The 54,481-nt window shown below is 38.2% G+C and overlaps 3 protein-coding genes and 1 non-coding gene across 5 annotated transcripts; 2 read left to right on the top strand and 2 right to left on the bottom strand.

Annotated features, from left to right (window-relative positions):
* The first annotated feature begins 12,664 nt into the window (after positions 1-12,664).
* Positions 12,665-13,416, top strand: LOC126665311 (early nodulin-like protein 20). The gene is made up of 2 exons (XM_050358070.2): positions 12,665-12,913; positions 12,982-13,416. Exons 1-2 carry the CDS (start codon positions 12,745-12,747, stop codon positions 13,302-13,304), a joined length of 492 nt encoding a protein of 163 aa, XP_050214027.1. The 5' UTR covers positions 12,665-12,744; the 3' UTR covers positions 13,305-13,416.
* Positions 13,417-13,751: 335 nt separating this feature from the next.
* On the bottom strand, positions 13,752-20,899 carry LOC126682824 (protein argonaute 4). Of its 2 annotated transcripts, none has more exons than XM_050378589.2 (24): positions 20,777-20,899; positions 20,242-20,284; positions 19,818-20,081; positions 19,514-19,719; positions 19,146-19,370; positions 18,923-19,059; positions 18,750-18,847; positions 18,569-18,666; positions 18,315-18,474; positions 18,101-18,217; positions 17,883-17,990; positions 17,699-17,761; positions 17,497-17,610; positions 17,247-17,412; positions 17,047-17,159; positions 16,803-16,940; positions 16,575-16,705; positions 16,410-16,475; positions 15,697-15,760; positions 15,492-15,603; positions 15,341-15,414; positions 14,560-14,654; positions 14,443-14,474; positions 13,752-14,226 (listed from the first exon to the last, which is right to left on the bottom strand). In XM_050378589.2, exons 3-24 carry the CDS (start codon positions 20,076-20,078, stop codon positions 14,051-14,053), a joined length of 2,754 nt encoding a protein of 917 aa, XP_050234546.1. In that variant the 5' UTR covers positions 20,079-20,081; positions 20,242-20,284; positions 20,777-20,899; the 3' UTR covers positions 13,752-14,050. The 2 variants fall into 2 exon arrangements, with proteins under 2 accessions (XP_050234546.1, XP_050234552.1); XM_050378595.2 differs by having other exon boundaries at positions 20,246-20,284.
* An 11,505-nt stretch (positions 20,900-32,404) lies between these two features.
* LOC126668985 (uncharacterized) lies at positions 32,405-33,355 on the bottom strand. The gene is made up of 2 exons (XM_050362262.1): positions 32,898-33,355; positions 32,405-32,843 (listed from the first exon to the last, which is right to left on the bottom strand). Exons 1-2 carry the CDS (start codon positions 33,353-33,355, stop codon positions 32,405-32,407), a joined length of 897 nt encoding a protein of 298 aa, XP_050218219.1.
* Positions 33,356-51,063: 17,708 nt separating this feature from the next.
* LOC126666440 (small nucleolar RNA R71) lies at positions 51,064-51,170 on the top strand. Its single transcript, XR_007637940.1, has one exon. It is a non-coding gene; the product is annotated as a small nucleolar RNA R71 (small nucleolar RNA).
* The last annotated feature ends 3,311 nt before the right edge of the window (positions 51,171-54,481 follow it).

Genomic DNA, 54,481 nt, shown 5'->3' with positions numbered 1-54,481 from the left:
AAGGTAAAGGATGCTTGTGAAGTGCTAAACCTTAAACTTCAAATTAGATCAAATAAAGAGTAAAGTGCATAATGTGATTGATATAAAAGATTAATTATGATCTCTAAAGGATTAAGATGTGTTATACACGATCAAACTTGTTTGATATATTCCCAGAAGAAGATCCTCAGGGAGAGGACTTCGGGGAAGAAGAGTTATCAGACGAGTCCGGTCTCGAGGAGTACCGGAATAAGCATTTTTGGTTCAGTGTACGAAAGTATCGCAATCCAAGGAAGGATGCAGAGATAGCCAATAGTCAGACATAAATGGCCTTGAATCAGGTTGGGAAGCAAATGTGCCCTTTTCTCGAGGAATGCTACCAGTGGAACTGTATTCCAATGGCTTTCTGCGTATGGTTCGAGGGAATGCCAAAGGTACATGACGTGTATGATAAAGTAATTAGAGTTAAGGAAAGTACGAACAACCTGCATATGACGCAAGGGACTCGATAAGAGTGATCGAGGAAAAGGAAAGAGAAAATTCATGTGGAATTGACAAGGAGATTAGAGAAATGGAACTCTGTATAGTCGCGGACACGTAGAAACAAAGAAAGATAAAGAGGACATAGACATAGGATGTGATTTACTGACAGTTAAGATGTCAGTAAAAGTATAATAGTACAATATATAAGTAATCGAGAGCGCACCACGTCAATAATTCAGGCTAAAGGAATTGCGACCCATTATTTAATTGATGCTCGACGTTCAGAGTGCTGAAACAAGAAATATCAGAAATACGAGATACGATAGAGATGATAGCAGCATATGATTGGCTTTACAGACGGACATGATGACAGTACAAATACGATACAACGACATATATACGATTGAGAACGTACTACATCGGGAAATTCAGACGAAGGAGGCCACAACTCTCTATTAATGATCGATGTTGTGGATATTAAGAGCAGCTAGTAAACGATGTACAAGATGCACTGAAGAGGAAAGCAAAGGATGCAATAGAAGATGATCAAGAAACACGATAAGAGCATGGATAAGGAACGCAAGAAGAATACCAAAGGATTATAGCATTTAGACTATTAATCCTATTGGTGGACTAAGGACAAGAAGTCAAAGAAAAATTTCACAGAAGAACATTTATGATATGAAAAAAGTAAGATTAACGCTATATGATAGTAAAGGGAAATGAATTGGAAAGGAGATATAGCTAAGAAAGATTTGGAGAATGGCAATGAATGCTAAAAGCATCTTTGGATATCGAAAGATAATCAATGCCGAAGGAGCGACAAAAGAAAAAGAGCCTAGGTGAGATGAGATAATAGTGTGAATAAGAAATTAAGGACAAGTATAACCTAAGGGTTAATACTAGGGTTAGCATCTAAATTTCAAAAGATAAGACTGCAATGAGGCAGATAGTGAGATATTCACTAGCAAGAGGAAGGGATATCGAAAGAGTATTAGGGTAAAATGGTTGTTAAGTGCCAAATAGGGAAACTATAATTCGAATATTATAAACGATTGTTTACATTTGTGATAAGTATAAACAAAGGATTTTGCAAAAGTGCGAATAGAAATTGGGCAAATAAGAGAAGGGATTAACGAATCAGAAAACAAGTGGAAGATATACGTAATAAATGAAGATGATTACATTGAAAACACTAGTAAAGGCAATACACGATGATAAAAGTTGAAAGAATCAAGAATACTCGTTGGAAACGAGTAAATGAAGAGCATCAGATGGATTAGGAGACATGTAAAGTATGAATAAGAAGATTGGGCATAGGACAAGTAGCGGTGCCATCAGGGACTATTCTGGTATGTCTAAGTAAATGGAAAAGGATTGGAATGACTCACTTAAGTAAGTGAGCATGATAATGTAAATATAAGGATCTAACAACCAATACAGCGACCTTATCTGGTTGTAAACAGATTGGTGAAACAGATCGATGCAAAGTAAAGAAGAGATAAGAAGTTCCAAGAGTAGTACCGTATATATAAGAAAAAGAAAATAGGTCAATGGATATATAATTATCGAAAATGTAAAAAGGAGACTAAGTAAGTCCCTACAAAGGAAGCAAAGACATCATAAGAATTCATCACGAGGATTTACCTCGTGGATGACTATCGATGAATAATGATAATAAAAGATAGAATTTTTATACGATAAGTGAAACAACGAGACATAAGAAGATAATGAATAATGGATTAAGTTCCTAACATCACGACGACTAGAAGTCGGACGGCGACAAATAAGAAAAGTCTACGGACAAGGATTATTATCTTTAGTGATAAGACATCACTAGGACGAATCATTATTAGACTTCAGTAATAAACTGAAATTCAGTTACAAGTACAAGAGTTAATAGTGTTATATATCGGACAAAAAACAGATAAAAGAGCTACGTATCCAAGATACAAAAGAAGAGATTCGACGTAATAAGTTATAGTACATGAGGATATCACTGAGGTTACTATAGAAGAAGATAACGGTATGAAGGTCGGTATTAACTGTTCCCCGCGCCAACAGGCGCCATAAGATGAATACGATGGACCTATTGTGAATGGAAATCAAAATATTAAGGCTTTAGAATAAATCAAGAAAGTATATGAAAATTCGAGGACGAATTTTTATAAGGGGGGAAGAATGTAATACCCCAAAAGATTTAATTATCTAATTGGACCATGTGTCCAGTTTTTAGTGGTCGGGTGGCGATATCGGAAGAACTTCTGAGAAATTTAATAAATAAATCCAAGTAGGTCGGTCTCGGGGAAAGTAATTATGTGAAATTTAATAATCGTATTCCAATTCTAAAGTTGGAATTTGAAATAAAAGGAAAAATGTCAAGAAAAATCCCAAACTAGAGTTCAGGGACTAAAGTGGTAATTTAACCAGTTAAATCCCATAGTGAAAATTATTCTGCCAAGGTCCGTGAAATGTTTTATAATATATGTGGTAAAAGTTTCGGGTCAATCGGAGACCTTTTAAAATTTGGACGCGGATGCGTTTTGGACTAAATTGTAACTTTTGAAAAGTTTAATGGCTAAAGGGCAAATTAGCCAATTAAATCTCGAGATCAGTAATTAAAAGATATTGACGGAAAATAATAATTTTGGGCTAAGTATTATTTAATTGGATACAAATAATACGTATAAAAGGATAATTTAACCGTTTGGTTAAATTAGAAAGTTTAAAAGAGAAATGGTTAAAGATAAAGAAATGAGGGATCAAAACGACCTTTTGCCCAGAGTGTGTATATATATATATATATATATATATATATATATATATATATATATATATATATGGATTAAGAAGAACAGAAGGATCGAGAAAGGAAAGGAAAGACAGATGAGAGAAAGAAAAATTCGACGATCGATTACGATCCGTCGCCGTTTCGCCGTTTCTCATCCAAATCGAGCGTTCTATATATCGATTTGTTCAGAATTCGATTCTCTATCGTTTATAAGCTTCAAATCGAGGTAAGCTTGACGTTTTTATTGTGAGAATTGATAAATAAGGGTTATTTCGTTTTAACGAATTAAACGAATCGTAATCGCGTTTCTATTGTCGTTTTTGATGAAATTTGAAGTGGTTATTGTTGGAAATCATGTTAGAATCGATTTAGGACGTTTAAGCACGTCGGAAATGGCCCGGGGATCGAACCCTGGGGCTGCACTTCGGCAGCCAACAGGCTGCACGAACGTGCAGCAGACTGTACGTTCGTGCAGACTGCTGCACGAACGTGCAGCATGTGCTACATGATCGTGCAGCACAGTAACTGCACGATCGAGCAGCGTACTGCACGAATGTGCAGCATGATCGTGCAACACAGTAACTGCACGATCGTGCAGCGTACTGCACGAACGTGCAGCACAGTAACTGCACGATCGTGCAGTACACTGCTGCACGAACGTGCAGTCTTTCGCCAAAGGGGGATTTTCGATTCGGGCTTTCTGGGCCCTGACGCGACGCGGAAACTTGATTTCAGACAATTTCAAGTGGCGTAATCAATCGTGATTTGATTGAATTTCAAAACGTAAACTAGGACGTTTAAAAGAGAAGTGTGACTAAGAGAATAATAAGTTAAGAGTTGTATTTGAAATACGATTGTGTTAACCTAAGTTTATAACTTAGGATTTTGATACTAAGCCTATGTTTATGAATTAAACGTACGTATGATTTGAGTAGGATATGGATATATCGACAAGCTATCAGGCCGTCGAGCTGGAGTAACTACGAGATCTAACGATACACGGAACCTACGTGACCGGGTGACGATAATGCAGTTTTGGATAGCGGTCACAGTGAGTGGCAAATTTACTTTTACGTATTATTATAAAAGTTATTTTCTTATATCATGAACACTATTATTAAATACCTCGTATCTATATGATTTGCTCGTATAAGATGTTTTGTTTGATAGATTTGATTATATGAATTCTGTTTTATTCATTGTTTTGAAGATGAATGTCTAATGTGCGGTCCAAAGAGACCAACTACCTATTGGGTGTCAATAGGCTGTGTGATTAGTGAGTCAGTCTAGAGTGCCTGACTTTGTGATTAAGAGATATATTACGAATACGATACGAGAGTGAACTCGGTTACGGTGTAGTCTGGAGTCCCCGTATCTAGTGGGCTGGGCCCACCAATGGGTTGGACTCACCAGTAGGTTGGACCCACCAGTGAGTTGGACTCACACTTTATGATTTCGATACGAGTGAGCACTCGGATACGGTGTAGTCTGGAAGTCCCCGTATCTAGTGAGTTGGACTCACACTTTTGAAATTAATAATGTTTGCTTATATCATAAATTTATATATGTATTAAGCGTGTAACGCTATATTTTGATAATACTATAAGTAACTTGCAAACTCACTCAGTATTTTCCCAAATACTGACCCCTCACTCTTATGTTTGTAGGTAGACGGAGTCGGATCAGACAAACCATCTCCATTGTGCAAGAAGTCGTTGGACTTGCACAAATATGAATTCCTATAGCTGCAGTAGTCAGTAGGCGTCAATAGAAAACCTATGATTTGATTTCAAATGGTTAATTCTTAATGTAAACTTTAGTATAATATTTCAATATCTATAATAGTATTATTTAAAAGAGTTTTCTAAAAATGTTTTATATATGATATTATGTTTTTAAATGCGAAAAATTATTAGTGGTTTTAGGCTTGCTACGGGTTTCGGAGCTACCACTCCCATTCCCTAGCGCCGGTCTCGGCTCAATAATTTGGGTCGTGACATCGACGTACTCATAGGCAGTTGGATAGATATATAAGTCAAGGAATACTTTTAAACCTCGTTGACTTGAGTGTTTGGCGCTCGCCATGTTTTGACCATTAGTGTGGTCAGAACTAGTTCTTGGGTAGAAGAGAAAAGTTATCTGTCTTGTCGAGACGGTTCCACTGGTTTGAACCGGGGTCGATTCCGAGTTTGGGTGGACCTGAAATTCGGTCTGGAAGTTGCTGGGTTCATCAGTTGTGGGCCTATGGGCCCGGTTTTCATTATGGATTACAATTTTGGGCTTCGAGGCCCGTGTTGCATTGAGACTGGCCCATTACCAAACAAAATATTAAAGAGCTTAAAAAACCCCTAAATATGGGTTCAAACAGGGCTAATTCCGAGCTCAAATGAGCATGGAAACCTAAAAACAAGTTTGAAGTGAAGTCTAAAGGATTTGGAAAAGGTATTGGGAAGTAGGGAAGGGACGAACTAGGTGCCGGTTGTAGCGTCGGCGCCTCAAGTTCTTCATGGCGGAAGCGACAGTCCACACAGGCGGCAGCGCCGGTTGTTGTAGCGGCGGCGGCAGGTCGAGCAGAGGCAGTATTTTGTCGTTTTTACTCGTTTTCTCATCCGTTTTTCATGCCAAAACACTTAAAAGACATCAAACGCATAGAGAAATACATACAAATAGTTTGGAATCGATCTAAGATGATTAAACAAGCATTAAAAACCATAAATCATGCATTTTTAAGGCATTTTTAAAAGAAAGACGACAGTCGTCTCCGTAGCTTAAGCTTGTAACCAACTAATGCATTAAATGACACTACGTTACTGTAAAAAGAAAAAGACACTACGTTACATATTTTAATCAAACTTCTAAGATATGCATGTCCAACTAAATTATAATGAAATCAAACTCCCATAATTTTATACAGAAACGAGAAAGTAATTCTAACTAAAATACAATGAACAAAGGGTAAAAAAAACTCCCTTAACTTGGCACAAAGTATCAAAAAAGTCCAAGTTCGTGAAACCGGATCAAACAGACCCACTACTATGCCAAACCGGATCAAACACACCCTCCCCCTCTCTCACCCCCGCGTTTGAAACACACTCTCCATTAGCAAATGAAAAAAAGTTAAAAATAGTCCTCAATCTTTATCTCAATCGATAATTTAATACTTAAATTTTTTTAAATATCTATTCAATCCGTGTAATTTTAAAACTTCATTTATCAATTAAAATTTTATTTTAAAATGCAGGGATTTTATAGCACTTTTTATATTATTATCAACCCTAAAACTAAAACTAATAGCTTATATCTAACCCTAAAACTAAAATCATAAAACTACTGCCGCCGCCAGCTCATCACCGTCTTCTTCCCTGCCTCAACCCTATCACCGACTCCATCTTCTCCGGAAGCATCAGTAGACACGACTTCATCTTCTCCGCCATCTTTTCACCATGCCGCCAGATTGGATGACTCCGACCCAAACTACCGCCACCACCACCGCCATTTACACTACAGCAAGTCACCAGCAAATCTCCTCTTCTTCTTCTCCTTCTGTTACAGTGATCATTGCTTCATCATTGAACAATTTGGAGCTGGAAATCGCAGGTGAAGACCAGGCCGCCGAAGATCCCATAGAAAGCTAGAAATCGCAGTGAAGGAAGTGACAAAATGGCAGATGACGATCTTAGATTAGGTTTTTCCCAGAATTGCAGATGGTAATGACGAAGGTGTTGGTACTCGTGGTGGAGGCGGCTGATGGTGGTGAAAGGCGGTGGCACTGCATTGGGTTAGGTTAATTAGGTTAGGTTAGATTAATGTGCTTAGTTAATTAAATTAAATTAGATTAATTAAGTTAAATATAAAAAATCCAATTAAGATTATAATTATAGGTTTAATTAGGGATAAGTATAATTAATTAGGACTAATTAGGTCAAAATCTCAATCTCACTCTCTTTTTGGGCTAAAAGGGTGTTTTTGACCGATTTTCGCAACTATTGGTGTTTTTTGACCCTAAATCGCGAACTTGGACTTTTATGATATTTCATGCCAAGTTGAGGGGTTTTTTTGATCCTTTGTTCAAAATACAATTTCATTAGTACGGTTAATCTCTATTTTTCATTGAAATTGTTTTTTATTATAAAATTAAATTTCATTGCTAATTATATTCTTAATAAACCCTATTATCGTAATTTTGCATGTCCCCCTCCCCCCTCCTCCCACATATAAGACGGTGATGAGGTGGCGGCGGCGGTAGTATTATGATTTTAGTTTTAGGGTTAGATATAAGGTATTAGTTTTAGTTTTAGGGTTGATAAACATATAAAAACTGCAATAAAATCCCTGCATTTTAAAATAAAATTTTAATTGATAAACGAAGTTTTAAAATTACACGGATTGAATAGATATTTAAAAAAAAATTAAGTATTAAATTAACGATTGAGATAAAGAATAAGGACTACTGTAGACACCTATTTTTCGGACAGGTAAAAAGTGATAAGGAACTGAAGCGTCCAATGATGATTTTCAGAGAAATCTGTCCGGGTGACGAGTTTTTGATTTGCTTGCTGGAATCTAAGCATGTATAATCTGTGCACAGCTGTCAACTTAGAGGATTAAAACGTAATTGGCGTGAATAGCCCATAAAAATCCAAAGAGATTGTAATTTAAGTCTAGAAATTGGACTAATTGCCATATCCTAGAAGTTTATGGGCCAATTTGCAAGTTTGACGGACTGGAATTGACCTTAACCAAACCCATAGGACCTTAGTAGCTTTTTTTTTTAACACTTTTAGGCACCAAAATAGACTTTTAGCAATATTTTACTTAGCTAGCAAGTCAAGATACGAATTTAATTAATTAAATAGAGTTTCATGCTAATCTTAACACCTAATGACTTATCCCTTAACAGTTTAAACCCTAGAAGACTCTAACTAAACCCTAGGTCAACCCTAATCCCTATAAATACAGCCTAAAGCCAGCCTGGCTAAAGGAGGCACACAAACCCTAAAAATCATACAGGGTGGCACACAAACCTTAGAAATCATACAGGGTGGCACACAAACCCTAGAAAATAGAAGAGAAAATCGACCACCCCCTAAAAACCATAGTATAGCCGAATATTGTAGCACACACACACACACAAAATCACTCAATCTAGTCCAGAAAAACAACAAAGAACGCTTTGATTCTCCAAGAACGCAAGCCCTGCACAGATTCGAAGCTGGATTCCGCATCCACTTCGCCAGTAAACGAGCCAAGAACTCAGAACGGTACCTCTAAGGACTCTAATCTTCTTTCCATCACTTTTTACCATGATTATTTAGAACTGCTAGATTTCATGTTTTTAGACTGCATGTTTAGGCTATTTTACTATAAATTGCTTTAATTATGTTTTTGCCATAATTGCTGATTTTAACAATATTGTCATGATTGCCATGAAAATAGACTAGGAAGCATGTTAATAGATGAATTAATATGTTTTGTATGTTTAAATCCAGAAATCCAGACATTAAAATTGCTTAGAACGCATGTTTAGGTTAATTACAAGCCTAATTGACATAATATGTTTAAATTCAATAACTATTGCGATTTGATAGTTTTGATGATGTAAATACTCCTTACTTTCGATCTCCTTTTGCATGAAACACGGGCTCAAAAACGAGCTGAAACGTGCTAAAAACGCTCAAAAACGAATGCTGGAAACTGTTGCTGCTGCTGTCTGCAGTGCCGCCAATCAGACCGGCAGCGCCGCCAGAACAAGGTGGAGGCGCCGCCATTTCATCCTTCCGGCGCCGGCAGTCACACTGGCGCCGTGTTCGTCGTTCCTCAGCCTTTCCCAGATTCGCTCCCAGATCTTCCAGACGTCAATCCAAACTTCCAGACGTGTTTTCAGGCTCATCCGGACTCCGAATTAGGCTCAGTTTGATTCTAGAAATATTGTTTTAGTTGTAGGACCTGTTTGTAATAGTAAATGGGCTTAATCCGATGTTTTTAGGGCCTCGAAGCCCGCTATTGTAATCTGCCCAGCCAACCGGGCCCACGAGTCCGAGGCCCAGCAAACCAGCAACTTCCAGAGCCGATTCCGGGCCAACCCGAACTCGGAATCGACTCCAGATTGAACCAGTAGAACCGGAGCAACGAGACGCACAACTCTCGTGATCTGACCGAAGGCCAATTCTGACTAGACCGATGGTCAAAATCCGCGCGAGTGTCAGGCACTCAAAGTCAACGAGGTTTAAAAGTATCCCTAACCTTGTATGTATATCCAACTGCCCATGAGCATGCTGATACTGTTTGCTGCTTTCCAAAAGCATTTAAATCCAATAATTAATAGGTTAAAGGACTAATCACTCAAAATTGGCCCATTAATGCAAATCCAGCCCATCACTTAGACATCGTAGGACTAACATGAAAAAGTAGTAATGGTTGTATAGGTTTTTCAAGATCACCTAATAAAATCAATCAATCACACTTATACATCCGGTTTTAGGCTTTATGCATGTAAAATATCTAGACCAGTCAGACTTATGCTACTTGCTAGAAACCTCTAAGGTTAGATGTATGTTTAGGAGTACCTGCTACTTGCCTCAAATGCCAGTCCAGATCGAGTCATATGCGTGTCAAACGTGTTTACTGCTTTCATACTTGTTTATTTACAGCTTTCATACTGTGAACTGCATATACTGTTGAGATGAGATATAAAACGAATATGTCTAGAAAATAAAGCCGCTAATAGATAAGCCAAGCACATGAGACTCGGGGAGGTCCACAAACCCTTGTCTTTGGTCCGATGCACGATAGTCTTACCGGAGGCGAGTAAGGCTATCCAGTCGGTTAAAAGGCATTTCCTAGTTGAACTAGGTGGCGACTCCATTTTTCAAACCATTTCCAGATCGAGAAGTCAGCCATAAGCATTGGGCGAGTGGCCCTGAACCCCGCTCAGCTCACAACTACTTTTAACTTTTTTTCATTTGCTAATGGAGAGTGTGTTTCAAACGCGGGGGTGAGAGTAGGGGAGGGTTTGTTTGATCCGGTTTGGCATAGTAGTGGGTCTGTTTGATCCGTTTTCGCGAAATTGGACCTTTTTGATACTTCGTGCCAAGTTGAGGGGTTTTTTTGATCCTTTGTTATATATATATATATATATATATATATTAATTATTAATTAATAATTACATTACTAAATACAATACTTTACTTTTTAATAAGTTACAACTTTAAATTCTTATTATAAATTAAACTCTTATTTATACATTTTCTTTGAACATAAATTAATATATAATCACAAACTTTTTTTTTAATATATAATTTGGAGAGGGGGAGCGCTTGTGGGAGTAATCGAACCCACGACCTAACAATTTTTCTGCTTAGCGCTTATAGCATTTGAGTTAAAACTCATTGGTATTTAGGTTCTGAAATTTTAGACGGTGTTTAATTATGATTATGACTGTAGATTGGTTAATTTTTGTTTAACTCTTTTAAGTCAATAGTTTTTTTTAAACAACCACCAATTTAACGATATACTCATAAAAATAAACTAATAAATTAAACGATGTCATACCACTTGTTGTCATTAAGAGGTGAATTAATGCTAAACTTTTTTTTTGAGGATGAATTAATGCTAAATTAATACATGATAATTTAAATAGTTTAATACACTCGTTATATAACTTAAGCTAATACTGTTTAGAAATAAATAAACCTTAAAGAGTTTTTCTTTTTTTACGAAAAATCTTAAGGATCATAATCTCTTTCGACTCATAATCTAAAAAACATCAAGAAATTGAATAATCATGAAAACCAAGAAGCTAAAATAATAAAGAAACTGACCTGTTTGCCAGACTTGACAACAACATAAGGCTCACTGGAATTTTAAAAACAAAATCTTTAACAGCAAGATTCACTCCTTTATGAACATGAATTCTCAGCAAACCCATCAAGGTTTCTAAAAAATTATTTTTTTTAATTTGGATGGAGATTTTATATGATCTAATAGTAAATATATTTAAACACTAAAATTACATAAATATATATATAGAAAGTATAAAGAAGAATTTGGAAGGCACATATATTTTAACTGAACATTTATATACTTTGTCTTCTCAAACAAAATAAAAATTATGTGGCTCTAGCAAAGAAATTAGCCATCAATATATGCGCTAACCTTAAAAAGCTTACCCTCATACAATGATCTCCTTTTTGTATGGATAAACAAAAATTTAAAAACAAACAAAAGCAAGGAAAAAACGAAACTGCAATCTGCATGTCTAAACCCATGTATGGCCAACTGAGTCTCTTTTGTCTTTTAACCAAATATTCATCATCTCCGAAGGCAATTCTTCTATCCAAACACGATTTTCAGATGAATCTGTAATAGCTGCGACCATCAGCAACTTTATCTGTAGTTCTTTATATAATGGCCCTTATTTGTGCTAATTACTGATTTATAATACTCATAGTTAGTTAGAAGTAGACTTACATTCAACTTTATTTTTTAATGTTTCAAGTTTAACTAAATACTAAACATTTTCTATACTATATAACTTAAATTAATTTTTTGTTAGTTTTTTCTTTTAAATCATCAATTACACCCTTAATGAAACCTATTACCGTAGTTTTACCTGTCCCCTCTCCTTTCGTTGTTATAGGACAGTTATAGATAGATAAATAGATATGTTAGATAATAATTAAATTTAAATGTGAAAATTATTTTAGATTCAATCGGAGTTGAAGAAGGGGAAGGAGAAGAACTCCTGGACAAGGAGGATTTACTAATCCATATAACTTTATGAAGTCAAACAAAAAAGTTCAAAACCCATTTTTAAATACTATTTTTATTTTGGCAAAATTACTGAAAACTCCCCCACCTTTGAACTTTTTTTCAATTCTACCACCACCTAGGAGAATTCTCAATTTCACCCTATTTAGGATTTTCAGTTTTCATATGTACCCCAAAATAAAAAAATTGATAATTTAATTAATTTAATGATAAAATTATTAAAACCAACTAAATAGAGAGATTGTATCATTATTTTTTCCATTTGAAAAAAACAAATAAATTAGTATATGAAGGATTAATTTAAATTTATTTCTAAATAAAAAGATGTCATTTTAGTCAATTGGGATACAGACGAAAACTGAAAACCCTAAATAGGGTGTAATTGAAAATTCTCCTACGTGGTGGTGCAATTGAAAACAAAGTCAAAGGTGGGATTTTTTTAAGTATTTTTGCCTTTTATTTTATAGCAAGGAAAATGTGTAATAATTCAGCTTATAAGTCATTCATACAATTTGAATCTGAAGTTGTAAAGCATGATTTGGTAGTTGCAGCACAATTAATTTGTAGATACGCATAATAAACAAGTGGCAATAGCAAATTTGTGATGATAAACAATCATGGAATATTGATGTTCATATGATCATATTCATGCTAAAAATGGCTGCCACTGCATATTTAGCCCCATTAATTCCTTGAGTAAGACCATGCACTAGCGCTAAAAATGGAGAGAAACATGCTTCTTTGGGTGGTGATGCTCATGTTGCTTAATAATGCAGACTGTGGAAAGCCAGTGTTGCATAAAGTTGGTGGAGGAAAGTATACGTGGAGGCCTAATACCAATTTCACTGAATGGGCAACGCATCAACAATTCTATGTTGGAGACTGGCTTTGTAAGTACTACAACAAAATTACTTGATTTTAAAATCTGGTCTAATTCTTTTATTTTCTTCTTCTTAAGATTTCGGATTCAATAAGAGCGTGTATAATGTTCTGGAGGTGAACAAGACAAGCTACGACAAGTGCGTGGACAAAGATTTCATAACCAATATAACGAGAGGGGGGCGAGATGTGTTTAATCTGACAAACGCCAAGCCATACTATTTTCTTAGCGGCCGTGGCTACTGTGCTAAGGGCATGAAACTTGCAGTCAATGTTCAGTTTGCTCCACCTGATCCAGTACCGCTTCCTTCACTCCGAAATGGGGCTTCAAACACTCATCCCATTTTCCTTCTATACGGGGCAACCCTTCTCTACCTGTACTCTCTATATCATAGTTGGTAATGGTTTTCAGTTTGTAACTTTGACAGCTGATATGCCAAACTTCTCTCTACTTGCATTAATATTTATCTAATTTACCTAATTTACTTATGATTCAAAGCACATGGATACACAAAATATCATTATATCATAATCAACTTCAATTACAGTCAGTTTTAGAATATACTTATATTTAATTTACTAAAAATTCATTTAGCAATTCCACCTTGAATTTTATAAAATTAAATATGTTCATATAAATATAAACTGCCAAATAAATATATCAGAGAGTAACATTATAGGCCATTTAACTCCATACTTTTTACTTAATACCAAAAGAAAGTTGATAATTTGGCCAAAGAAACTGATAATTCTTGAGAAAATTTGGGTACCATGTGAGAATTAGCTTATAAACAGTTCTACTTTTATTCTCTACACTGTTGTTCTACTTGATGGAAGTACACATAGAAATACTAAAATGAGTGATGCAGAAAACATAGATTGAAGCAAAAACTAAAAACGCACACAAAAGATCAGAGTTATCAAGTTAGACCTTACTTACAGAGCACTACATCCTTAAAACTTGTAAAAACTACTTCCCAACAGCACTGTATCATAAAACCTATAGAACCTACTTCTTAGTTCCAAACTGCACTGCATCATAAACTTGTAAAAACTACTACCCATAGTCAAAATAAAAGCCAAGTGCATCCCCTGCACTTCAAAAGGACATCACCCAGAGTTCGCTTTTTACAAAATCGGTTCCAAGCTCAGCAGAAGAACATGGAACTAGAAACTTTGTCAGACAATTTAGGCATCTGTGGGACAGGAACAGCTCCAGCAGATGTTACCCCACCATGGCTTGACGATGTCTCTGATGTGTCCTCAAACTTCATAAACTGTCCCATCTGAGTGGCAGCTAGATGAGCATAGCATACTGGTGCAACTGCAAAAAATTCTCATCACTCCCACAGGATTCTAACACTTCATAAATAAATTCAATTTAAAGAGATTCCAAACATTCCCGTCATCCATAGTAGTAAACTCTCTCTCTATATTTATATATAATAGGTGGCAGAGGGCCAAGGCAATAGCAAGTGTTTAAGCTAATGGCAACTGTACTTGTTTAATAATTGTGCAGCAGCTTAAAAAATTGTCTTACCTACAGAAATGGCAGTTGTGCTCCTCTGATACCTATAAACATGAGCAACAACACCACTCAATTGATTGTCAATGACTCAAAAGTATTTGCATAATTATTTCATAAAAATCTACTCACACGTATGACAAAGAGTGGACAAGTTCTTGAAGATCATCAGGCGAAAAACCAATTTCATCTAATAGAACATGATAATGAGTTGGCCTTGTAGTTCCCTGAGCAAATAGGTAAAAATATGAAATTAAAAATATGGAGCAAATAACATAAAAGATTCAAATGACTACTATGCAGCATTGTTATTATTTTTAGTGAGATGGACAACATAGCACAAAGCCTAGTTAATTCAGTGAAATACAGCAGGCAAAACAATTTTAAGCATCACCATTTCACGTGCAAGTCATTCAAAGTCATTGAAGTCGATAAATGGCATTCAGTAAAATATAACATGCAAAAAAGAAAATTATGCATCACCATTTCACATGCACATCATAACTAAGTCATTCAAGTCAATAAATGGCATTCTACTACCAGAATTATATGGTGAAAGGAAAATAAACTAAAAAGCTTCTGCTTATTGTGTCAAATTGTTATTATTACCAAACAAAAAAAAACCTTCAATAAGCTACCAAATCAACAGAATATTTCAAACTGAAGGACAGCTAGCCTGCTTACCTACCACATGACAGCATATGAAGAAAGGTAAAAGCTAAAAGGTTATTACTTTTATATCCATAGCATATTGTAACATAATTTCAAACAGAAGTCATGTCATCTTCTGATCTGATTGAATTTGATGAACATTTAATGATGATATTTACTAGGTCTTCTTTGTAACCATAACAGTTAACGAAAATAACAGCCATCAGATTCAAACATTGCAAGACATTAGATTGACACTCACAATCATTCCAGCATGAGCGCACAAATAGAAATCATTGTTGCGAGGATGACAAACTTTATTGTCAATTATAGTTCCTACAAAAACAAATATATCAAAATTTATCCAACAGATATACAAATACGAGTATGAATGAAATTATTATTAAGTTTACCAGGAGGGACATTTTCAGGAGCTCCAGGCTGGAAGAATTTTGTGTGATGATTTTTCTGTGCAATAATCACGGCAAACTTGGGGTTCCATTTTTCATCCAGGTGCTTACAAGCCTGTAAAAATTGGCATGAAGTTGTGACAACCAATTTATTTAATAAATAAAAAGAAGCTTCAAAGCCATGTTAATTAAAGGAATCGAGTCTAACCTCAATAATCTGATCTAGTTCAATATTCAAAACCTGATTGAACTGCGATTCACTAACACCATCCCTGAAATATGAAGTAAAAAGAAATGAGGATTAACAGGAACTACCTTTTGGTCTGATATTTCATACGAAGAAATAAAATTTTGCTCTGTTATTAGAACTAATATAGTATAGTCTAAACATGTTAGAAAGTGTGGGTTTGTCTCTGTATGTGTGATCCTAGCTATGAGGAGTGGGTGGGGGAAGGTCATCACAAAGTACGCCAGTAGAAACGTGCTTTATGAAGCCAACAGCTCCTAATAAGCAAGAAAAATATACAGATAAAACAAAGCATGGAAACACCAGTAACCCTATTTGACAAAGGTTCACATAAGTATAAAAAAACTAACCCTGCACTGAATCTGGCATTAAAATGAGAACAAGGCCACAATTTGGTCCAATGACAAAAAAGGAAGTAACAAACAGAAAATGAAGCTTACAAGCGGCATAAGCAACAGGATGTTTTCCGGTAGCAAGGGTTAAAAGCACAAAATTAGGCTCGGCACAAGTGTATTCACAATAAAACAAGATGTTTTCAAATAGCAAAGGTACCAATTGTTCAACTTTATGACAACCTCTCTTATTAAATCTCTCAACCTTGCTTCTTAAAGATCTTAAGCAGACAAGAGCACTATTTATACTCATCCAATGCTAAATTTAAATGGACAGGATACCTGAATATGATAATTTGTTCTGGTTTTCTTTTCCCTGAACTAGAATAAAAGTCCAACAAAAGCTCCCTACAGAGAAAGAAAAAGAACAGCGCCAATCATTCAACAAAAGTTCAAAAAGTCACTATTATCTCTTCAAAAAAACTTTTACTGCTATTTATCAGTAACCTCATAATTCCTTCATCCTCCGTGTCAGACACTCGCTTGTATAGAGAATCTATCATTTCAACCTTTGGAGACTGAGTGCGCACACATGCCCTATACCGAGAAATCAATGGCCATTGCCTAGAACTGACTACCTGCAAATCCCAGCAATGATCCAACAATTAATACCTTAGATTCCAAAATATTTGCATAAAATCAGAATGTGTTTTTCAGCGAGTTCAAGTGGAATACCGCAGCAATTGAAGGGACATCAGAGTGTCCAGGAGAGCCATGTGATACATCCATACCAATGATGATGGTAGGAACCTTGGAAACAAGCGGTATAGAGGGAGAGTGTTCTACCGATAACATGGAATTTAATCCGCCAAGCTGCAATGGTTCAAGATAAAGGTACCAAAATTAATAGGCACACCACATAACAAATAATTGCCACAAATACATATAATAACATATAACAAACTATAGAATTTATCACCTTTGCATTTATCTTCAGTAGAACATTCGTTAGATACTGGTCATTGACCCTTTGAGGAGCAATGCACTGAGTGACAATTCCAAAATCAGAAAGATTCTTCTTCTTCCATGGACCTTGGAGAAAATTGAACATATTTTCACTAACCAGAAGAAGCCAGTAATAATCATTATTTACAAATTTTCAAAAATTAAACCACTAACCATATACATCGGAATTTTTCCTCTCAGAAAGTAAACACAAAAGAAACTTTGGAGATCCAGGAAGTTTAGATTGTATCTGTTCAAACATTTTCTCAACCCTAACAGTTGGTGGGGCACGTCTAAACTGTTGATTCTCCTCAAATACATCAAAAGGAGGCTCAACAGACTACAAAAAACATAGAATTAAAGACCAAGTCAGCTGAGTTGCTATATTAAGCATGCTACTAACATACCCAATTAGACAGCTTACAATGCCTTTCATCTCTGCACATTTTGTCAGATCTCGTACGAGATTACGCACATCACAACGTGCTGAGAAGTTCACAACAGCCCATCGCTCAATCTTACATGGATCCACGAGTTTCTTCAACACAATCACATGATATTGTCAGTTAAAAAAAGTGAAAAAACAAAAAGAACATTACTAAAATGCAAGAGAAATAAACAAATACCTTGTTATTGAAGTTCCAACGACCATTCCTTGGAAAAAGATCATCTCCATTGCCTACTTTTAGCTGTAGAAAGAAACAAAAACAAGTAAGCTAACTTTGATAATCAAAGGCGGACATTTACATTTCAAGTGTATCACGCAAACATATAAACTAGCGAAACACAAAAAACCAAGGTAAGACATACCTTTGGTGTTGACAACACACGGCCATCAACTTGAGCAAAACTACTATTGATTGAAATACCACATGACCGTAGCATAGGTTCAGCATCATAGTTGCTGGTTTTCAAAGCCTGCACGAAAAAGGATTTACAAAAATAAACTAACTAAAAAACGATTTACAAAAATGAAGTAACTAAATACTAGATCATTCAATCAAGATAATGCATAATAAGACACCTACATTTGATAAAGTACTCATCCTTTCTTGTGGCTTTTGCCTTGACTTCTCCACCAACGAAGATCTTTGAAGCGTGTTGAGAGCTTTAGTGTAACGTTGCAAGGACACCAACGAACAAAGCTAAGGGATAACACAAAAACAAAAACATCAATTCACCATAAGAACAAGCCATAAAATGTGCAATAATATAACACAATAAAATATTTGATCCTCTCACCTCTATAGGAATAAAAGTAGGCCGCTTTGGCTTTCCAACATTGATGCATGGCAGATCAGCAGAATAGCGCAATTCTATATTACGGTGGTTTACAAAGTAATCATAAACAGTTATTTCAATCATGTCGCTGTCATCCCTTCCCTTCTGCTTTAATTGAAACCTATAACACAAAGAATGGTTAGTCGAAGTTCTAGCAACTTTTGAAATGGAGCATATATTGAGGGTAAGAGAAACCGTAAAAACAGAGAGCATACATCTGATCTTTGCAAGGCAACTCACTCAAACCAGTGATCTTGTATTCTTGATTAGAGGGACTCGCCTTGATCCTTAAATTTTTTAGGGTCCTTTTAGCCTGCCAACAGGCACCAGAATAAACTCTTGCAACTCAATACAAAGCAATAACACAGTGAAGAATATACACATTAGATAGGTTACCTTAGTCCAATCAAGTGAAAAGGGATCTCTCACACCCTGGTTGAGAATGAGAAAATCAACAACAGGACCTGGCTGGATTATCATGGTAGTTGATACATCTAAACACAGAGGAAATAAGAAAATTAATATCTCCAAAACTTGCACATCATAAAGCTGTAATGATAATTGCATACCAATATTCAGAGACAAGCCTCCCTGTGTGGTTCTAAAACTGGAATGAAAGCCTCTACAGCCCAGAACACCACCTCCTACGTCTGTAAAGTTCTTTGGATCGTTATGAAAATAATTCTGGCGCACAAGAAGACAGCCCCTGTGGTAGTCGGTTTAAATTAGAATCTTTTAAAGAGAGAGCCTCAAAAATCAAAATAAAAGTTTCAGTTAACAAGTCTCATTTACTGTTTAGCTGCATGCTGACGCAATATAATGTCCAGGACCCTTATGGCTTCCTGGGAGTTCTCAGATTCCTGTCCGCGGAGCGCATTTGCAATGGCCTGCATAGGAATTTTTGCAGCGTAACTAATATCCACTTTAAAGGTTTTTGAATGATATGGACGCCGCATTCTCTTCCGATCACTCTCATTAGGACTACCATGTCCATCAGGGCTTGAATTTCCATTATTTCTGGGAAAACAATGGAGAAAGAAACTTAATTAGGGAAATATATGATAACCAAAGCGAAACATGTCATGTAGAAAAAAAACATTATTCTTATTTTTAATTAATCTACTTCACATAATAGACCAAGAATAATAAATATTTTCCACCTGCTAGAAGCGACATCCTCAAGGACAATAGTGAACTCAAGTTTGTTGCGAGGAAGTGCACCAACAGTGAATAAACTTTTCTCTCCATCATATGCAAATTTCTTTCCCCCTAACTCGGTCTCATAAGTTTCATGCACTCGATCAAGGACCTTTCTTCCAACACCCTTAGCTTCAACAGGGCGTCCATCTTCATAAGAGAGAGAAACCTGTTCAAACAAATACAATATTAAGTATATTTCACACAAAAAGGTTACATAATACAAGACAAGAAAGTGGAGAACTGAGAGATAAAGGAAGGACATACACAATAATGGAAGAAATAATCATCAACTTTGTTAACATTAACTTTAAAGTGATTGGTTAACAAAGTTATTTTTTGGCCTTTGGATCCAAGACCGCGCCTAGCTACGGGAGTCCTGACAACCATTTTCTTTGGTGGTTCGGATTCTACTTGCAAGGGAACCACATTTGGTGGAAGAATAGGTGGAGGAGGTGGCAAGGCTTCCTCCTCCTGTGACCCATTTTTGTCGTGGGAACCATCTCCAGCTGGATCAAATGAATCCATCGCCTAAAAATAAATAAACAACAAGTTAGGCATTATTTGAAGGGCATCATAAAAAAGAACAAAACCCACTTGAGAGAGATGAAAAGCAAGTAAAACATAACAAATCTGACTAGTAAAAACCGCATGCAAAAACGGAAAACAAGTGTTCATAAGTTCAATATACCTACAAAATCACTGCTTCAAAAAACCAAGGCTGTGAGTGCACCCTGCAGCAAAAAAAAACCCATATAAATAAGCAAAGTTTAGCTAAATACAAAAAAATTGAAAAACTAAAAGTGAGAGAGTATTAAAAAATGGTTTTCACTGAAAAAAAGAATAATAATAAATAAAAGAACTCATTGAGCGACAAAAAGCGCACCAAAGAGGCGCAACAGAACATCAATAATATAGTGTAAACTCAAAGAAAAAGACATGCAACTCACTTTTTTGTATTACAAGGACAGAAAGATGAAAACTTTGAACAAAGACATGAACACATATTGTTTGAAAAATCAAAACATCAAAAAAATCAAAACTTGAAAATAAAACCCAGATAAAAAAACAAGTAAAATTTAAAAAAGCACAAGAAAACCTAAAAATTATTAAAGAAAAGGGCCACATTACAGCTGAAAAACCCTAGAAAATTCAAATACATTACAGCAGAGAGAAGAAGTGAAGCCCTAATTAATTGAAAGAAAACGAGGGAGAGAGAGACAAACCTCTTTAACTTTCACTATCGCTACCAGTAATACAATCGAACTGCTTCTCCTATGTATTTATATCTGAATGTAGCCCCACTACCTTTTCTATCTTCTGCTTCGCTCCTTTTAATTCCTTATCCTGTTCCTCCCTTCTCTGCCGTTGTTTTTGTTTGGTTTAACGCTGATGCTAATGTCGTACGTTTCTAGGGTATTATTTATGTCATGCTCCTCAAATTACACTTTTGGGCCTCCCTCATGACGGATCACTTTTTCTGTGGCAGCGACGTCGCTTTGCTTTACCAACTCAAACCCAAACTCTTCGTATCACTTTCCTAAATTGTTTTATCATATACACATTTAAACCTCTAACAATTACTACTATCTTTTTATTTAATATTATCATTTATTAACTTCTTTATTACTTATAATTACAAAATTATATCTAAATTAAAGTTTATAAATAAACAAAATCATTCATGTTCTTTAATTACTATTTCAAATCACAATCATTCACCATATTCCATACATAAATCATTTAGTATAATTTTCCATTTATGATAAAAATATCAATACTAAACTATATTCTAAAACTTAGAAACGACTTTATATTTTATAGAGAGAGATATGTACATCATTAGTGATGGATATCGAATCCTACAGTAAATATAATGGAGCCGAGTCACAGGAGATCCACCCTCATGTGATACCGGACTCCCCCTGAAGATCCTAAGATATGAAGGAGATACCGAATCCCTTGAGATTCGGTGATATGCCAATAAAGACCGAATCTCACATGATCCGCCCAAAGCGCGTTAGGTCCGGGATTCGGATAATCGACCAAGAATGGAAGTATTGTCCTATTCGGACACAAACACTATATATGGAAGGATAAACTCTACCTTAGGAAGATAAGACTATTTAGGAAGACGTTCCTAAATAGGACTCTTATCAGATTAAGGTAGATCTCGGCAAATCAGGAGAATCCCTACGATGTTGCCGAATCCCTACAAAGTAGGATTCACCTGCCTATTACGACTCTACAAGGTATATTCGACTACTATAAAAGGAGCACGAGGTATGCCTAGAATCACAATTACATTCATATACACAAAACGCTGCTCAAAGCTCTAAACTGACTTTAGCATCGGAGAGTTAATCGGACAACCACCGTCCGGTTAGCTTCTACCTTATTTTGCAGATCTTACTCACCGGTTCAGAAGGCAGACTCCATCAATTGGCGCCGTCTGTGGAAATAGCTTAACTAAACTTCAAAAAGAAGGAGCTTTTCTGAACTCAAAAACAAATTTTATTGAAGAAGATGACTTCTGAAAGAGTAAACCTGAAAAATCAAACGTCACAGAGAAAACGGAAAGCAACAGAACTCTCAACTCCTCTTCCAGTAACTTTTGACGGGGAAGATTTTGGGAGAATAGCTGAAGAGCATAACGAAGCCCTAGTGGTAGCCATGGTCATCGAACAGAACGTTGAGAGAATCCTGATCGATGAAGGAAGCGCAATAAACCTAATAACAAGAAAGGCTTACGAAAGCGTAGGAAGAGAACTAGCAGAATTAAAAAGAAACGCCACACCTGTGGTAGGATTTGGGGGCTCACCAATTAAGCCCAACGGAACAATCACACTTGATGTCAAGCTAGGAAGGACAAGGAAAAGCGAGGAATTACCTACGCGGTTTAGTGTCGTAGAAATCGATTTGCCGTACAACGCGATACTGGGGAGACCTTTCCTCCACGACTCAGCCGCTGTGACGAGTGTAAAAGCACTAACCATGAAGATACCAACAAAACAGGGAATTATCAAGATACAAGGAAACCGAGCCGAGGCAAAAAAGTGCTACTAACGATCAATAGAAGAATCAGGCGAAACAATGGCGATAGAAGAAATCCTTAATCACGACATCGAAGAAAAAGAAACAGCACCCGAAGGCGAAACAAAGAAACTACAACTCGACAAGGAGAAAAGAGTAAATCTCGGCGCAAACATGAACCCAAAAATCGAAAACGAAATCACGGCCATGCTGAAAAACAACGTCAAAACCTTCGCCGCCAACGCGTCAGAAATTGTCGGAATAGACCCCCAGGTCATTACTCATGATCTAAATGTAGCGGAAGCGGCGAACCCCGTAAAACAAAAGAAAAGGAAGTTCTCGGAAGAAAAACAAAAAATAATCGCTGAAGAAGTAGAAAAATTGGAGAAAGCGGGATTCATACGAGAAGTCCACTATCCCGAGTGGGTAGCTAACGTAGTTATCGTAAAGAAAGCTAACGGAGAAAATAGAATGTGTGTAGATTACACCGATCTGAACAAAGCGTGTCCTAAAGATAGCTACCCTCTCCCAGACATCGATCAACTCGTGGACTCTACTGCTGGACACGCGATGTATAGCCTAGCCGACGCAGCTCAAGGCTACCACCAAATCCAGATGAAGGAGCAAGACCAGGAAAAAACTTCATTCATCACGGAGGGAGGAACCTACTGCTACACGGCGATGCCCTTCGGTTTGAAAAACGCCGGAGCAACATACCAAAGGCTTATGAATTTCATGTTCAAAGACGAGATAGGAAAACGAGTCCAGGTGTATGTAGACGATCTAATCATCAAAAGCGAGAACGAGGAAACCCATGCAAAAGATCTGGAAGAAACATTCAACATACTGAATAAATTCGGAATGAAGCTGAACCCTGACAAATGCACGTTCGGCGTACAAGGCGGGAAATTCCTGGGATTTATGATATCTCAAAGAGGAATAGAGGCGAACCCCGAGAAGATCAAAGCAATTATGGACATGAAGGCACCAAGAAATATAAACGAAGTTCAAAAACTCAACGGGCGAATCACAGCACTCGGTAGATTCATGTCTTGCTCAGCAAAAAGATGCTTGCCTTTCTTCAAAGCCCTCAAGGGGACACAAAAATATGAATGGAATAAAGACTGCGAGAACGCTTTTGAAGAAATAAAGAAGTTCCTCGTCACCCCTCCATTGCTCAGCAGACCGCTGAAAGGGGAGACGCTGTATCTATACATCAGCACCACAGACGAGACTATCGGAACAGTGCTGGTGAGGGAAGAAGACAACGAAATGAAGCCAATCTACTACATTAGCCGAGTCCTGAAAGGCGCGGAGACAAGATACCCCGAGATCGAAAAAATGGCACTGGCTGTATTAACCACAGCTAAAAAGCTGAGATACTACTTCCAAAGTCACAACGTTGTGGTGAGAACGAATCAACCATTGCGAAAGGCGATCCAACGACCAGAAACATCCGGAAGATTAGTCCACTGGTCCATCCAACTCAGCGAACACGACATAAGATACGAACCTCGCCCGACTCTAAAAGCGCAAGCTTTGGCAGACTTTGTAGCAGAAATAACTCCAACCGAGACTGGTCAGTCCAAACCAGCCTTAGTATGGGAACTTCACGTAGATGGAGCGTCAAATGAAAAAGGAGCTGGAGCAGGAGCCATCCTCAGAGGACCCGAAAAAATCAAAATCGAATATGGAGTAAACATCCAATTCACCGCCAGCAACAATGTAGCTGAGTACGAAGCCCTAATCGCAGGCCTCGGCCTAGCATTAGAAATAAGAACAGAAATCCTAAGGATCTATAGCGACTCCCAGCTGGTGGTAAATCAGGTCAAGGGAGAGTATCAAGCCAAAGAAACAAGGATGATCGAATATCTGGGGCAAGTCATGACACAGCTCCAACAACTGGAAGCACAAGGAGGGCAATGGGAAATCATTCAAATTCCAAGAGAGGAAAACACCGAAGCCAACGCCATCGCCAAATCGGCATCAGAACTCGGAGATCTATTCACTAAAATGCAGTTAAAAGAAACTCTCGAATCGCCAAGCACCAGAAAAGCAGAAGTCATGGCAATCAAAGAGGCCGACTCCTGGATGACCCCATTGATCAAATATCTAGACCATGGCGAATTACCAACAGACAAAATCGAAGCCATCCGCACCATCAGAAAATATGCCAACTACTCATTTCACAACGGAGTTCTTTACCGAACCTCCTTAACTCATCCATGGTCTAGGTGCGTCTCGCCCCAGACAAGAGAATCCATCCTAAAAGAAATCCACGAAGGAATATGCGGAGCACACGAAGGAGCAATCACCATAGCAAGAAAAATAATACTCCAAGGATACTGCTGGCCGACCATCAAAGAAGATGCGAAAACATTAGTCAAGAAATGTGATAAATGCCAAAGACACGACAATGTCAGTCGTAGACCAGCAGTACCTCAAGGATCAATGGAGAGCCCTTGGCCGTTCGCCACATGGGGGATCGATATAGTTGGACCGTTTGAAACGGGAAAACATCAATTGAAATTCCTAATCGCCGCAATAGAGCACTTCACAAAATGGGTAGAGGTAGCGCCAGTCGCAACCATCACTGCAGCCAGAGTAGAGGAATTCTTCAAGAACGAAGTAATATGCCGATTTGGCATACCCCACACTGTAATAGCAGACAACGGCAAACAATTCAACTGCAAACGGTTCAAGGCATTCTGCAAAGGACTAATGATCAATTTGAAATTTACTTCGGTGGCGCACCCTCAAACAAACGGAATGACGGAAGTCACCAACCGAACCATAGCACAAGGAATAAAGAAGAGGCTTTCTCAGTATAAGGAAAACTGGGCAGAAGAACTATACAGCGTTCTGTGGGCATACAGAACAACTCCTAGAAAAGGAACTGGCGAGACACCCTTCAGACTCGCCTACGGTACCAAAGCGGTAATTCCGGTAGAAATTGGCATACCCAGTATCAGGGTGAACTATCTGGAAGAAGAAACCAACGAGGCTAGAACAAGGCTGTGTCTAGACCTACTAGAGGAAAGGAGGGATGAAGCGGTGGTCCGAGCCGCTACATACAAGAAGCAAGCTGCAAGATACCATAACAAGAGAATGAATTCGAGAGAATTTCAAAAAGGCGATCTGGTCTTACAAAACGCGGAAGTTGGCAGAGGAAACGCAGGAGTAAAGAAAATGCAAGCAAATTGGGAAGGCCCCTACATTGTAGAAGAAGCTACTGGCAAGGGCGCATATAAACTAAAGACAATAACCGGATCCATGATACCCAGATATTGGAATATAGAGCATCTGAGAAAGTATTATCAATAGATTAATTCATGGCATGTACTTATTTCCATTTTTGAAATAAAAGGGCGATTTGACGTTAAGAAGTAAATTTTAAAGGCTCACTCGAGACCTAATATATACAATTTAACAAGAATCGTTCGAATCTTAGTTAAAAACAATTTAGACTCGTCTGAGTCAAATAAATAAAAGGATTCATTCAGACCTACAAATAAATCACACCAACAGAAGTTTAGATTAACTTCTCAAAATAACAAACGAGTTTAGATTAACTCTACAACTAAAGAAAAGCAATGGTCAAAAGATCACTATATTCACAAAGCAAAATTACAAAGGATCCGCCTACGATCCAATACAAAAAGAAGAAAATACAAAAAAGCAGAAAATACAAAAAGAAGAAAATAAAAATTAAGCTTTTTTCAAAGCATCTTGTTTCTGCTTATCAAGCTTCGCCTTTACCTCCTTCGCCAAAGAAGCAGGATCCAACTGATTGACGCTAGAAAGATCGATGCCAGGATTCTGCTCCCGTAGCTTTGCCCCGATCGCCAACCGGTATTGAGTCATGACTTGGGAATAAAAGCTCCCAGAGTCACCCAAACGCCGGCGGAGACGCCCCTCTTCTTTCTTCAGATCATCCCTCTCCTTAGTGAGAGCATCTGAAGAAGACTTTAGAGACTCGACTTCATCGGACAAAGTTCGAACCCGAGCCTCTAAGGCGGAAATCTCCCGAGTCTTGGCAGATACGGAGGACCTCAGCTGTTGGATCAGACCAGTCGCCTCGCCAGCCTCCTCCTCCATCTTTTGTTTTTCGGAGAGCCAGGATTCAGAATCCTTCTGAAGCTTCTTCAATTGATCCACCGGATCCCTTCGGCGACGCTCCAAAACAGCGATGGACTGGACCACCTGCGAAATAAAGCAACAAATAAGAAAAATAAAGAAGCAAATCACAATATAAAATAAAAGAAGAAAAACATACCGAAAAACCGCCAAGACAGGCGAACTCAGCCAAACCATCGCCATGTTCGCGATCAATGGACTCTATGTCCTCTTTAATCATAATATTCTCCATGCAAGCATGAAGAATAGCGACGTTAGAGAGCCGAGGCGAATTTTGTGCGTCCGCCCAAGCCGCAAACCGAGGTGCCTATTCGACAGACACCCCAGAAGATTTCTTCTTCTTGGGACGCTTAGAAGAAGCCCCAACTTGATCCTCAGCAGGACGCTTCTTGCCGGTGGTAGGCAACTCCGTCAGAGAAGGAACTGAATCCTTCGAAGGGAGCAAAGGCGACTCAGAAGTCGAAGCAGGAACCTGATCGCCAGAAGCAGGAACAAGACCTACCGAATCAGGCGACGGATTCGGCACGGCGATCGTAGACGGATTAGGAACGCCGCTAGTGACCTCGCCCATATCTACAGTCATATCGACATGAAAATTATCAAGCAAATGTTCAAGAGAAGTCGACATCCTACAAAACAAAAACATAATAACAAAAGTTAGAAAAATACCTTCTAAGGGAAGACCCGCCAAAAGTATTTCACGTCGACTTAAATATCGTTCTAAAAGAACGCTGTACTTGGGCTTATCAAAGCGACAATCCGACAACAAAGACAAGGCGAAATCCCTCTCCCCATTAGTCAAATCAGGTACATCAGTAATCGAAACCTTACTAGAAGTAAAACTCCGCGAAAAAGAAGAAAAAGAGGAATGTTGAACCAAGAAAAACTTAGGGGTCCAACCCTTCAAAGAAGACGGATGACTAAAAAGAGACCGATTCGGTCGACCACCAGCAAAAATAAATTCCTCGCCCTTTCGTCGGGAGAAAACATAAAAATAATTAAAAAGAGCAAGCGAAGGCTCCTGCATCCAAACCCTACACGATTCCATAAAAGAACAAAGAAGGCGAATCGCGTTCGGATGAAGCTGACCTAAAGGAATACCTAAATTATGACAGACCTCTACGATCAAAGTTTCTAAGGGAAACCTAAGACCCGCCAAAAGCTGCTCATGGAAAATTACTATCTTGGAAGGCGAATCGGTGCTATGATTCGCCCGATACAATTTTCCAGGCCTCAGAATAACATATGACCCATGAAAACTAAATTCCTCGGCATAGCCAATTATCTGTTCTCTTGACAAGGAGCTCCGGGTATATTCTAGCTCGTCACGAGCACCCTTCGCCCCCTCGGTTACTTCTGACATTTTAAAAATTTAAAAAAGGGGGGAAACACGGAAAGATGGTGAAATTAAAATTCCAAAAGATCAAAAGAAAGAAAAAGACGAAGAACAAGAAGAACAGGAAAAACAGAATCAAAACTGCAAAGAATTACCAAGAAATCAAATTAGCGAAAAGGTAAAATACCTCGCAAGCAAATACGCAGGATCGAAAGAAAGATAAGGAGCAACTTGAAAACGAGGAATCTTGAAAGCAGAAGAAGGAAACCCACAGAAAGCTTGAAGAGATTTCTTTTTATGCGAATGACAGTTGCAGAAAGAGCAAAGATGGAAGAAGAAGAGAAATGAGCAATTATATAGCCTAAGCCAAAGAAACTGAAAAGACGAGATCCCATAATTACAAATAAGGACCAACTAATGGCACACGAAGACACTTGTCCTTCATCCAGTCACAACCCTCTACTGATAGACGACACGTGGCAACGCAGAATCTTACTAAAGAAGAAACATCACCCACAAACATATGAAACGACTCGCCCGGAATACAAAACGACTCGCCCGTATAAGTGGACTCAGCTCCAAAAGAGCTAAAAACCACTAAGGCATAAATACCAATTACTTCAGCTCACTTGCGGGGGGGCTAATGATGGATACCGAATCCTACAGTAAATATAATGGAGCCGAGTCACAGGAGATCCACCCTCAGGTGATACCAGACTCCCCCTGAAGATCCTAAGATATGAAGGAGATACCGAATCCCTTGAGATTTGGTAATATGTCAATAAAGACCGAATCCCACATGATCCGCCCAAAGCGCGTTAGGTCCGGGATTCGGGTAATCGACCAAGAATGGAAGTATTGTCATATTCGGACACAAACACTATATATGGAAGGATAAGCTCTACCTTAGAAAGATAAGACTATTTAGGAAGACGTTCCTAAATAGGACTCTTATCAGATTAAGGTAGATCTCGCAAATCAGGAGAATCCCTACGATGTTGCCGAATCCCTACAAAGTAGGATTCACCTGCCTATTACGACTCTACAATGTATATTCGACTACTATAAAAGGAGCACGAGATATGCCTAGAATCACAATTACATTCATATACACAAAACGCTGCTCAAAGCTCTAAACTGACTTTAGCATCGGAGAGTTAATCGGACAACCACCGTCCGGTTAGCTTCTACCTTGTTTTGCAGGTCTTACTCACCGGTTCAGAAGGCAGACTCCATCAATTAGTATTTGTTTTTGAATAATCATCTATTAAATATACATGTATATATTTTATTAAATTTGTTTAACTGTTTTCCAGTTTTTTTTTGTTTTTTAATTCTAAAATTGTCAAATCAAATTAAAAATTGAATATCCACATAAGATACTGATCGAAATAAATTATACTACCATTTCTTTAATGACCAGAGTATTTTTATATTCATTCTATTCCATGTCATTTATCACTTTTTACACTTTTAATGTTCTTAGAAAATTACTTTTATATTACTAACACTAATTTTTTTTATTTTTAATATTAGTGAGTTTGTTATATAAAAAATAGTGATGTATTTAATTATATGATATTTTCAAAACAAAAAATAAGCATATAAAAATTTACTATATATCACATTCATTGTATTTTTAGTATATATAAAAATGGAAATTTGACCAATAAAATGAAAAGGAAAAAGTAATTTAATTTTCCGATTTTACTACGGGAGCTGTGGAGACTCCAACATAAAGTTGGGCTAGGTGAAGGGTAATTGTAAAAAAGGTAAAGAGTAAAAATGGTAAGATAATAGAGTTTTGTGCTTTGGTAGGGACGAGTTTTTTTTTATTTTATTTTTGGAGAAAAGTTTGCAATCTTATATTTCTAGCAGGACATAACTTATCCTCTTAAAATTTGAATATGAAACGAACCCTTGATATTATAAAATTAATTTACTTATGCCCTCAAAATGTCATGTTGTCAATTAATTAGAGACTTTGTCACATGAAAAGGGAGCCCACAAACTTGAAGAGTCAATCTTTTTTCGATTTATTAATCAACAAAATTCATCAAAAAATTAAAATGAAAAACACCAAAGTAAACCGGTAATTTAGAAAGAAAAAAAGTCATAATGCAATTGAAAATATACTAAAATCACCTTCTCCCGTAGGGATGGCAATGGGGAGGTGATTCCCCGATCCCCATGGGGACCCGCCCCTAATGGGGCGGGGAATCCCCACCAATTGTCCCCATGGGTACGGGGATGGGGGAAGGTTATGCCCCATCCACGAGGATGGGGAGGGGACAGGGAGTGTAGTCCCCACCCCATGGGGATCCCCATCCCCGTCCCCGTGGGGACCCGATCTACTTTTACATAATTTGTTACAATTTTTAATATATTGTTTATAATTTTTAATAATTTTATTTAATTATCAGGATATTAAGTAATGATTTTTAACGATTTTTTATTTTATTTTAATTATATTATTTTAATATTTAAAATTGCTGAATATTTTAGATTACTAATTAATTTTTGGGATAATTTAATTTATAATTTTTATTATTATTAATATTGAATAAATCATACAGTCAACCCTTTAATAATTAATATATATGGTGACTTAAAAGTTATTAAATATAAGAATTATTAATTTATTAAATATTATATATGACGTAATCTTGAATTTGGTTCCCTAAAATTTTATTAATTATTATAATTATTAATTTATTGAGTATTAATTATTAGAAGGTCTACTGTCAAATATTTCATAAAAATAATAAAAATATTTAAATATTTATATTAGAATTATACGGGGAGGTGGGGAACCCCATGGGGACGGGGAATCCACGGGGATGGGGATAGGAATGAATTAATCCCCATCAAATAAATGGGGACGGGGATGGAGATTCCCCATAGAAGTGGGGACGGGGATGGGGATAGCTTCCCCACCCCCACCCCGCCCCATTGCCATCCCTATTCTCCCGTAAAGAATATTCTACTTTTTAAAAAGAGTATTTATTCCATTAAATTATAGAATACAATTTTTTTAATAGGTATTCTCTGAATTAAAATAACAAATAGTCATACATAATTATTTCAGTCTGCAATTATTTTATGAACTAAATATGGCTTAAGTTCTTCTTTTTCTTATCTCATCATATGGCTTAAGTTCTTTTTTTTCTTATCTCATCTTTGTCACATCTTTTACTTTCCTAGTTTTTTATTTTCATCGACTGTGTTTATTATTTATTTTTTCAAAAAGAATGTTAAAATCTCGCGAGAGTGTATTAATTAGTGAAAGCGGCAGCGCAGTCAAAATTTGACTTAATTAATTTAGGAAAAATTATGCAATGCAACCGTTGTGCCATGTTATCCGTGCAACAAACTAATAATGTGTTAGCTATGTGGAATTTTTAATGATTAAAAAAATAAGTAAGCAATTAAAAAATTTCTATTGCAAATGTCGGGTTGTAAATATGACATGGCACAATCATTGCATGCAGTGGCTGAACAAGAAATTCTTTGTAGGGGGGGTCGAGATTTCACATAAAAATTTAAAAGTGTATCAAATAAATTTTTTGATTAAATTAAAGTGTTAAATATTGGGCTATTAATCACCCATGACCCCTGACTTTTGAGGGTAAGTGCACAAAATCCCCTGATGTTTACAAACGGTCACTAAATCCCCTGATCTTTTGGCGGCGCTCACAAAACACCCTAAACCTCAAATATGACGAAAATACCTATGGCGCCGTCTTTTCTTGTCAACTAACATTCTTAAGAAAAAGTGACGGCGCCACGTCAGCAAAATACCTTTAAAAATATCTGTATCTGTTCCTCAGAGGAACAGATCTGATCTGTTCCTCTAAGGAACAGATCCGGACTTTTTTGATGACCGGAAAATTTTCCGGTCATCTTTGATTCGGAGAAGATGACCGGAAAATTTTCCAGCGGCGGTAGGGTGGCGGTGGTGGTTGGTCGCAGTGGCGATTTGGGTTTGAACGGGGGGTGGTTGGATTTTGGGCTGGATTTTTGATTTAATAAGATATTATATTTAAGGGTGTTTTGGGCTTTTTTTTAAATTTTTTTTGTATTTTGATGACGTGTCAACTGACATGTGGCGCCGTCAATTTTTTGTTTTCTTTTAAAAGACAACCGCCCAACAAAAGACGGCGCCAGGGGTATTTTCGTCCATAAGGGCTGTGGTGAGCGCCGCCACAAAAATCGGGGGATTTAGTGCCCGTTTTTAAATATCAGGGGGTTTTGTGCACTTACCCTCAAAAGTCAGGGGCCATGGGTGATTAATAGCCTAAATATTGAGTTGATAATAATAAAAACACACAAACAAACTAATAAAAAACTAAGAATTGGAAAGAGCAAGAGGTGGAAGTTGAATTCGCCGGTTTGCTTTGTTTTGAAAATGTTGTAAAATGTCTTCATTGTCGATGAAATCAAATATATCTCTCTCAACGAAGCATATCATCAAATCATTGAACCACTCATCTGCCATGTTGTTCCGTACATCTGACTTGACGTGCTTCATTGTAGAAAAAGCTCTCTCAACAAATGTTGTAGCCACTGGTAAAATCAAAGCCAACTCAATCAAACGATAAACCAATGGAAACATAGAATGTCTACCAGTTTGAACCATCTTAGTTGCAACGATATCAAGATCTTCACAACTAGTAGAATCAGAATTTTTTCTTACTTCACAAATGTATGTATCTAGCTCCTCTCTCAAGAAGTACAAGTCAGTAGCAAAGAGATCATCAGAATAGAGTTCAGCAAGGCAAATCAAACTGCATTAATCAAATCTAGAAAAAGAGTCTCTTGGATCAAGGCAAGAGATGTACCTTAATAATTCAGTGCTAGATTCATAAAACCTATTATTCATCTCAATAGTAAGCAAATCAATCACATGAAGAAAAACCTCATTATGGTGATGATGATAACAAGTTACCAAGTGCCTCGCACGACGAGACCGTCCTAGAATTAGAAATTGATCTTCCATATCAGGCACCACAATGCTATGCTTGTTACAAAACATGCTGACTTCATGTAGCAAAGCATCCCATCCATTGTCTCTCAAGTTTTGTAGCTTTATTTTTAAAACTTCAATCAAGTTCATTGCATTAACAATATTCTTATCTTTCTGTTGCAAGGCAAGTGACAATGTATTTGTTATACCGAATAACTTAAGCATCAGATGCAGAATAAATACAAAGTGAAAATGTTCCATCAGTTTAATCAAGGCACTTGCTTTCCCCCTCGGCTCTCTTTCAGTTGCATCTTCATAAACTCTTTCAAGCATATATAAGGCTGAACCCCACGTAGACAGCAAACGGGCTAAAGTGACATGATGTGAACCCAACGAGTATCACCCGGTCTTGCAAGATTAGTCGGTTGATTAAGCCTTTTTCCTGTAGAAAGCTCACTAGTCTCCAATTGCTCCAAAATGTTAGCATCCCTATGTTTGTTTAATTCATATCTTCTTTTGCAAGAAGCACCAACAATATTAACAATCCAACTGATGTTAGTAAAAAATTCAGCAACAACTGAAATATGTTTTGCAATAGCAACAACCACCAACTGCAGTTGATGGGAAAAACAATGGACATGGAAAGCAAACGGATTTTCCCGTTGAATAAGTGCCTTCAATCCATTAAACTCTCCCTTCATGTTGGATGCTCCATCATATGATTGTCCTCGCAATCTAGAAAGAGATAAATTATGGCGAGCAAATAACATGTCCAAAACTGCTTTCAAGGATCTTGAAGAAGTGTCACTAACATGCTCAATTGCAAGAAATCTTTTGATTATATCACCCTTCTTATTCACAAACCTTAACATCACTGCCATTTGTTCCTTTACGGAACAATCACGAGCCTCGTCCACTAGTAATGAGTATTTCCTATCTCCAAGTTCAGTGAGCATAGCTAATGTTACTTGTGAGGCATAAGAACTAACCAATTCTTTTTTGAATTTTAGGAGATGTCATTTGGTTATTCCCAGGAGCATTATCACCAATGACATTTCTCAATTTTTCATCCTTCCTAGCATACCATTTCACTATCTTAATAAAATTCCCCCTTTGTAAAGAATCACGAGTCTCATCATGACCACGGAATGCTAAACCTTGCCAAAGAAGAAGATGAACAACTTCTAACATTGCTGTCAAACGAGTTCGGTAAGCAATTTCCATTTCACGACTTTGAGAAGTCAAAACATGCGAAATGCTTTGACGTTGATTCTGAAAATCCTCACAATTACGTCTTGCGTCATTATGAACACTATCTCCTCCACCAACATGGTCATCAAAATTTTCCGACGCTTTTTCTAGTTGCTAAAGCCTTTCCTTGTAAAACTTTCACTTCTTGCACCTGAATTTGCAAACAGGTAGCAATACAAACAAAATGCTGTATCTTTCTCTACACTATATTCTAACCAAGCAAATTTTTTGAACCATGCCTCTTTAGAACTTCTCATATCCGTTGCTTATTTTTTTGGAATATCATGACCATATGGTTGACACGGACCCCTTAACAAGTATTCCCTTCGAACTTGGTCTCTAATTTCCACATCATAATCATCAATACACATTCGAAGTCCAGGATCAACAACAAGTTCATTGGGATTAAACTCTACACGACTTCTCTTTTGTGTAATATTAGTTGCCTCAGAAGATGAAGGGGTACTCGAATCAAGATTTCTAGGCGCATGTTTGAAAAAATTCAATATATTTGTTTTTCTTGATTAACCTTACAAAATTAAAAAAAATCAATTTAATCCACCAAACTAAGTCATCAAATTATGACAAAAAATTCATCAATTTCATTCTTGACAATCAAATCAATTCATCAAATTATGCAAACAAAATCATCAATTTAATTTACCTAATGTATTCATCAACTTATGGCAAAACAATCATCAATTTAAAAAATAAATGACAACCAAATCAATTCACTTATATAACAATCAACACACTAAAGTAAATTAAATAATTAATATTAAAAATTAACAAAAATATATAACTACTTACTTGTTGGAGTTTTGTCTAATTCACCACTTCTTGACATTGCTAATTCAATATATATGACCTAGAAAAATATAATTTAAGATTATTGTTAGATTATCTCTAGCATAAATTAATTATTGTAAAAATAAAAAAAAAGATGAGTTAAAATTGAAAAAAAACACAATACCTTCCATAATTGAGAAGAAATAATAATGGGTTTAAGAATTAAGTGGTAAATAAAGTGATTAATTGAATAATTGAGGTTCAATTTTAGGGTTAGAGTTTCGGAAAATAAATGGGAAAGTTAAGAAATAAAGAAAACGGGGTAAAAGAAATAAAGAGAGATGAGTAAGAAACATAAGGCTCAGCCTTCTATTTGTTAGAACCAAACGACTTGTCGTTTGGTTTTAAAAAAATTGAAATAATGTCGTTCGACTCTTTATAAAAATTAAAAAAAACGAGTTGCAGCTTGCTGGCTTTAGTGGCCTCTATAACAGATCTCCATCTGCTGGGGGAGGGTCGACAGAAGGAAGGTGACCAGTGGAGAATAGCACCAGTCCCTCGGTATTCCGGCGATGAGGAGGGTCGGTCGACTCTCATGACCCTCCCGTCGTTTTGCCGCTGATTGCATGGGATAAGCACTCTTGATTTGTCTCTTTTGTTTATGAATGCATAAAATATCGTGTATCGTATTAAAAGATCATAGATTCAAAATAGGATTCAACTTACTAGAACTTACCATTATTAAATTTATCGATTTATCAAAATTTCCTCGAATTATAAAAACTATGTTATACGATTATAATATATTATTAATCTCTAATCAAATAAAAACTGACAAATAATTGGCAGAACTGATAAATAACTGAAATTACCTAGAAAACTGACAAACATGTATTAAAGCAATAAAAGTAGCATATGACTCTCATTGTCTAATCATGACAAGCTAGAAAATATTGTCCTATACAAAGATCTAATCATGTATTTCTAACAAATAATTAAATAAACTGGATTCTATTCTTTTTGCATCTACATAGTCTAAACTAAATGTATAAGTGAGGTTGATTTATATATGAATAAAGGGTCAACTCGGCCCTCAAACTTGTGCGTCGGGATCAAATAAGTCATTTTCAACTTTTTTAGCCAATTAGATACCAAAACTTGTATTTTAAAATCAAATAGATCACTTTAGTCAACTAGGTCCCCAAACTTGTGTGTCGCTGGTCAAATAAGTTTACGTTTGAGGTATACATATTTGAGGTTACTCGATCAAACTTAAGAGAGTTTGAGAATCTAATTGACATCAGAGTGGACCTGGGGCCCGAGCCTAAGATCCATCTTCCTTATTGTATCTTAGGGAAAACAAGACAAACGGATACGTCATTGACCGCTCCATATTCCTGGATCTATCATTTGGTGCCATCTACGGGAACCAAAAATTCTCAAAAAAAATTTCATTGATAGAAATGGGGAGAACCAACAGAATACCCACACCACCCACTAACCAAAAAACTACCAATATGGAAACACCTAACCCGTACAAATGAGAAAAAGACCTAGAGAAACGGATCACAAGGTAGCCTCAAAACTATACAAACAGAGCCACCAAATAATACCAGTAATTCTGTATCATGTGCGCATGGACGGGCAGAAGGAAACAAAAGGCGAATCACTGGTAATAGAGGTAAAAGTAGAAGGGAGAAGGATATGAAGGTGTCAGAGCGGGGTTCGGGGGCTGCTCGCTCAGGCTTATGGCCGACTTCTTGATCTGGAAATGGTTTGAAAACTAGAGTCGCCACCTAGTTCAACTAAGAAATTCCTTTTATACCGACTAGATAACCTTACTCGCTTATGGGTAAGATTATCATGCATCAGATCAAAAGACCGGGTTCGTGGACCTCCCCGAGACTCGTGTGCTTGGCTTATCTGTTACTGGCTTTATTTACCGGACATATTCATTTATCTCATCTCAACGTACATTTGGTAGTCCACAGGATATAATACTAGAAGTATAAACAAGTATGAAAGTATGTAAACAGGTAGACTCGCATATGACTCGAGCTGGACTGGTCATGCAAAGCAAGTAGCAGTTACTCCTAGGCATACATCTAAACTTGGCGGTTTCAAACAAATATGAGGAATTTGACTGGTCTGGATTGATTACATGCACAAAGTCTAACTCGGGAGTCTAAGTTTGATTGATTTTATTTATGTGATCTTGAATGACCTATACAACTGTTACTACATTTTCATGTTTGGTCCTAAGATGTCTAAGTGACTACCTTGAATTGATTTAGTTTGCTAATTTAACTTGGTTAGTCCTTTAGCTTATTAAACTTGGATTTGGCATGCTTGAAGAGCTGTAAAAAATGTCAACATGCTCATGGACAGTTGGTATGCATACAAGGTGAGGAATACTTTTAAACCTTATTGACTTTTTGAGTGCCTTGCACTCGCGCGGGTTTGACCGTCAGTGTGGTCAGACTTGGTTCTTGGTCAAAACACGAGAGTTGTCCGTCCCATCGATACGGTTCTATCTATTTGAACCGCGGTCGGTTCCAAGTTTTGGTGAATTCGAAATCTACCCTGGAAGTTGCTGGGTTTGCGGGCCTCGGGCTCATGGACTCGATTTACATTGGGTCTGACCCATTACAGTGCATAAAAGTAAAGTACATCGATTTATCTACGTCTGGGTTCAAACCGGGCCTGATTCCGAGGCCGAACGGGCCTAATAACGTGTCTGGAAGGCTGGATCGAAGTTTAACAAATCCGTGAATCAATTATGGGAAGCTGAGAAGGAAGAACACAACATCGATGTGACTGTCGGCGCCGGCAGGCTGAGGTGGCACCGCTGCCACTTTATTATGGCGGCACCGCCGATCTGATTGGCGGTGGCGGAAGCGCTGCGGACAGCAGCACCAGCGGTTGACAGCAGTTGTTCTTGAGCGTTTTCAGCTCGTTTTAGCTCGTTTTAAGTCCGTTTTTCATGCAAAAATAGTCAAAAACACATAAAACAAACAAAGAATGCAAATATGATAATTAAATAGTGTTTAAAGCTGATTTGAAACACTAAAATAGCAATTTACAACAGTTTATTAAGTTGATCAAATTTCGGCAAATAAGCTTGAAATCACCTAAACATGCACCCTAAGCAATTTAGTTGTCTGGGTTTCTATAAACAAGCATTTAAAACATATTAATCCAACTATTAACATGCTTTTTCATCGATTTTCATGGCAATTTCATCAAAACACATAATTTGGCAATTATGACAGTTTTATAACAAAATACCTTATCATGCATCCTAGCTCACAAATATTCAGCAAATATGAACAAAATACATAAAAAGTTATACAGGGAGTATAGAGGGTCCTCAAAATTACCGGTATGATTCCTTGGCTTGTTTGCTGGTGAAGTGGATGTGAAATCCAGCTTCGAGTCTGTGCAGGGTTGTATTATTGGAGAATTAACACGTGTTTAGTATTTTAAGACTAGAATTAAGCGTGATTTTGGTGTGTGTGTGTGTGTAATATTCGGCCACAGCTTGCTCTAGGGGGGATCAAATTTTCTAGCTTCTAGGGTTTTGTGTTATGTTCTGACCATTAGCTAGGCTCACTTAAGGCTATATTTATAGGGATTAATTAGGTCTAGAGTTAGGATTTGATTTGAGGTTGAAGAAGTATTAAGTGATAAGTGTTTTAAGATTAGGATTAGCTTTTAATTATTTACCTTAGAATTTTACATTTAATTTTCGTATTTAGACTTGCCAGTGAATTAAAAAGGTCCTAAAAATCCATTTTGATGCCTAAAAGTGTCAAAAAGGCTAAGACCCTATGTGTTTGGGTATAGTCAATTTTAGTCCGTAAAACTTATAAATTGGCACATAAACTTCTAAGACATTGCAATTAGTCCAATTTCTGGACTTAGACTACAATCTCTTTAGTTTTTTTTATAGGCTATTTGCGGCTAATTACGTTTTAATCCTCTGAGTTTACAGCTATTGCAAAACTACGCCTGTTTAGATTCTAGCAAGCAAATCGATAGCTCGTCACCCGGACAGATTTCTCTGGATATCATCATTGCACGCTTCAGTCCCTTATAACTTTTGACATGTCTGAAAAATAGGTGTTTACAGGTTTCCCCGTCATTAACGAGAATTGGCAAAGTAGGTCAATTCTTGTTAAAGAAGTAACTTGCTGTTAGATAAACGACAAGGATACTGCCCACTATCGGAGGTACTCGCTCGCCTGGTGGTATGGTAATGCTCTAGCCCGAGCATTACCCATTATGGTGCATGACTCTAGCTGCATGCCCCCTGGTTCTGGTCTATGCCATATCTGGCTGAGAGTAGGTCTTCTCAGTTGTGCTGAAGGTTGTCCATTGAGTTTGAACTACCCGTTTTGTTCCCTATGGGATGGAGCTATAAACTCTCAGCCGTCATGAGAGTGGTCCAATTGCTTGGACCTCTGGTAATTATCATGTCCGGTACTTCTTAGATTTGCAAAAGGGACAACATCCCTTTGTTACCGTAGTCATCCCACAATTAGCGGAAATGTCTGAAGTTTATTTAAATTGTTGCAGACAATGTCTGGGGTGTCTTCTTGACGCTAAATTCTCCTCTATCAGGAGTCTTGCGCGTGGGGTTAGACCACTGCTACTGCATTATGCATGTATCGAATGGCGTGGCGATGTCTTTCTATCGTTGACGGATTTTTTCCCATCTTTTGGGTAATTTTTCATGTCTGATTCTCTGGGAATGTTCGTATTTCTGATGTCCAGCGTTTGGGATGTCTATATTCCCGGGTTCCATAATTTGAGGTGTTTGTATTTCTAGTGTCCATCGTCTGGGATGTCTGTATTTTTGATTATTCCTTGTTTCCACCGTTTGAGGTGTCTGTATTTTTGGCTCTGTCTGCCGGAGAATTCTGTGTTCTGTTGTCTGGGGAAATTTTCTAATAGGACTTTATGTCATTCAGTCAGATTTTCAGGGGGATGAGTGTTCCGTGTCCTCTGAGTTACTTTTCTGGCAATACTCTCCAAGAGTGTTCTTTTTTGTTTTTTAGTGGCCTTGTGCCTTTTAAGAGAGCAATCCCTTCATTTTTGATTTTGTTTCTCTCTCTTCACTTTGCATTCTTTGAACCTGCAAATTTATTTTATATTATTCTAGAATATGGCGCCACCCTGGGATTTTAAGGAGCCGTGTAGCAATTTTTACCGACAGGCTATCCAGCATGTTGCGTTACTGAAGGCGGGCGAGGAGGTTTCGCTCTTGTTGCGTCTTGAGCAATATTTGTGCGCCAAGGCTCATTCTGAGGTGCATTTTACTGTGTTTTATCTTGTATATAGACATTTTATTGCATATATATTTGAAATATGTCCAAAATATCGTCGAAACTAGTCCAAAAATAGGGCCGAACCCTGAAAAAATGACCCGGAGAGGGGAAACTAGTGGCAATAGCGCCAAGGTATAGTGGCGCAAACCGCCACTATACTCTGGCGGCACCGCCAGACGAAACTGGCGACACCGGCAATGAGACTGGCGCCGTGATGGTGGAGCCAATGCTCTTTTGACACGCGTTCTCTGAGGTATTTTTAGCTTTTTCCAGTTCGATTTTTGATGATTTTGACTCCGGTTTTTTTATCTTACCGTGTTTTCAAGAGAAAGATGTGTTCCGTACTTCTGGGAACTTTGTTGATGCGTGCATCTGGTACGATTCTTTGCCCCATGTTTTTCATTCTCAGGTGGAAGCTGTAGGCTTTGGCCGTTATGCCAGCGGTCTGTTTACTGCGACGAGAGTGTGTGACAACGCTTCTCTGCGTGCGGTGATGGAGCGGTGGATGGATACCACCCATACTTTTCACTTGCTAGTTGGGGAGTTGATGGTGACTCCTTTGGACTTCTCACTGATAACAGGGATGACTTTCGGAGGTCCGCGTGTGCCTTTCAACAGTGGTTGGGCGTCCTATGGTCAGAGAGAAGCATATATCTTTGAGATGTTGGATTTTTTGCCGGAGATGAAGGGTTGTAGTCTCCGACACAGTGAGCTATACGAGCGTTACCGGGAGTGCATCCCCAGGACTAGTGACGAGGCCGACCTGATCGCCCGTGCTTTCATCTGCTATCTGCTGGGGTCCACATTGTTCTATAGCTTAGGTGCGACTATGCCTCTTTGTGTGCAGCCGGCCTTGGAGGACTTAGATCAGGTCGGGTCTTATGACTGGGGTTTGCTTCTTTAGCCTATCTATACACCAACATGGACCGAGTAGTTCGTAGGGGATCCTGTCTTGCTGGGATGTGGCGCGTTGTACACGTGAGTTTTTTTTATTACTCTTTATTTGCATCGTGTTTTTATTTTCTTTATCTTATCTGATTTTCTGTTTCAGATTTGGATTGTCCAGATGGGCCTCTTGACTTGTTTCGGCACCCTTTCGGGGTTAGGGTTCCCTTTTTATTTTCTTTATCTTATCTGATTTTCTGTTTCAGATTTGGATTGTCCAGATGGGCCTCTTGACTTGTTTCGGCACCCTTTCGGGGTTAGGGTTCCCTTTGCTCAGATTCTGGGATTTTTCACGTACTCTAACGCAGAGTCGGGGAGCTAAGTCTAGAGGCCGGCAGAGCGAGCTGGCGTGGATTGACGTGAGTACTGAACTCTGTTCTTGTATTATTCTGATTCTGGATTGTGGTACAGACCCGTATTTGCTGATTGCAGATGGATACTACTTGGAACACTCTACCCGGAGCTCGTTGGCCTCAGTGGGTACAGGGAGCTGTAGATAGGTCAGGCATGCTGTAATACCCCGTACTTTTAGAAGTGACAAGGATAGTACCACGAGGCATAATCATAAGGATTTAAATTAAGAACGTCGAATTAAGTTCAAATAATAAGGATTTAGACCAAAGCGAGTCTATTGGAATTATCATAAATAATAATTTAAGTGAGAAATTATTATTCGATAAATTGGATTTGAGCGGGACTAAAAAGAAAGGAAAATAAAGTAAAAAAATAAATAAATTGGTAAGTCTCGAGCTAATAATTTTAACACCAAGGTCCGTGAAATATTATCAATAAATTATCGTCAAACTTTCATAAATTTATGAAATCGTTTTAAAATTGGACGCGACGATTAATTAAGAATTTGGATTAAAGTGCAATTTAGCCCTTTGAGTTAAAATGTAATTTGAACCAAATGATGACATACTCAACTTACTTAAGAGGGTTATCATCTTCATTGGTTAAGAAAGATCAAAAACACTCCAAGCTCCATTTTTGTTCTTGTTGATAAAATACCAACTCGTAATAAAGTGGACTTAAGTCCGAGTGATCGTACCCACAAGGATATAGGTTTAGCGAGAATTATTTTCGACTGAATCCTAATTCGTCTAGCAAAGGATTGAGGATAATGGTTCAACACAATTAAAAACTAAACACTACACTAATCAACTAACAATTGCAATTTAAACAACGATTAATAAAACACTGATTAAAACAAGAATTAAAAGGCGCCTAGAAGTTGCTAATCATGCCAAAGCGACTCTTATGTAAATAGGTCGGGTAATTGGATATTGGTTCGGGTCAACCTATTCAAGGGCATCAAATCCGCTCTCTCGAGCTGGAAATTGAATTAAAACACAACAAAACCCTAACCCAATAACTCAATCTAGTACGTAAAAAGAACCACTACTTGATTAAAACACCGAAATCTAATTCACTCTCGCGCAATTAGATTTCGATAGAACTAATCAAGCCGATTAATTTGCAAACACACAACCGCTCAATCCCTAAATCACTCTCGTGCATCTAGGTCTCAAGCTTATGCTAACTAGGTCCGTTCAATTAGATAACTCTCGCTCTACTAATTGAACATGAATCAAAGACTAAGAGGCCAACTTAATCTAGGCTTTAGGTCCAAATTAACACAACAAAACCCTAACCCAATAACTCAATCTAGTCACATATTCATCATACATGGCAATCATAAACAACCCCTAAACTAGGGACTTAGCCACTCATAGCCAAGCAAACACTAACTACTAAGCAATAATTAATAAGCATAATAAAGATTAGAATGATTACCTTAAGTAGAATGGACAATAAACGCATTAACAAGAAAATGAAGATCCAAATAATAAACTTGCATTAAGTGGGGTTTCAATCCCAAAAATATGGAAATAGTATATGGACACCAATAACAATGATGATTCTCTTCCCAATTGAGAGTAAAGAGAATAAAAACTACAACTATTGATTGATGTCTTACAATATGAGATGATAAACCCTAAAACAAGATAAAGTTGCTTATATAGTCTTAACAAATAGGGAAATAAAAACATCCTAGATAAAGTGTGTTGAGCCAAAAATGGAAGTGGACCAAGTAAGACTCGTTTTCCCAAACTGATTTGTCTTCTGAATTTCAGCTATGTCTTGATCGAGAAGTTCATTAAAGAGGAACTTCTCGATCAAGACCTTCTTTGCGAAAACACCCGTGCATTTTCCTCATAGATGTCTCGATCGAGAAGCTTGGTGAAGTGAGCTTATCGATCGAGTCCTTTGTTAATCCAGGCTTCTCGATTCCAACTTGTAGCTTCTTGATCAAGAAATGTTCTGAGGCTTGTTCTTCTTCGATTCTTTGCTTGGTCAAGTGATAAAAGAACAACATGGCATAGCAAACATAGGCATCACCCAAGGCATTTCATTTCTCACAAGTTGCACTCTAAAACACAAGTGTTTAAGGTTGAAGGATAGAAAGCTCAAAGAAAATCTCATTCGCCATAAGCTTGCTCTTAGTCCGAACTCCGCTACTTAGTTCGGTAATCAACAACTATCCTATGGGCTTTTATCCGAGGTTGTAACTTGGCTAGGGTTTAGGGGTAGGTAAAAAGAGGATAATTTGTCTAAAAACTTGACTTGACAACTTATTTCATTAATCACAACTTAGGTTTATCTTGGAATTTTTCATATAAGTGAATTTTCCTAAGGCCATTATTCGCTTTTTTTCTCTTTTCTATTTCTTTTATTTTTCTTTGTTCTTTCTTTCTTTTGGTTTTTCTTTCTTTTTCAAGGCCCATATTTCTTATTTTTTGTTCACATCTTTTCTATTCTTCAAGTTATACAAATTACACTTCAAAATTGAGTTATTCAAGTCAGGTTGGGGTTGTTTTGAGAGAGGTAAAGTGTTGAAAGGATAATGTGTAAAAAGTGTGTTTAAAACAATGGAAAATGTCTAAGGCTCAAAGGGTGTAATCTAGTGGTTAAGGGTAGACTTTTAAAAGTGGTCTAAATACAAAATGGGTAATCCTAATTGCCATATTCATTTAGTTGTCGACTACTCAACAATATAACTTTGAGCGGACACCGAGCAAGTTCTAGGAATCGCAAACACAACACACAAGAAAATAATTAGGCTCAACATTTAGAAGGATGTGGTGTTATGCAATTGCTTGATTTCTATGTTCTCATGCCAATGATGTTCAAGTTCTCAAGAATGACACAAACTTTCTAAAAACGCACATCATGCATCCGTATCACATTAAACTAATCATGCTCAAAACTCACTCAACCAAAGAACGATGTCACCCAAATTCCATTGAAACATGTCATATGAAATTGCACTTCATTAGGCAAACATCAAAAGGAATTGTCTAAACTAGAAAAAAGCATGCATGCTATTCATTAACGGGAGATATCATAAAATGATACACATTCAAAATTTCGCCAACATTACTAACACATGCATCTAACAAGCTTGGTACACAGGTTTGGTGGAGGCGTCACTATCAACTTAAAATTAACAAAAACATAAAACAAACTAAACACAAAGCAAGATAGAACAAGATAAAGCAAACGAGATACAATTCGCCAACCCTCCTCACACTATTTCGAGCTTAGTCCCTAAGCAAAAAATATTCAAAACAAAGCAAAATTGTACGAGTTTGAGTTAGGAAATGCAAATCTCGCTTAATCGAACTCTGGGGTAGCGGGAGATTGAGGTGGAGTGTCGATCCATTCAACCACTCCTTGCCCATTCACATAATTGCGGAAGTTCGTCTCTTGGAGGTCCAATTTCGCCTTCAAGCGCCCTTGCTTGTACTCAATTCGCGCCATTCCACGCCTTTGCGCCGCTTCTATTCGCTCTAGTATCAACTTTTCCTCTGCCCAAGCTTGGCGGTTTTGGTCCGCTAATTCATTAAACCTATGGTCAAAAGTGGAATATTGAGCTTCGGCTCCCATATAAGCCTCATCCGCAAAGCCACTCGCCAGAGCTTCCTCCCTTTGAGCACTAGGTTCCGCATGCTCTTTTCCTTTCCTCCTAGGTGCTTCTTTTTGCTTTCTCGGCCCCGGTGGTGGAATCTCTTCCGGCACAAACTCCACCTCATCGCCAAACTCCGCTCTAAAAGCTGCTTCATGCCCATGCTCCTTGACCCACTTGGTTCGCTTGTAATGCGGAATCGCTCTACCATCACTAACAAATCGAGCTCTTTCTAGGTAATCCGTGTTGATCTTGCGGGGAGCGACTCAGGTGTAGTCCGCTTCATTAGTCCAACCATTACGGTTAGCCAACCAAAGAATAATGAAAGCAAAACCAAGAGGTGCAGACTTCTCCGGAACCGCTTTGATTCGGTTAAAGAGCACTTCCGCCGTATCAATTTGATAAGCCTCCACCTCGGGGTGCAAGCATGCATTGAGCATCAACAATTTTCTCTCCCCTATCTTGTTAAATTCCGTCCTTCCCTCAAAGGTGTGGCCGAGCCACTTCACAACTACCACCAAAGCCGTATCCTTGATATCATTCATCTTGGATTGCCTCGCCCTAAAACCCGGTAAATCACTCAATTCAAGCCAAGCCGCCTCCCAATTAAACCTTATCGATGTTCCCTTCAACCCGGAACCTCGCATGTGTAAACGATATACAAACATCTCTTTCAATAAATCCCAACATTGCCCTTTTTGTCGAAACCGCCTCATAGTAGGCGCATTAACATTTGGTCGAAGCGTGGTGTAAAACTCATACACAACCTCCTCATAAACATCGTGCAGAAGTTGCGCCATTTCACGTAATCCGAGGATGTCAAGATACCGCCTCACGTCTTCCGCCAATCCCAAACTCTCCATTGATGCCCAATCAATACCGAAAGGAACGCCTCTATCTTTTAAAAGCTCATACCTTTTCCCGTCCTCTTCGGTTTCAATCTCAAACGGAGCATCATATTTTCTAGTTAACTCTCTTGGAGTGTTTGCACCTCCGGGGACCGGCTTGCGGCAAGTTCTTGCTTCGGTGGTTGGTGGTTGTGGCTCTTGAGGTTCTTGTGATGAAGCACCATGAGAAGAAGTCTTCTTAGCAGATTTTCCCATGATTGGGTTGATTATGGGTGAGATTTGGTGGTTGTTGTGGTGGTTTGTAGTAGTGGCCAAATTTCTTGTCTAGAGAGAGGAAGTTATAGAGTTCTTTGCTTTTTTTTTGGAAAGAATGAGGAAGAAGATGAAGTCTTATTGGCTCTTATAAGGCAAGAGAAACACTTTGGATTCCAAAGGTTGAGATCTTGCCATGGTAGCACTCCAAGTGAGTTGTGTTTCTTGTGAATGGCTTGGATCATTGCCAGCTCATCAATCCTTGGATGCAAAGTGTTTGAATTTCGAAATTCAATTGAGAACAATCAAAATATGGTGGTACACATTATACTTCTTCATTAAAGCTTCGAATTGCCGATTGCAAAAATGAGACCCTCCATCACTAATAATCACCCTTGAATCTCAAACCGGTTCATTAATAGCTTGAGAAACTTTAAGACTACCTTGGCATCATTGGTGGGTAAAGCCTCCGCTTCTACCCATTTAGAGACGCAGTCAACTCCTACCAAGATATAAATGTTCCCAAAAGAAACCGGAAATGGGCCCATAAAGTCTATTCCCCAAACATCGAATATCTCCACCTCTTGAATAGAGGTTAACGACATCTCATCTCGTTTTAAAATGTTGCCAACCCTTTGACAACAGTCACAATAACCTACAAAATCCTTTGCATCCCGGAATAATGTCGGCTAAAAGAACCCGCTCTCAAGAAATCTAGCGCGGTTCTTGCCGCTCCATAATGCCAAGCGTAATCCGACTCATGACAATTACTCAAGATCGGCATCACTTCTTGTATAGGCACACACCTCCTTATCATACCATCCTTACAAATTTTAAACAAGAAGGGTTTATCCCATAAATACCTCTTAACGTCGGATAGAAACTTCTTTCGTTGATGAAAAGTCAAATCTGGAGGTATGACTTCGACGAGAGATAATTGGCGATGTCGGCATACCAAGGTGATGCCATATCGGATACGACCATAAGCATCTTGTCCGGAAACTGCTCATTGATTTCCACCCCAATTTGTATCGTTTTCGGATTCTCAAATCTTGATAAGTGGTCCTTTACCACATTTTCTGTACCCTTCTTGTCTCGGATCTCGATATCAAACTTTGCATCAAATGAATCCACCAGATGAGTCTCGGTTTGGCATCTTGCTTGGTAAAAAGGTGTCGCAAAGCGGCGTGATCGCTGAATATGTTTACCTTTAAGCCAAGCAAGTATTGTCGGAATTTGTCCAACGCAAAGACCACGGCTAGCATCTCTTTCTCCGTGATGGTGTAGTTTAATTGAGCCCATGCTATAGTTCTACTTGCATAATAAATCAAACGGATTCGCTTCTCCTTACGTTGCCCCAACACACACCCTAGAGCTTGGTCACTAGCATAGCACATGAGCTCAAAAGTCAAGCTCCATTCCGGAGATGAAATAATAGGAGAGGTCACAAGTGCTTCCTTTAACCTCTCAAATGCATCATAACACTTCTTTTGAATTCAAATGGGGCATCCTTCACTAAAAGATTCGTCAACGGCCATGCAATAGATGAGAAATCCTTGATAAACCGGCGATAAAAACCGGCTTGGCCCAAGAATGCCCGGACTTCTTTCACCGTGACCGGAGCAACCAACTTCTCGATTACTTCCGTCTTCGCTCTATCTACCTCAATACCTGCTTTTGAAATCTTATGCCCAAGCACAATGCCCTCTTCTACCATGAAGTGGCACTTTTCCCAATTAAGCACCAAATTTGTATCCTCACATTGCTTTAACACGCTCAAGATTCGCCAAACACCTGTCAAAAGAATCATCAAAAACAGAAAAGTCATCCATAAATACCTCCATTATGTCTTCCACCATGTCACTGAAGATCGAGGTCATGCACCGTTGCAAGGTTGCGGGTGCATTGCATAATCCAAAGGGCATCCTCGGATAAGCAAAGGTACCGTAGGGGCAAGTGAATGTTGTCTTTTCTTGGTCATCGGAAAGATCAAGATTTGGTTGTATCCGGAGTACCCATCAAGAAAGCAATAGTACTTGTGACCCGCCACTCTTTTAAGCATTTGATCAATGAATGGAAAATGAAAATGGTCCTTCCGGGTCTCCATGTTTAGCTTCCAGTAATCAATACACACTCGCCATCCCGTCACCATACGAGTTGAGATTTTCTCCCCTTTCTCATTTTCCACAACGGTCATTCCACACCCTTCTTGGGGACACACATGATAGGGCTCACCCAGCCACTATCCGAGATGGGATAGATAATGCCGGCATCTAGGAGTTTGACAATCTCCTTGTGCACCGGCTCTTTCATATTGGAGTTCAATCTCCTTTGCCTTTGAGTTGATTTCTTGGACTTATCTTCCAAGTGAATAATGTGCATCACCACTTGAGGGCTTATCCCTTGGATATCAGGAATTTGTCATCCCACGGCTAATACATGACTCTTCACCACTTGAACAACCCTCTTTTCTTGAGCTTCCGATAGCTTGTTGGAGATAATGATAGGAAGTGCCTTGTTTTCACCCACAAAAGCATACCAGATATGAGGTGGTAAAGGTTTCATCTCTACAATTGATGGTGCTTCGGAAGATGGAGGTGTAATCCCCTCATTCGTAATTAGATCTCCAGTTTGGTGTTCATCTTCCTCAGAATATTCATCGTCAAGCTCATCAGAATGGAAATAACCTTTGAAACCCTTGGAAATTCGTTTCTTGCCTTTGTAGTACATGTCTTGGTCGAGACAGAAGTGTCTTGATTGAGACAAGGCATAATTTTGCCTTGTCTCGATCGAGAGGTTACTGTCTCAATCGAGACATGTGGCCCAAGTTGACCTAAAAAAATTCCTTCATGCATCTCCTGATCGAGAACCTTCCTATAACTTGGTTCTCGATCAAGGCACAACTCTGGGTGCACAAAATCTTCAATTTTTCTTTCTTCTCCCCTAGTGATTGCTTCCACATTTGCCTTCAATTTTTCCTTCACAAGATTATCCACCAAATCTATCCTCATGAGGGTATTCCGCATCACTCTCTTCATGTCAAACTCCACTTTTTCCTCATCAATCCTCAAAGTAAGCTTTTCAGCATCCACATCAATAAGAGCACGCCCGATATTCATGAATGGGCGACCAAGGATCATGGGGCACTCCTTATCCACCGCATAGTCTAAGATCATAAAATTCACCCGAAAGATGAATTTATCCACTTTAACAAGCACATCTTCAACTATCCCATACGGCTTCTTAAGAGAGTGATCGGCAAGTTGTAATACCATCGAGGTGTGCTTCACCGGTTGATTACCAGACAAGGACCTAAAAAGAAACAAAGGTATCAAATTTATGCTTGCACCCAAATCACACAAACAATTTCTGGAATTCATGTTGCCAATAGTGCAAGGAATAGTAAAACTCCCTGTATCTTTTATCTTTGATGGTAGATTGCTTTGGATGATAGAACTACAACTCCATGTTAGAGAAATTGTTCCGCCTTGTTCCCAACTACGCTTGTTCATAATTATATCTTTCAAGAACTTTGCGTATTGGGGCATCTTCCTCAACGCATCCGCTAAGCTAAGGTTGATTTGAAACTTCTTGAAGATCTCAAGAAACTTATGGGAACAAATGGAGGAGGTGGAGGTGGTCTCCCATAAGGCTCCTCAACCTCAATTACAACCTCCTCACTAGCTTTGAGTGGCTCTTGACTAGAGCTAGCAACACCCGCTTCAACAATAGGTTCTTTCTCTTCCACTCTATGCCTCTTGCCATTGGATTTCTCAAGGTTTCTCCAACTTATAAGCTCAACCGCTTTGAGTTGCTCCCTTGGGTTGTTTTCCGTAGTGGATGGCAATCCACCTTGAGCCCTCCCGTGGAGTGCAAGTGCCATTTGTGAAATTTGAGTCTCAAGATGATGGATAGTGGAGGCTTGATTCTTCTCTCTTTGCTCCATTTTGTCAAATTTCTCCAACAACTTGTCTATCTCACTCCCCTCATCCAAGTTCCTTTGTAGTTGGAACCCGGGAGGGTGTTGAGGCCTACCAACAAAGTTGTTTCCATGATTTTGGTTGTTGTAGTAGTTACCTTATTGTTGTTGTGGAGGTCTATTGCCACCGTGGAACCTTTGCCCCGCTTGTTGAGAAGCTTGAACATTGCCTTTCCCATCATTATTTCTCTACCCGAAATTAGGATGGTTCCTCCACCCGGGGTTGTAAATATTCGAATAGGGGTCATTCCCTTGACGTTACCCACCAACATAATTCACTTGCTCACTCCAAGCTTGGCCCGTGGCAAAACATTCTCCACTAGTATGGTTGTAATCCCCACAATGCTCACATCCCACTTGCACATACGCTACCGAAGCATTCCTCAGAACTACTTGCTTCTTGAGGGCATCCAATTGATTTTGTAGAGAGGCGTTCTTAGCTTTCATGGTTTCAAACTCTTGTACTTGGTCAAGTGTCATCACCGACTTTTGGGCCGGTGGTCTTCTCCTTTTCGAGGATCAATTGCTACTAACCATGCCAACTTCTCAGTCAACTCATTCGCTTCCTCATATGTCTTTTGCATCAAATAACCCCCCCCCCCGATGCCGAATCGATGGTGGCCCTTGTCGTCTCACTCAAGCCATCATAAAATATTTGCACCACATGTTCTCTTTTCAAGCGATGGTGAGGCACATGTCTTTGGAGATCCTTAAACCTCTCCCAAGCTTCATAGAGCGATTCCCCATCATATTGGTAGGAATCAATAATATCCTTTGTCAACTTGGTGGTTCTACCCATCGGAAAGTATTTCTTGAGGAAAGCTTGGGCGAGATCCCTCCAATTGTGATCGAAGCATTGGGTAGTGAATGAAGCCACAAGCTAGCTTTTTCTAGCAAAGAGAAAGGGAACATTCTAAGCTTGATTTGGTCGGCGGTGACATTGTGGAGCTTGAATGTGTCTAGGATTCCCAAGAACTTCGCAATGTGGCCGTTGGATCCTCACTTGGCAACTCAAGAAAGCACACCAATTCTATAGGAGTTAGATCGTGCTCGGCTTTATCTCAAATGTGGCCGCTTGGACCGTTTGAGCAAAGCATCCATAAGTGGCATTATCCATATCCGGTAGGAAGAAGTCTCCCAAAGTTTGCCTCAGCGGCTGTTGGCCTTGCGCTTGGGGGCGGTCTTGCCCTTGGTACTCTTGTCGGTTCCCATCATCAAGTGAAGGTGGAGGTGGATGTTGTTGTCTCCCTCTATCCACTAGAGGGTGGTACCTTTCTTCCTCATAATCGTCTTCAACATTCTCCATAATAGCGGGCCGACGATTTTCCCGTCTCGCACTCCTTTTGTAGCCCCCGAGATTGTCTTGGAACGGTTCGAGTGGAAGATTAGCCTTACGTGTATTGTGCAAACACTAGGGTTGATTTCCTACACAAGCGAAAACAAGCAAACCACGCGTAAACCATGAAAACAGAGAATAAAATATAGTAAAACAAAAAGTAAAAGCTAGTTCGACCAAGATTCAAAGTACTCTCAATCTTTTAATACAACACTATCCCCGATAACGGCGCCAAAAACTTGTTGATAAAAATACCAACTCGTAATAAAATGGACTTAAGTCTGAGTGATTGTACCCACATGGATAGACGTTAAGCGAGAATGATTTTCGATTGAATCCTAATTCGCCTAGCAAAGGATTGGGGATAATGGTTCAACACAATTAAAAACTAAACCCTACACTAATCAACTAACAATTGCAATTTAAACAACGATTGATAAAACACAGATTAAAACAAGAATTAAAAGGCGCCCAGAGGTTGCTAATCATGTCAAAGCGTCTCTTAGGTAAATGGGTCGGGTAATTGGATATTGGTTCGGGTCAAGCTATTCTAGGGTATCAAAACCGCTCTCTCGAGCTGAAAATTGAAAGAACCGCTACTTGATTAAAACACCAAAATCTAATTCACTCTCGCGCAATTAGATTTCGATAGAACTAATCAAGCCGATTAATTCGCAAACTACACAACCGCTCAATCCCTAAATCACTCTCGTGCATCTAGGTCTCAAGCTTATGCTAACTAGGTCCGTTCAATTAGATAACTCTCGCTCTACTAATTGAACATGAATCAAAGACTAAAAGGCCAACTTAATATAGGCTTTAGGTCCAAATTAACACAACAAAACCCTAACCCAATAACTCAATCCAATCACATATTTATCATACATGGAAATCATAAACAACCCCTAAACTAGGGACTTAGCCACTCATAGCCAAGCAAACACTAACTACTAAGCAATAATTAATAAGCATAATAAAGATTATAATGATTACCTTAAGTAGAATGGACAATAAACGCATTAACAAGAAAATGAAGATCCAAATAATAAACTTGCATTAAGTGGGGTGTCAATCCCAAAAATATGGCAATAGTATATGAACACCAATAACAATGATGATTCTCTTCCCAATTGAGAGCAAAGAGAATAAAAACTACAACTATTGATTGATGTCTTACAATATGAGGTGATAAACCCTAAAACAAGATAAAATTGCTTATATAGTCTTAACAAATAGGGAAATAAAAACATCCTAGGTAAAGTGTGTTGAGCCAAATATGGAAGTGGACCAAGCAAGGCTCGTTTTCCCAAACTGATTTGTCTTCTGAATTCCAGCTATGTCTTGATCGAGAAGTTCATGAAAGAGGAACTTCTCGATCAAGACCTTCTTTGCTAAACACCCGTGCATTTTCCTAATAGATGTCTCGATCGAGAAGCTTGGTGAAGTGAGCTTCTCGATCGAGACCTTTGTTAATCCAGGCTTCTCGATTCCAACTTGTAGCTTCTTGATTAAGACATGTTCTGAGGCTTGTTCTTCTTCGATTTTTTGCTTGAACTCCCCACTTCATAAAATCTTCAATGCTTTACACTTTTAGCCCAAATTAGTCCCACAAACTCTCCGCTTTCCTAATACGTAACACACGTAATAAGGCACAAAACACTCATAAACGTGTCGACAAAACATAGTAAAGTAGTGTGAAAACTACACAATTACTAGGAGTATTTTACTCCTATCAGCTCTCAAATTGCCGAACTTACAATCACCAAGCTAGGTTCACCATTTCTTGACAGAATTCGATTATTTTTGTTGCAAAAATGATCACAGATCGGTTGGTAAGCAAGGTGTAAGCTATGAATTTGGAGCTATATTTTGGAATTTCCAATGATCGTTCTTGAGAAATTTGGTTCGGCTACAAAGCCAACATGTCAAGCTAAGAGTTGGCGAGGCAGCTACCGACGGGACCCGGAACGTAAAGAACGCGACATCACTTTGCTATTTTTGAAGTTTATGGATAACAAGTCGTGAGTAACACGTTACTGTTGCGTATTAGTACGATATATTTACTTTGCAATATTATAGATATGAATAATAAACTACATCGCATACTACATTATTTTATCGCTATATATGAATTTTTTATATTGAATTATCAAATAATAGCTTGTGTAAACTAGTATATGATCCGTGGGAAACGAGCTACCTATTGGGTGTCAATCGAATGTGTGATCACCAATGTCCGGGTAAGTCATAGAATTAGTCTCGATAATTTTGTAGAGTACTCTCCTATTCTTGTTTATACACAAGGTTAAACTCGATGGAATTATCTCGGGACCTGTGTCTAGTCAGTTGAACTCGGTGGAACTATCCCGGGACTCACACCTCGATTGTTTGGTTACAAGAAATGGTATTAGTTTAAGTCGGTCGAACTATCCCGGGACTGTACCACTTGGTAAAGGTTAAAGTCGGTCGAATTATCTTGGGAACTTACCAAAAGGATTTGAGAAATGTTATTCGCTCGTTATGATTAGGAATTCTACCCTAGTCCAGGTTGGTTTTGGGATTAGGGTTTCGATTAGATCAAATACTTGCAATATACATATGTTCATATATACTTGATTTGTTTTCAAATGCGATGTTAATTTTAAGTGGTTCCATTAGTAATGTGTTCACTCACTCAGCATAGTCTTACCCCATTGATGTTTACCCCATTCAGGTGACTAGTGTCGGATCAGACAGACATCCTCTTTTGTGCCGGGAGT

The sequence above is a fragment of the Mercurialis annua genome, linkage group LG1-X, assembly GCF_937616625.2.
Source record: "Mercurialis annua linkage group LG1-X, ddMerAnnu1.2, whole genome shotgun sequence".
In the NCBI taxonomy this organism is placed as follows: domain Eukaryota; kingdom Viridiplantae; phylum Streptophyta; class Magnoliopsida; order Malpighiales; family Euphorbiaceae; genus Mercurialis; species Mercurialis annua.
Note: the sequence above shows the minus strand (reverse complement) of the source record. Positions and strands in the feature narration are given on the sequence as shown.

What these genes read in the sequence shown, in the direction of transcription:
- LOC126665311 (XM_050358070.2), top strand. Translation starts at nt 12,745, where the DNA reads ATGGAGAGAAACATGCTTCTTTGGGTGGTGATGCTCATGTTGCTTAAT. An exon ending in CTATGTTGGAGACTGGCTTT is followed by an intron (nt 12,914 to 12,981) that starts GTAAGTACTACA and finishes CTTCTTCTTAAG; the next exon opens with ATTTCGGATTCAATAAGAGC.
- LOC126668985 (XM_050362262.1), bottom strand. Translation starts at nt 33,355, where the DNA reads ATGCTTGAAAGAGTTTATGAAGATGCAACTGAAAGAGAGCCGAGGGGG. An exon ending in TCTAGCACTGAATTATTAAG is followed by an intron (nt 32,844 to 32,897) that starts GTACATCTCTTG and finishes TGATTAATGCAG; the next exon opens with TTTGATTTGCCTTGCTGAAC.
- LOC126682824 (XM_050378589.2), bottom strand. Translation starts at nt 20,078, where the DNA reads ATGGATTCATTTGATCCAGCTGGAGATGGTTCCCACGACAAAAATGGG. An exon ending in TACTGAAGATAAATGCAAAG is followed by an intron (nt 16,941 to 17,046) that starts GTGATAAATTCT and finishes GAACCATTGCAG; the next exon opens with CTTGGCGGATTAAATTCCAT. An exon ending in CACAACTGCCATTTCTGTAG is followed by an intron (nt 14,227 to 14,442) that starts GTAAGACAATTT and finishes AATTTTTTGCAG; the next exon opens with TTGCACCAGTATGCTATGCT.